Here is a 72,089-nt window from a genome sequence, read left to right on the forward strand (position 1 = left end):
CGGTTTTCAAAGTTGGGGGGGGGCTGGGCCAAAAGTGGGGGGCTGACATGCAAAAAATCACAATCGTATGGTCATTTTTGCGTTTTTGTACACGGATTCAGAAAAAATGGGGGGGGGGGCTGAAGCCCCCAGCCCCCCCCCCCCCGGTTCAGCAGCCCCTTTAACTTTAAGATGTCAAAAATAAATTTTCAGTGTTATGCTTGTTGGATTTTCTTTGATGCACTTTGCTGACGAAAATTACTTTTATGCCACAGAAAGGGTGTTTACATTTTCGTTCTTCATCATTCAATGGGATGCTCGAAGGCTTTATCTCACAACCCCCCTCCCCCCCCCCCCTTCGAAGTGGTCTATTATGTGCCCAAGTATACCACAGAAACTATATACTTTTCAATACAACTTATCAATATCCCTCGCTCGATTAATATACACTCTATAATGGCCATATAGACAGATAGAGACTGATGAAATAATTATGTGATGTAATTATCATAAGGCCCATCTGCCCATCATGATATTATATTATTGATGACGAAATTTCAATTTCCACAACTGGTAAATGTTTATTTGGCAAGCATTGCATTGGAAGATGGTAAGGCAAGTGTATTCGGCTGGTGAGTTGACATCTCACACTGCAATAAAATTTATCAATTGTCGTTTGGTCCAAAGTGGTCTGCTGTCCCATGCCTAAAAAAATAATTATCCAACTCCATCGGTCATTAGTTTAGCACGCATGCGATTCAAGCAAATCCACGAAGCGCGAATATTTCAGAGTATCCAATGTGACGTCACATCCATTGTAGCGCGTCATTGGTCACCCTGGGAACGCCTGCTTGTTATCATTTTGATTATTGTAATAATCTTATCCGAGTAAACTTGCATTCAGCGGGTTTTCTCTGATATTCCTTCACAAAATCTTCGGGATTTTCTAGAAATCTAATTCTTCAGCATGGGATGTACAAATTCCAAAGTATGTCCTCTTCCTACGGGTTTGGGTGTTGATACTTCACAAACTCGGGGCCAAAAGCGTAATACTAATAGGAGATCATTATTGAAGGCATTGAAGAAAGTGTTCCGCAGGAGGAATAAAGTAAGAAAATTTAAAATTGTATAGGGGAGGCATAATATTGTTGCCATGTTCGATCTTGTTTGTGCCAAACATGGAACTTTGAATACGACGTAAACTCATGAATTTCCATGATCCGAAAGCATTATAGCACCGTATAGACATAAGGGTATAACACATGAAAGAACAGAAACGGAGAGGAAGAAAGTGAAACGAAGCTAGAAGTAAAATGGAGGGCGAGATTTCAGCTAAGGAAGAGGCAATAGGGGAATGGGTTCAAGGAAGAAAAGAAAGAAAGAAAGAAAGAAAGGAAGAAATAAAGAAAACAAAGGACGGAAAGAAAAAAAAGGGGGAAGAAAGAAAGAAAATATAATTAGAGAAAAGAAAATGGGAAAAGGAAAAAGAATGGAAAGGGGAAAAAATGAAAAGGAAAGCAAGATAAAACAGAAATTGGAAATTGAACCGAATCGGCAAAATTAATTTGCCTTAAAGTCATTCGCACGTGTAATATTATTAATTATGACATAATAAAGTGCACTTCATGAATCATAGTCTACTATTGATATCATAAACAGGTGGAACCAATCAATTTCTTTGGTATTCATAATGACATCGACCAGCCTTCGACATCCTATCCGAGAGACGAAACAATCAACGCACATGAATTCCTGGCTTATCGTAAGTTAAATGATTTTATTTTTACGAAAATAAGTAATAAACTACCACAAAATATTTTGTTGAATCGCGGGGGGGGGGGGGGTGAAAGAGATGATATAGCTCTTGTTATGTTATGACCTCACTCATTTTTTGTTCAAATTTTAAAACTTTTTGAAACTCTCCTCCAATATTCCATATGCTGGTGTTATAATTGATAATTTTCTTTAAAAATTGAGCTTTTTTATTTGATGTTGAATGTATTTTTATGAAAATGTTTGTGAAGGCTTATGCAATTCGGCTGTTTAGCCGCTATAGATACACTTTTGTGTTTTTTATTGTACTTGTTGCAACAAACTGTTTTAAATAAATGAAAAAAAATTGTTTATCGTGGGAGTTGCAAGTTGTAGAATAATATGGAGGAAATATCATGAGATCATGAATGGAATTATTTTTTATTTCAGTTCCAAAATGATACGGAAAACCTTATGGAATACCAAACGCATACATTTTATATAATCATGAATGCATAACAACCTGCATGATAAATACTCAGGTTTTGCTTTCTTTTGAGAGTGGATGGTCTGTAGTTTTATTTACTTATTATTTTATTCATTCATTCATTTACATGTATATCTTAGTTTATATAGTGATGTATTTTGCTATAATATCTATGTATTTCATACATTCATTATTTACATTTCACTAATCGTTTGCCCATATTAACACTTCGTTGCCTTTCTATATCTTTTTTTAGAACGATTCTTGGCCGGTACTGTTATTGATGATAGCGAGCCCGACTTCGAAGACGACGATGACATCACCGTCAAGCAAAAGCAGCCGTCAATGTCATACCCACCAGGAAAAGTCAAGAAGGGTTGGCATCCTCGTCATTGGTAGGTCTTTCATTTCTCTCCAAACATGCAAGAGCAGTAACATAGTAAAAAGACATTTTTAGAATGGAGAAGACAAGTAATGATTGATGGTCAAGATATCTTGACCATCAATCATTACTTATACGGGGCACGGAACAAGCTTTGGAAATGTATAGATGAGTCAAGGGAATCCTCAAACTTAGATTATGGATGTACGAGTAATGATATCGTTTTTATTTTTGCAGATCATCCAACAGACGAGGATAATTTTGCACACATCACTAAAATCAAGGCATATCCTGGGGTGTGGCCTTCGAGGTTGCAAATAACTTTGATCCAACCACAGGCAGACATCAAAGTCAGCCGAGTGGGCGTGGCTTTCGAGATCGCAGCTGACCAATCTGTAGCTCCCTCCCCAGAGAGTATCGAAACATCAGAAATGTCCCTTCCTTGCTCACCAATCACAACCATTAGCTGCACACGTCGCGCCAAGGAAGGCATGGCTTTTGAGATCGACTTCAGCGACAACATGGAGCAAAAGCAACAACTCAAAACTCTGAGCAAAGTGACGTCACTCAAGCGAGCGTGACGTTATCAAAGAAACTGACGACGTGTGGGTGGCCAACAAAGTTCTTGCAATGAATGTAAGTAATATAACGGGAAAAAAGTATCTTTTTATTCTGTTAAACATGGTCAAATTTGTCATGATGCGATTAAAAATATACTTTATTGAAAGAAAGACATCGAGAATGAAAGTTCGCTTTCAAAATGTGTTAAAAAATTCTGCATGAGAAATAAAGTACGTCGAGAGATTTCAATTCTAGAATATATTTCAGGTGCGTTGGGGTAGATTTTTTTTTGTAACCAAAATGATATCCCGGAAATTTTTTAAGGAAATATCTGAGACTAATAATTTGACGAATATATTTCCTTTGTTTAATTTAAGGACAAGGCAAAGAGGAAGGAGAAACGTTTGGCTTCGCTGAGGAAGGCTGGTGAAGAGTTCGACATGATGACAGCCACTATGACAGAAAGAGCCCTGGACAACTTCCATTACATCCTGGTGAATGAGACCTGCACAGAACACAGTCTTCTTAGGAGGGCCCAGTTCAAGGCTTGGCAGAAGAAGATGATGCAGTAGACTGAGCGAGGGGACTCTTTGATCTGAAGACAGCCACTATGAAAAAGAGAGCCCTTGGCAGCTTAATTCCACTACATCCTGGTGAAGGAGATAGGCACAGAACACAGTCTTCTTAGGAAGGCCCAGTTCAAGGCTTGGCAGAAAAAGATGAATCAGTATACTGAGCGAGGGGGGCTCTTTGACACGATGACAGCCACTATGAAAGAGAGAGCACTTGACAACTTCCACAGTATCCTAGTGAAGGAGACCTGCAGAGAACACAGTCTTCTTAGGAAGGCTCAGTTCAAGGCTTGGCAGAAGAAGTAGACCGAGCGAGGGGGACTCATACCTGATGACAGCCACTATGAAAGAGAGAGGTATTGACAGCTTCCACTGCATCCTTGTGAAGAGGAAGACCTGCACAGAACACAGTCTTAGGAAGGCTCAGTTCAAGGCTTGGCAGAAGAAGATGATGCAGTAGACTGAGCGAGGAGGACTCTTTGACCTGATGACAGCCACTACGAAAAAGAGAGCCCTTGAAAGCTTCTACTGCATCCTGGTGAGGAAGACCTGCACAGAACACAGTCTTCTTAGGAAAGCCCAGTTCAAGGCTTGGCAGAAAAAGATGAATCAGTAGACTGAGCGAGGGGGCTTTTTGACATGATGACAGCCACTATGACAATAAATTTTATTATACGATTGATTTTTACGAATAATTGTACATTGTAGTCAATGCAATCAATCGTATAGAAAATGTTCTACGTTTGATTGCTAAGCTTTGTGTTGCGGGACCCAGGATCTGTAACTACGATTCGAGGGGTGTATTGCCACCCACCATCAAAATACCATGACACTACCCCCAAGGGCGCCGGAAGCGGGGGGGGGGGCAAAACGAGATTTTGCCCCCCCCCCCCATGTGCCCCCCTGAAAGTAGAAAAGTGATAAATTATTTAAGGACAGAAGTAAACGATGAAGGCACTTTTCTGCCTGAAAATTGTCAAAAATGTAAAAAAAATTGCCCCTGACGGGGCAATTACATTATCATAGTAAGCCTCGCGTCTTTTGACGAACAGTTCCTCTGTGAAACATACTTTTGACTGAAACCGAATGACAAGCTAATTTATTTTTAATATCTAAACCTACAAATTATGAAAAAGGTGGATATCTTCTTAGATAAATTATTTGATTTATATATTTCGATCTAAACAATGAAAAAAAATCAAGCATGTTTTGAAATAAAGAGATGGCTGTGAATTTATGCAAAGCGCGAGCGATTTTTTTTTTATTTTTATACTATGACCTGAAAGTTTTCTTTTTTTCCAATTATTCCCCTCCCTTCCATCATTCAACTTTCTTTCCGGTCCTATCTTTCTTATTTTTCTCCGCACCTTCCGCCGCTTCGCCCCTTGATCTACCTACCTGCTGCTTCAGTTCCCCAACTTCATTACTACTCCCTTCATTTCTTGCATGAGCTTCATGTCAAGCGTTCTCTGTTACTAGTGAACAACAACTAGACAGCCTTGTGATACACTTTACTCCAACTTCGTTCTGAGCCAGTCTCTTTTGTCTCTAAACATATTTATCAAACCACTTTTTTTCTGCGTATCCACTGGATCTCGCAGTTCTCCAGGACTGGAGGAAATCAACAGAAGAAGAAGATGACCCCTCCCACGGCAGGAATTTTGTGTAAAAATGGAATATAAAAGTCTCGTTAATAGAGTATTTAAAAACAAATTTTGGGGGATAAACATAATTAAAGTTCACTGTGAAGGATTGATCATAACTCATGAAAACTATTATTTTATATACTGAGTACACGAACAATGAAAATATTCTTATATTCCAAGTAAATTTGGAATAAAGGGAAAGTGAATTGGCTCAACAAAGGTATGATTTTACTGGGCATGGAACATTCTCGTCTAACCGTCTATGCACTAAATTTACTTATAAGTATCCAGAGGCGATTTTCTTTTTTCGTCATTTTTATTAGTTATGAAATTGACAATGGCCATCGATGTCATCAATGTCATCACTCTTTGGCAGGCATATAGGGCTAGATGCGAGTTCGAGAATAGTTGGGCCGGTATGCCTTTTTTTCCTAACCAAGTTCTTAACAAAAACTATCTGTTTATATATATTTCGAAATTCGAGGATACATGTGTATAATTTCGATTTTGAATTATGTATTTTTTCCATAATAAAAGAGCACAAATAGTAGGGGGACATTTGATATTATGTCCCCCCTTTCCAAAATGGTAGGGGGACGCGTCCCCCTGGGAATTCCGCCCATGGTGATGGGGGAGTTTTTGCATTTTCTAGAATAAAATTGAAGGATTTCGTGTACACTTTTGGTGAATTTTGCCCTCTTGATCGGCGGCCCCCGGCTGCGTACGGTCATGTTTGTCATCTTAAAGTCTTCAAAATGCCTATAATATATTACATTGGTTTGAAACAATTTCGTTTGCAAGAAGGCTCGTAATTTGCTGGAACTGCGACCCTGATCATAAAGAAACACCAGTCTGGGTCAGAAGGGAGGAAACAGAAGGAGCAAAAAGAACTCCAAGACTGTTTAATTCTCAAGAAATTTATTTTTGAATGCTCTTAGAAACGCAACTTTTATACTCCATTTTTACACAAAGTCCTTACCGTGGGGGTCCCACACCCTCTCCCGCTCGATCGCTTCGGTATCTCACGCTGTCAAAAATATTGTGCCCCCTTCGGGATTTTGCCCCCCCCAAAAAAAAAATGAAAGTATTCCGGCGCGCCTGACTACCCCTGTTGTCGGCTTGTGGACATACAATTTTACAAATACAAATCAAATTTATTTCACTATATACATATTTATTTAAAACCTATATCCACAGGTGCTATAAAGGTATTTTGATAGGATGACAGAACAGTCCATTTTCTTTCTCAATTTTTTTCAATTTCAATTCAATTCAAGTATTCAGGGGGAATAGGCCTATTGAGTTGCATGATTATAACACTCCTTTTGATCCCCCCCCCACTTTTCTACTTTTCTTTCTTTTTCTTCATATTCTGGCTTCTTCTTCTTTCCCCCACTACTTAAAAAAAACATAGGGTCGGTTGCAAGCCCCTACCGGCCTACCCCCTGTAGTTCTATTGGTACTGATACTATTGAAATTTGTTTTGAAAAAAAATGGTGGGGAAAGGGAGGAAAGGAAGGATTTAAGTGTATAAAAAATAAAAGTCTGGGCAAATAAGCTATCATAACACTATTATTCAATTGAGAAATAATAATGGAAAACGGCGTCATCTGTCTTGCCTTCGATTAAAAAGGCAAGACAGATGTCAAAAATATTGTGCCCCCTTCGGGATTTTGCCCCCCCCAAAAAAAAAAAAAATGAAAGTGTTCCGGCGCGCCTGACTACCCCTGTTGTCGGCTTGTGGACATACAATTTTACAAATACAAATCAAATTTATTTCACTATATACATATTTATTTAAAACCTATATCCACAGGTGCTATAAAGGTATTTTGATAGGATGACAGAACAGTCCATTTTCTTTCTCAATTTTTTTCAATTTCAATTCAATTCAAGTATTCAGGGGAATAGGCCTATTGAGTTGCATGATTATAACACTCCTTTTGATCCCCCCCCCCACTTTTCTACTTTTCTTTCTTTTTCTTCATATTTGCTTTCTTTTTCTTCTTCTTTCCCCCACAACTTAAAAAAAACATAGGGTCGGTTGCAAGCCCCTACCGGCCTACCCTCTGTATTTCTATTGGTACTGATAATATTGAAATTTGTTTTGAAAAAAAAATGGTGGGGAAAGGGAAGAAAGGAAGGATTTAAGTGTATAAAAAATAAAAGTCTGGGCAAATAAGCTATCATAACACTATTATTCAATTGAGAAATAATAATGGAATATGGCGTCATCTGTCTTGCCTTCGATTAAAAAGGATCCCGTTGCACAAAAAGCTACTAAGCCTACTATTACATGTATAATAACTTGGCCATCCAATGGGAATGGCAAATAATACAGGCCTATTCCCTCCAGGTTACATCTCTATGATTTATATGTATGATGCAGTTTCTGTTTGCAATTTCAACACAAAACATTTTCAGCAGTGCTTGTCCGGAGTGCTAGCTTTGGACCAAAAGCTTCGGTCTCTGTACATTGGCTGTTACTCTGAACTCCAATCAGTTCGCTCCACTCACCAATTACATAGAAACTTTTAAAAAGTAAAAACAAGTTTTAAAAAATGAAATTTTTACAAAATACTCCTCCAGACAGCTAGCTTGCTAGCTATCGCTCACTCGTCGATTGTTTGCGCCCTCTACGTCCGTGCATATTTCTCGTTCAAAGTTGTGGCGCCCGTTCCACTTCCAGCTGATCTATTTTTTAATTTGTGTAAGTATAGGATTTTTACAATTTCTTTGAAGGATTATTTGGAATGCTGATTATTTTAGCTGTCGTAAAGATAATGAATTAATTGTTATGATCTTACGTATTGACGCAACGCTTCAGATTTATCTTGTTTATTGAAGTTACCGTTTAACTCAGTCCCATACCTTCATATTGGTGTCTATAGTAGGCCTATACCGGTACCTGGCTAGTTGCACCCATGGGTTCATATCGTCTCGCGAGTGAAAGATTATCAGTCATACGCACGCGACACACCACTACACTTCGAAAATACAGTGGGCTTTCGCCCACATAAAATATTATGTTTAAATAAATATTCCACATCCTGCTATGACACTTACCGAATCATTTAGATCCTTCCGTGACTTCTCCTTGAAGTTTCTTTCTAAAAATATGTATATTTTCTTGATCTTTACTTTAGTGAAGATTTTACGGAGATAGAAATCAGTCAGCGTTGATATCAATTTTCTCCTGAAGAGGGCGCGTGATTTATATTCATATCAAAGACACGACAAGGGAAAGAATAGGCACCTACACTATTTTACACGCATATCGACGCAAGGCATTACGCAAAGTCCGTGAAGTGTCCAATCTTTTCATTGTATAGACTTTGGTATACCGTATACGTATTATTGACGTTCGTGTGTGTGTGTGTGTATTTGAGTTTTGTCAGACGTGTATCAATCAGATATGATTATTTACGTCTGGGACCGACCTTTAACGTCACCATCCGAAAGACGTGACCAGGGCTCGAACCTCGACCCTCTGCATCAATTTGTAACTTCCCCACACACAGCTTGGATTACAGGCGCACGCCACAACGCCCAGTTTAAAGCTTGTACTGCTGGTTTCTTTCCAGGCACGTATATTATTTTCATTTTTTTTTTATCAGTCATCTTTTTAAATTAATGCAAATGAGTGTTATCATCACCAATAATAATCATTAATTATGTTTTTTGAAGGCATTTCATTAATTGGTGCCCATAATTAGTAAATTAATCATGAGGATTGCGCATTCAAAGAATTTAGATACAGTTATAAAATTACCGAGGAGCTGAATCAAGGTTGTGAAATTATTAGCGCCACCAACGGGCTTCCTTGTATTTCCGTGGAAGAGACAAGCGAAGTCACTTTCGAGGCCGAGGTAAGCAAAATGTGCTTTTTTTTATCGGATTATTATTTTATTATTATTTTATATTCAACAAACTCTTGCTACTTACCGGCAAGAGCCCCGGTGCGTAGCGAGAAGGAGCTTCGGCAGATATTACTTCAGCAATGAAGCGATGTTTGCCGACTACTTCGAAATCCAGGGTCAAACACGGTCTATTGTACGAGGTTAGTACATACTAACCTCGTACAATGTGTGAGTGGGCTAGTTGTAGAACTAGAAAGAAGTAGTGCAGTGTCGGATTTCTCTTTCGTACGCCACACTAGCCTGGAGGTGTCTGGGGAGTAAATTCATCTACCTACGTAGGGTTACTCCCCTAAAGCCTGGCTTTGCTTTATATGCGTCTCTTTAGAGGCCAGGATTACCCGTGTTGAACCTAGTCGGACGCAATGATGATTTTTTTAGATATGTCGTATACTTCTTCATCATTGACGTCTTGACACTCTCTCCATAGTGTCTTCAGCGAAGGACCAAAACAAAGATGGATTTCCCCAAGAAATCCATCTTTTTAAACCAAAATCATGAGAATTCTATTAATTTTATTAATTCTTACACCTTCCTTCGCCTAATGCATAGGAAGGTTTTAAATATTATTATATAAAAATATTAAAAAATGAAGATTTCTTACCTAACTGATGCCGTGTAGACCTCTCGTTCCACATGTAAACAACGGGAGTACAATAGCGTCGACCCTTGAACCGCTTATGTATGACGTACTTCCGGCAAGCAATGCCGTCTTAACGAACAATTTAGAGATAAAAATTCTTATTTAAAGGGGAATGAAACCTTTGGAACAAATAGGCTTGTGTAGAAACAGAAAAATCAAAGAATAAGAATAAAGAAAGTTTGAGAAAAATCGGACAAATAGTGAGAAAGTTATGAGCATTTGAATATTGCAATCACTAATGCTATGGAGATCCTCACATTGGCAATGCGACAAGGATGTGTGATGTCACTGATGAACAACTTTCCCTTTGGTGGACTATAAAATACCCTCAAAATGTCTATTTTTGCTTTTTCTTATGATGATACAAACTCTTTATCCATGATGTATTTTAAAAAAATATGTATTACATGCCCTCATGTAGAAAGAACACATGATTTATGGATAGATGTGATAAAAGAGGCAATTCAAGTGAAATATATACTAAAGTAATGGTGAGAGTTGTTCATAAGTGACATCACACATCTTTGTCGCATTGCCAATTTGCTATCTCCATAGCATTAGTGATCGCAATATTCAAATGCTCATAACTTTCTCATTATTTGTCCGATTTTTCTCAAACTTTCGTTGATCTGTTTCTTTGATTTTTCTGTTTTCACACAAGCTATCTTGTTCCAACGGTTTCATTCTCCTTTAACAAATATTAAAATTTATTGCGTGATTATAAATAATTTATATACATTTATATAAATTATTTTCAATCAAAAATAAATTTTAATATTTGTTAAATAAGAATTTTTGTCTCTAAATTGTTCGTTAAGACGGCATTGCTTTCCAGAAGTACGTCATACATAAGCGGTTCAAGGGTCGACGCTTTTGTATTTCCGTTGTTTACATGTGGAACGAGAGGTCTACGCGGCATCAGTTAGGTAAGAAATCTTCATTTTTTAATATTTTTATATAATAATATTTAAAACCTTCCTATGCATTAGGCATAGGAAGGTGTAAGAATGAATAAAATTAATGGAATTCTTGTGATTTCGGTTTAAAAAGATGGATTTCTTGGGGAAATCCATCTTTGTTTTGGTCCTTCGCTGAAGACACTATGGAGAGAGTGTCAAGACGTCAATGATGAAGAAGTATATGGCATATCTAAAAAAATCATCATCATTGCGTCCTCAAGACTAGTTGAACCTAGACTGGCTAAAATAAATCACAAATTTTGTTTTTCGCCCAAAGTTATGTACATTGGCAAGTTTTATGTTTACCCCCATTTTTTAGCATTTTTGTTAATTTTCATAAAATAAATAGTAAAATTGAAAAAAGTTAAGAGCAAGAGCGTTCACCTACCCCGTCTGTTTACGTCTCCATTTTTATTTCTTTTGTTATCGATACCTAGATCAGGGCTCCACACTAACCCATTTTTTCTACTGATCCAACCTATTCATGTCGGACCAGTAGATACCCAGTTTTTCAAATTTTTACTGGTCCGAACCTAAAATCTACTGGTCCCCAAAAATAAAGAAAACATTAAAAAAAGGTGCAAGTTTATTTTTCTAGCCTTTTGTTGCCCCCCCCCCCATAAAAAAAGGAATGAAGGAAAAAAAGAAAGTAAGACAAATGAAGAAGGAAAGAAAGAAAGAATGAAAAGAAAGAAAGAATAAAAGAAAGCAAGGAAGGAAGGAAGGAAGAAAAAAAGAAAAGATAAAGAAAGGATACACGTGAAGGAAGGAAAAAAGAAAGAACTAAAGAAGGAAAGGAAGGAATAAAGAAGGAACAAAAATAAGGAAGAAAGAAAAGAAAAAAAATGAAGGAAAGAAATGAAGCAAGCAATACAGAAAGAAAGAATAAATCCAGAAAGTAGTAAAGGAAAAAAAGAAGCAATAAAAAATAGGGTAAAAGGAGAGATGGAAAGGACAAAAGAAAGAAAGAAAGAAAGAGAGGAAAGAAGGAAGAAACAAAGGAAAGGTAAAATGATAGATAGAAGGAAAGAAATAAATAAAGGAAGGAAAGAAGCAAGCAATATAAAAAGAAAAAGTAAAAGAATAGATGATAGGAAGAAAAAAAGAAAGACTGAGAGACAAAGGAAGGAATGAAAGAATAAAGGAGAGAAAGGAAGCAAGCAGTCAAAAAAAGAAAGGAGAGGTATAAAAGGATAGATTTAACAAAGGGAAAAGGAAAGAACAAGACAGAAGAAAGGAAGGAATGAATGAAAGAAAGAGAGGGATTAAAGAAAGAGAGGGCTGAAAGAAGGAAGAAATAAAAATACAAACAAGAAAGGGTAAATAAATGATGGATGGATGGAAGGAAGAAAGAAACAAAGAATGAAGGAAAGAAAAGGGTAAAAAGAAGGAAGGAAAGAAAGGAAGAAGAGAAGAGATAAAATAGGATAGATGGACTCAAGAATTAAGGAAAGAAAAATATCAAAAAAGAAAGAAAGGAAAGAAGGAAGGAGGGAGGGAAGGAAGGAAGAAAGAAAGAGAGAAAGAGAAAAAAAGAAATAGAGAAAAATATTTTTTATAAGGATAGAAAGAATGAATGAACGAATTAAAGAACAAAGGGAAAGTAAATGAAAGAAGAGAGGGAAGAAACAAATAAAGATTGAAAAGAAAGAAGGAAAGAAAACAGAGGAAGAAAGCTAAAACTATCATCATAAATAATTCATCAGTATCTTTTTGGCTCAATTAAAATAGCTACGAAAGAAAGTCAGAAACCAAGTGTATCAACACACACATAAATGCATATGTGGGGCTCATCTGTATTCAGACGATATCACCCGAAACCCGATCTGTTTGAACCAAACAGAAGTGAAAATTTCTCCTTTTACTGCTTACAAATGAGAGAGTTACTCCAATTTTTAGGAAATATGGACATTATAAGAGCCTTTCATGAGTATGAACCGTGAATTTTGACAGTTCTGTGAGAGATTTCTGCCAGAGTTTAGCCAAGTTTCGTTCGCGCAGCCAGTAGAGAATTTACCACGTAGGTTGTGTGGCTGGCTACATGTACACTGTATACTATCTACTCACTTTGTGCGATTCATTCTGTGTGTGAATGACAGAATTTGTCGGGGGGAAATTGTTTGCAGTGAATTTGACCATTTCTGGAAAAATTACTGGCCCGACAATGATATTTTTTACTGGTCATGTCGGACCAGTAAATCTTCTTATTTCTGAAAATCTACTAGCCCGACAGCGATTTTTACCGGTCTGGGACCGTCGGACCGCCGCTAGTGTCGAGCCCTGCCTAGATTATAGACACACACGCGTGCAGAGCTGCAACTTAGATTTTAAAAATACTTGCATTTGCCGATTGATATCACGATTCGTAAAATATTTGTTTCGGTTGATAAATATAAAATAATTTATATGATATTTATTGATTAAAACAAATATTTAGCGATTCCTGATATCTATCGGCGGGTGCAAGTATTTTTTTAATCCAAGTTGGCAGCTCTACAGTGCACTCTAGAGCTTTAACATTGCAGTGAGGCTTTAGCATTGCAGTGAATGGTATTTTCCAGGGCTCCTTTGAGCATTTGGAGGGGGGGGGTGAATCACCCTGAGCCCTAATCTATATTTTTCCCTGATGGTAATTTTTATATGACTATTTTTTATTTCCAGAAACTTTTCAAAATCATTCATTATATTTTCCTGTCCATATTCTTATTTTTGTTTATTATCCCCTCTCTTTGCAGGAACCTGGGAAAAGTGAGGATGCTTCATTCCTGGAAAGGTGATATGATTTATCCACTGTTGACTGTTCTGATCTATTAACAATTGTGAAGAACTAGGTTCATCATGAATGATCTTCAGAACTACGGGAGTGGTCTAGGACCTGGTGCTGGGGACGCTAACTACTCCTCCAGATTGGGTGGTCTTCGATCTGGTCAGGGCATTCTCCCATCCAAACTCTATCCTGGAACATTTCCCATGAGAGCGTACCAAGATTCCAGAGACACAGCGTCATCAGTTGACTCTCTCCTAGCGGGTCCTTTCTCGCATCCGTCTTACAATGACATCACAGACGACGACAGTTTGAATGATATGCCAGTTACGCAATCAACCAGAGCGCACCTTTTGCCAAACCCAGTAGAACAACTTAGTACGAAGACACGTGGTGTGCAACTACCAGTCAAGCACACCAATGAAATTGGGACTCAGATTGGTATACTCTTACCTAAATACCACGTCCATCCACAGTCAAAGTGCATTATGTGTCGTGACTGTGGAATATTTTTCTCCCATGGTTCATTTCTCAGGCACCTCCATGACGATATAGGTCGCCGTACAGATTGCCAGTCATCAATGCTTGAACTTGGGGTAGAAAACCCTGGTGTCCAACAAATGAAGCTGTGGGATGACTTCCTGGCGAAGCTGAAAGGAGAGGAAGGATCACATGCACGTCCACGTACATCATCATACGACCTCAATGGCGTAACAAGTAATGTATCTCTTGAGGGGAACCACTATCGTTCATCTTCTGATTCCTTTTCCTCGACACAACCCATTCAACCTCGAAGGCCTGCAATGCATTATAGCCCTCGGACCAGCATGCGTGGGGTTCAGCGTAGTCTGCCTGCCACCAAGGGATCCCAACTTGTTGTAGGTCCTTCAGGGAACAGCCCCCCAAATAGTTCATCAGAAGCGAGCTCGATTTCAGACCTCAACAAAAACATTCAGAACACCGTGGAAGCATCGGAACGTCTCCTCAGGGAGACCTCACAGTATCTTGCCTCAACAGAGAAGTCGCGCCATAGAAGGAACCGATCCATCACAATGGACCTTCACTCAAAGTCTGTACCTCCGGAGGGAAAATCCCAAGCCTCTCGATCCCTTTTCACCTCGCAGAATTCGCACGTAGCACCTCACCAGCAAAATCACCATAGAGAACATTCTTCTAAGGTCAGTCTCTCTCCGTCAGGAACCCAGAATGAGAATGGCAATACTGACGGGAGCCGAACGGCTCGATTTCCTCAAGACAGCCGGATCTTTGCTGGAGGTGATCTGCCTTCCAGCACATCAAACCCAGATACTCGTTCAACATCGCAAGGCAATCCAAGCTCTGTAAATGCAATGAGGGTTGCTTCATCAGTATTGCCCCAAGGTGAGGCAGGATCAAGATTCAGGTTCCCTGTACTCAATGGTGATTTGCTTGAAGAACAGAACCAGCAAAATAACACAAAAGATAAACAAGGTGAGCTTTGTAAGTCTTAAATTCTGAAATCAGTTTCGTAAAACTAGATCAATGAGTAAAATACATGTGTGGTCATAACGCCTTCATAAATGAGGAAAAATATTCATGTAGTTTATTGATTTACATGTATGATCATAATGCCTTTGTTAATGAAAAAAATTGTTTATTTTTTAATATTTCATTGATTTCTTTCATTATCATGCAAGATCGCAATTTAGCACCATCCAGTGTTGGGGATCACTAAAAGATTTGAATACCCGGTAGAGAGTTTTTCCACATTGACAATTCATACAAGAAAGAAAGTAATATATGAATAGACATAAACATTATACAAATAGCGAATAGGCATGAGTGCGATGGTGCGGAGGTTAAGAAAGATGCTCTATTCAACTCGGCTAACGCCTTGTTGAATAGAGCGTGTCTTTCTTTCACCAAATGCAAAATCTCGCACCATTGCATGAATAAGAATATTCACTATTTGTGTTGTACAACGCCTCGGAATTTAGCGAAAATATGAAAAAACAAGAGTTTTTCCCTGCAGTAATCTATGAAAAGGGAGCAAAAAAACTGTAAGGGAAAAGCAAAACCCACAAGCGCACATGACCTCGGGCAGCATTGCGCACTTAGCCAGCAGGCTTACACTATACGCGTATTGCACCTTCATTTTTACTGAGCGCAATGAATTAAATCGTATTGTGACGTCACCTCCTAAAGTACATTTTAGATGGTACGTCTTGTTTGCAACGGTGCAAATTTTTAACATTCAGCCTCCCATTTGCTTGCGTACAACAAGCTAAGAAGGCGTTGTACAATGATTAGAATCTGATAGTGATTAAAAATAACATCTCCTGTTGGAGTTCTAGTTGATGCTGCAGCTCATGAATTTTCAGATAATCCAACTGATTTGGTTTGTGTTCCTCAGATCCTCTTTTCATCTTGCAAACTGCCCAAGAACTTCTCACGCTGGCCTCTCATCGGATCCAGGTCTTGAAAGATGAGGCGACTGGAGGGAATGGAGTCCCAAAGTCTCCAGGTAAGCGTTGACAATGGTGTATTAATACCCCTTTCAGAGACCCAACGGCCAGGGCCCCATCGTTCAAAGAGTTACGATAGATCCGATCAATCTCAAGTATATGGAAATCCATCAATGTCATAATTTTCCTTTAGGTATTTTGCTCAATGTCCTTTGAAAACAAAGAGAAGCACACTGAATTTTTAAGAAAACTATAATTGTATGGATATACATATCTAGAAAACATTTTGAACAAACATGCATTTTAGGTGTTGATGTTGCTGGCTTTCCATAGTCGTGGTTGATCGGATCAATCGTAACTCTTTGTAAGATGGGGGCCAGTAGGTGTTATGTATCTATTAAGAATTATTATTATCTTCCATCTTAATGAGTTTGTATGACATTTCTAATAGTGAGCCCCCCTAAGTCTTTACAAGTATACCGCATGGTTCTTTTAAAAAATGAAATTGTATACAGTGCAGGGAAAAATTACATGGGGGCTCAGGGCCGAAAAGGCCCAAATGCGCAAAAGGGCACTGGGAATGAAAAAGGGAGCCAGAAAATCCTTATTCGCTGCAATGTAAATGATTGTAGAATGTTGCACATTTAGGCAGTCCATTGTGATTGTGAAAAAACCCCCCCCCCCAAAAAAAAAAGGATTTAATTTTCTGCCTGGACCTAGCAAAAAATGAAGGTAATTTTCAGTATTTTTTGTTTTTTATATCGCTATCACAAAATATGTTTCAGTCTCAACTCATAACTTTGACACTGGTAGTTAGAGTAAGATCTCTTCTTTGATTTGAGACAAAATTCTTAGTGAATCATTCACGTTAAGAAGATTTCATTCAGTAACTGTATTGCTTGGTTCGTGTAGTGTCGGATTTCAGTTGTAAGTTGTAGTACTGATGCGTGTATGTGTGTTTTAATTATGGTCTGTCTTTGTGTTTATGCAGGAAGAGACGATGAATTCCTAAAGCTCTACCATGAGGAACGATCAAAGCGAAGGAAGTTTGAGGCTCAGATACAGCAATTACAGGGTATGTACGGTAAACAGTGGGGATTGGACTCTGACAGTGCTTTCAGCTTTAATTTTTCAAAACCAGGATGAAGTGTGCATGGGTTACACATATTGAAGTGCAATTTGTGAGATTGCTGTCTGTGTGTTCGATTGGAGAGGCTCAAGAGAATTCCAGCAAGTGGTTGATAGAGCCTGTACTTCACAATGAAAGCCTCATGGTGTAGTAGTTCAGACTCCTGTCTCAAAGGCTCAAATCTTATATGTTGTTTAGATCTGCCAAAAATCTGGAGTGTCTCCGGAGGTTACCGCAGGTCGTTCTAGATGAGTCGTTAGATCTAAATGGTCTCCGCAAAATGGACTAAGCTCAAATCTGAGGTAATTGCGATGGAAAATACACCCTAGACAGTTAAACACAATCGCGGGATCACACTGCGTGGTCCGCTGTTGGACTGTAGATCTTAATGGTCTCGGCATAGAAAACGGAAGTCCTTTATCTGAGCACATGGCCTCGATTGTGCAGCGTGCCTTCTCCATTGATCGACATTTTGCCATGGCAACGCAATTTGCGAGTCCAAAGGGAGACGATGTACCTTACAATTACGGTACCATGGATGATCTTAACAGCCCCTCGTGTTTTGATAAGGAATTTCATGCCATGTTCGCTCCAGAAGATTGTCTAGTGTGACACAAGAGAGAGAGAGATCTATACGGGATATAACCCAAGCATCGATGACTGTCAACAAAAAATTTATCCATATACAAATAGCGAATAGGCATGAGTGCGATGGTGCGAGATTTCGCATGAGGTGAAAGAAAGATGCTCTATTCAACGAGGCGTTAGCCGAGTTGAATAGAGCGTTTCTTTCTTTCACCGAATGCGAAATCTCGCACCATTGCACGAATAAGAATATTCGCTATTTGTGTTGTACAATGCCTCGGAATCTAGCGAAAATATGAAAAAAGAAGAGTTTTTCCCTCCAGTAATCTATGAAAAAGGAGCAAAAATATTGAAAGCGAAAAGCAAAATCCCACAAGCGCACATGATCTTGGACAGCATTGCGCATTTAGCCAGCGGGTTGTACGCGCATTGTCATCTTATTCAATGAAATCGCATTGTGACGTCACCTCCTAAAGCCGTGCAATGGTACATTTTGGATGGTACGTCTTGTGTGCAACGGTACGAATGTGTGACATTCAGCCTCCCATTTGATCGCGTACAACAAGCTAAGTAGGCGTTGTACAATATTGTCTGTCACTCAAATGACTCGACCCATGTGAGGTAAATGTGGGACCTGACAGAAATTCATTCTTTTTTAAAACGCAGAATGCAGAAGTGGTCATGTGCTATTAACACCAGGGTAATATGCTGCATTATTGTAGAGTGCTTGAGGGACTTCTGATTCAACAAAGCGTTGAAGCATGTAACATTCATGGATTGGATGGCATACATATGCAAGGAATCAACAAATGAAATCTCATTACCTGCAGCATTTGTTAAAAGTAATTTTTAGTTGCACTTCCTAACACATTGCTCTCAAACGCACCTTTTTTACATTCAATTCTAATTGAATAAAAGCATGCCTTTGATTTATAATTTGGTTTTCACTTCAGAGTCTCTGCAAGAAGAACAGAAACAACGCAAAGAATTAGAAATACAACTAAGAGCATTGAAACTACAAAGATAGCAAGATCCTCAACTTACATGTATTTCCGGGACACCCCAATGTAAGTATACATATACCAGATGATGTAAAGTTCTTATATGTTAATGTTAGTCAATAAAATTGAATAAGAATGAAAGGCAAATCATCTGGGTCCTGTTTCATAAAGACTTGTTATAATAACCAATGCAAACTTTCTATAGCGAATTTACTATCGGCCAATCACATTGAAGGATTTCAGTAGCTTTTAACTGTTAATGGAAATATGTTATTATAACAAGTTTTATGAAACAGGCCCTTGCTCTCTGTTTGAATCTCCATGAACATATACTATACAACTTTAGATGTTTCCTTAGTCACCGTGAGTTTCCAGTTCTTTTTATTCCTGTAATTGAAAATAAAAATTGATTTGTTGGAATCAAGTTATTAAAGCTTTTTTACTTGCATGAATGTGAACTAGGCCCGTTTTGAAAGTCCATTTTTGATGCACGTGTACACGGCGTGTTTTTCGGTCGTGTACACGTGTACACGTTGTAAACACTGTGAGAGCGAGTTATGTTTTCATGTCGACACGGACCCACATCAACATGTCATAAAAAGGGGTCTATATAGCCCAAGTCACGGTTTTAAAGCTTACCTGAGAAGTTTGAATTATCAATCCACAAAAATTGGTGCAAATTAAAAGTTAACTCAGCTTAGCAGCGCATTTAATTATAAAGAATGCAAATGAAAATCAGTGCAAGGCCCTAGCTAGCGCCGACGCTCGGTGGATGCGCATTTTGTATACTGTACCGTACATGTATGCACAGATCGCTACAGAATTAAGGGTAACTGAAGTTATCGATTGATTTTCATTATTTTGTCGCCAATTTGAGGAGCGCTTGTTTGCAGGCTTATAGCACATGTGTACGAGCGTGTAACACGTAAGTTGTAGCAATGATCGCTGTCGCAATCGGTGATTCTCAAATTGGCTCTGAGTGTGATTGAGCAACGCTTTCGAGTTTTCGAGACCGGAGCAGACCCATTTCATGGTACAAAAACTTGAGTTTCCAGAATTAATGTGGATTAAATCGGCGATTTTGGAAGTGAACTCACTCTAGATTAATTGAAATATATTGACATATCAGTAATTAAAACATGTGCAGTGTCTGAGAACTAAGATTTAATGTGAGGCTGTGAGCTTGTTCACTGACTTTGTAGTCCCATGCAAGCTTTATGCAGATGCTGCCGTGTACACGGTGATGGAATTTAGTGCACGTACAGTCGTGCACTGACTTGACCGTGCGTGTACATGTGTACCCGAAACGGGCCTAATGTGAACAGAACATAATTTAGTGTTTGTGATTATTTTTTTACAACGTGTTCTGTAATAATTAATAAGCTTTTTGAGGACAGTTTTTATTCTTCTAAAGCTTGGTAAGAGTGAAGATGGTGGTGAAATGATGATGATGATGCTGCTAAATGTATTCTGTTGTTGATATGCTTTTTTCTCTCTCTCTCTTTCATATGTACTGATAAAATGTCATTAAAGACTAACATACTTGTGGTGATAAGATAGTTTGGCAAAGCTACATGTATGTTTTCATGCTCAAAAGAAAAATTGGTTCGTCTTGTATATTTTACAAGCAAAAATTTACCTGATAGAAAATTAAGAATTTTGCACATACATTCATAGCATTTTTGCAATATTTCAGACAAGCTGGGACCCGTTTCATAAAACTTGTTATCGTAACAAATGTGCAATAACACAGTTAAAAGCTACTAAAATCTTTCAATCTGATTCGCTGATATTAAATTTGTTTTAAACATTCTGTCTTTTGTTACTATAACAAGTCTTTATGAAATGGGTCCTGGGCCCTGTTGTACAAAGAGTTATGATTGATCCGATCAATCACAACTATGGACGGCCAGCAACGTCAACATTTATTATGCATGTTTCTTCAAAATATTTTCTAGCTGGTAATTTCATTTCATTGAGTTTGAGTTTGTTCATTTATTTACTTAACAACAATATCAATAACGATAACAACGTGTTAACATCACAGCACAAACGTAACTATTCTAGTATACAGATGTAATTGCTAACATTATAAAGGATAAAATGAGAATACAAACGAAAATCTGAATACATAAAATGTGACGTGCATGTGTAAACCTAAAACAAATGTTTTAACAATTTTTAAGATCCTAGTCACAGTTTCCAATATTGATAATTGATAATTATTTTATTATGTAATATCACACATCACATAATCAAACACCATCAATCAATAACATTCACACTATAACTAATGTAAATTATAAAACCCTATAAAATAAACTAACATACTCATTATATGAAGGATTATGTTCCTTTAATTCTACACTAATAAATGAACATTACATGTGTGTACATGATATTGCAGTAAAGAAAGATGATGTAACTCCTGGTTACATACTTATTCGAAAGAGTTTGAACATGTAGCCCAAATGATACTTAATTGTAGTATGAAAAGGTGAAAGTTATATTTAAATATTTTTAAATCAGAGGCTTCTTTGCACAACTTATTGGCTAAATCTGCAACATTGTATATGCATTAAAATTGCAATCAATGGGGGCATTTCCCAGGGATTCCTTTTTTTTTAGTTTTCAGGGCTCTTTTGAGCATTTGAGGGAAAATCGCCCCAGCCCCCATGCATTTTTTCTCTGTTCCCAGTAGAGAAACATTAAATTGAATGAGAAGCATTTATTAAATTTTGCACTCCCGGTCTCGTCACTCTCACACCTGAACTTCGCAAACGCTGGAACCAGACCTTACATGGAGCTTCAGTTCGATTAATTAACATCCTCTCTGAACAGTGTATTGCTTCTCTTGATTCCTTTTCAGCTGACATCAGTAGCTTGGAAGACGAACTACGTTCTTGTTGTACCCACACCCAGTGGCTTCAGTATAATGATGAAATTGAATCTGATCTCTCTAAACACAGGTCTCTCCTCACTGAACGCAGGAACAAGAAAATAGGCAACCTCACAAAGAAGCGACAACTGTCAAACAGATTTAGACGACATACCAACAACAATGATGCATCCCCCATTTGGTTGTTAATCTCTCATCCTCCCCTCTCTCCCAAGCAGAAACCTCTCTTCTCTCTTAAGGGCTCAAGTTTTGCCCAACGCCACCAGAAGTTGAACAGATAGCTCTCAGCCAAGACCTCTCTACATTCTATCGTAGGATACGTCTCAAAGAGTTCTTATTAGATGAACTCCCTCCTGATCCCGAGCCCTTCTACCGGAAAAGCACATCGACTCCATCCAAGAATAGAGTTCCTTCCCTTGAAACTTACATTCAAGCTGTCTCATTCCAAGTTTGCTCCACAGATACCCTCGACACCAGAGCACATGACAACCTTCCTCGAGAAGAACGCCAGGCTCTCTCTTTACTCAAAAACAGGTCCGACATCATCATCAAGCCTGCAGACAAAGGATCAGCCGTAGTCGTCATGGACCGCCAACAGTACATCGATGAAGCCATGAAACATCTCAATAATCAATCTCACTATGCACTCCTCGATTCTGAACCTACTTGTAATTTCTCCCTACAGATCCAATCGACACTGAATGACATGAAAGAACACAAGCATCTCTCCGAGAAGGCCCACAAATTTCTCTCCCCTACTAAAGCTTAACCTGCCTGCATTTATCTTCTCCCCAAGTGCCACAAACCTGGCAGCCCCGGTTGACCTATCCTCTCAGGAAATGGTTCCCCAACAGAGAACACCTCCCTTTTTGTTGATTACCACATTAAACCCCTTGTCTCACGTGCACCCTCTTACATCCACGACACTCCAGACTTTCTCAGGAAACTCAATGACATTAAGGACCAGATACCCGAGACTGCGATCATCGGCACTTTGGACGTTTCTTCACTGTACACCAACATTCCCCACGATGAAGGTATCCAAGCATCATGTGAAGCCTTGGCCGCCAGTGGCCATTCCAGTCCCCCCATATCCGATATCAAATCTCTGATGTCTCATGTACTAACAAAAAACAACTTCACTTTCATGGACAAGCACTACCTACAGATATTCGGTACAGCAATGGGCACCCGGATGGCTCCTTCATTCGCCTGTCTCTTCATGACCAAGCTGGAACAGCAGATGTTAGATTCAGCCCCCTGTCGCCCATGGATTTGGTGGCATTACATAGACAACATTTTCTTCATCTGGACCAGGGAGGAAGATAGCCTCCACACATTCATTGACCACATCAATTCCTTCCACAGGACCATTAAATTCACTTCTGATTTCTCCCAACAGGAAACCCACTTCCTTGATGTCACAGTCCAGAAAAAGCCTAACGGTATCACCACTACCCTGTACACTAAACCCACAGATACCCACCAGTACCTCCACTCATCCAGCTGCCACCCCCGTCACTGCAAAACTGGCATCGCTTACAGTCAAGCCCTCAGACTTCGCCGTATCTGCTCCGAGGACCCTGATTTTTCCTTCCATGCCAGGAATTTGCAGAAACATCTCTGTGCCAGGGGCCACGGGGCCAGGGCAGTCCAACTGGCAATCAATAAAGTTCGTTCTCTCCCCAGATCTGAAGTTCTCAAACCAAAAAGTGACAAGAAGACTTAAGACAGAATACCGCTTGTGACTACCTTTCATCCCAATCTACCCCCTCTCCGCAAAATCCTGTGTGATAACCACCACATTTTACACACTTCTGATCGTCTCCAACAGGCCGTTCCCGATACCCCCCTTCTAGCATACCGATACTCACCGAATCTCAGGGACCTCATTGTTCGTGCTGAATTGCCCTCCCTTACTAAACTATTCTTTTCCAATACAGCATGGCATCTTCAAATGCACCAGCAACAGGTGTATTATATGTGAAATACACATTCATGAGGGCGACACTTTCACCATTAACTCTACCAGCCTTTCTCACCAAACCAAGGGCAACATAACATGCACTACCACTAATGTTGTATATCTCATCACTTGCAGAGTTTGTAGGGTACAATACGTAGGGGAAACCAAGACCACACTCAAGAAACGATTCTAATGGTACAGATCCACCGTCAACACAGCAAAGCTGGACACTCCAGTTGGCACCCATTTTAACCTTCCCAACCACTCCATCACTGACATGATGCTACAGGGCATCAAATCTTTAGGTACCCGTCCTGACTCAGTCCGTACTAGCAGAGAGAAGTTCTGGATGAGACGACTTCGCACCACCCAACCTCATGGCCTGAACATCCAAGAGGGGAACGACTGATTAATCCTTCTTATCCACTTTCCATTTATATACACATATAATTTTTCCCCTCGGTTCTTTTAGGTTACTTACATTATAGTTTCTGCCTCTACTTTCCTCCCATATCTCATAAAAGCTCAGCTCCAATTTTTCCTCCCCTATTCAGGTGATATAGTAATTATTAATTTTTTTTTCTCTCTCCACTCACCTCTTAGATTTACCACATATTTATTTTGCTTTTTTTCATGTATACTATGTTTTTTCTTAATACACCCCCTCTCTCGTACAGCCTCAGCTTCTTTATTTGTTTTTACCCTTTTTAGACAATTTTTTTCTACTATATAGTCTTCCTTTTTCCCCCCCACACCCAACTTTATCAGTTACACCATATGTATATATTTTTTCATATACATTCCTTTTTGGATATATTTATATACTTACATATAGATATATTTACACTATTCTTCTCTTATTTTGTTTATTGCTTTATCATACATACTTAGTCTTTTGCTCATTATCAGTTGTTCCCCATTCTTTCCCTTTTTTTCCCCACTCTTATGCACCAGTTTATTATGCCTTTCTTTGTTACCTGTTTGACCCCCTCTCACTAATTCTCTTGTTATTCATCTCTTCCTCATACCCTCTATCACTGTTTTGTTCCAGATCCTGTTTGATGTTGCCTGCCTCATATCTTAATCCCTCTTGGCTTGAGGTCTTTCATTGGCCTTACTTACACCAACTTCCCTTTGTGTCTGCCTACTCCTTTTCTTTCATCCCCTTCATTAACCTGATTGGTCATCTCTACTCACTAATGCCCCTTTTGTCTCCTTGTTTCTAGTGTTGCTGTTGAATGTCTGTGGTCTATATTATGGTTGTTCCACTTTATATGTTTGTCATTTTTCCTCCGACGAAGATTCTGCTAGGATCGAAAGCTTAGGCCCCTTTTGACTCTCTAAATTATAATGAACAGAACTATGGCAAAAAATAAAAATAAAAACCCCCACCCTCCTGCAACACCCTCTCAAGAGTTCACAGCCAATTGATACCAAATGTGGTATACTGCCCTCTAGAGTTCAGAAGCAGTGTATTGGCTTATCCAGCCTGAACTGAATTTTACAAGTGGGTTGTCTGGTTCTTTCCAGAATTTGAGAAATCCTGCACATTCCCAAATGATCTTACTAGAACGTTCTTGATAAAGAATTTGAAATTGCTCTACAACACACAAAGCTTTCAATCTGCACTGTATCGATCTCATATAGTCTTTAAAAGAATTGACCAGACCAGGAGGTGTATTCAGACCGGCTGGAACTGGAAGTTTAGGGAATGCAATGTGTTCTCAGAATACAGAGGTATCGTCTATGCCCTGGTCTGCCCTGATCAGAAAATATCAGGTATTTTGCCAATGTGAAAGCAAAATACTCTTTAAAAAAAGATTGCACCCTATTGACCCCATTTTAACCCCTCACATGGTCAAGATGACCATTAGAAATTTGTGATATTAATGAACTTATGGAAGTGAAAGATAATACTTGGCCAATTTGTAGAGGACATACATGCTGCCAGACTATGTACCTAAGAGAAAATACATCTGCTGAATTGTAGGTACTTGTCAAAATAACAAGAACTTTCTCAGGGATATTTCGAAGGTCAGAGGTGTCTTGGCAGTGTGATAGCAACTCACAAGAACTTTCTCAACCCAGTGAGCAGTTGGATTTGAGCGCCATGGCCTCGCCTGCTATTAAATCAGACCATACTGCACGTGCTCACGAGTCGTAGATCTACATGTACAAGAACTTGAACTTGCCCTGAAACCGTCTTCATGGGCCGGTGTAAAAGGGGGAAATAGTTATCAGGTATTTTGAGGCTTGAGCATTTTCTCTCAATTTAAAAAGTATTCTGGTGATGGAGTCGGTCTGAATATATCATGGAGTGAGACCCTTCCCTCTCCCCGAAGGGATATGGGGGGACCATATCAATCATTCGCCATAAATTTAGTCATATTCACAATATTTTGGTTGGAACTTGAACATGAAGCAGTGTTGTTTTCTTCCAAGATTGTCATTTCTTAAATTCCCCTTTGCAATTTTGTATTTCCTGAGGTGATATTTCAACAAGAAAGGGGACTTTGTTCACCCACACAGTTCAGCCCTTGTCTACGGTCAAGGTGTATAGAGTGTTATGTAAACAAATACTTTTTGATATAATAGTGAGAAATTGTCCCGTTGAGGGTCCTCCTTGTCAGGCACTGCAAGTCAGTCATTTAGTGGAACACTGGTTGGAATCACTTGGTTCTCTTGAAATATCCAGGAGAATTAAAGGAAAAAAAATATATTTTCAGCTACATGTTTTGGCAGGTAGTTTGTACGCATATCCTGAACCAACCTCTTTTGCTGGTACCGACATATTCTATCCTGTGCTTCCTGAACAGCATCTGTACCAGTATATTACCTAGTGTGATCCCACCTGTATTACCCGAGTTCTAGTTTGATGGGCTTATTGAACTATAGTCGACCTGTTCAACCTTTCAGGGCAAAAATGAATTCAATCATGATATTGACTAATCAATTTTCCGATTCCCAAATGCTTGGATCATCATGCCTTTCCTGTTGTCAGTTTGTTAATCGAAAGATTGGAAAGTTGTCTCCTGGGGCCCGTTGCGGAAAGAGTTGCAATTAAACCAAGGAGGCATCAAGCGCAAGTCCCTAATGATTTGCATTTCGTTCATTGAAAATTGAGTGATGATTTTTTTTTGGTTGCAATGGCCCCTGGATAGGGAATGGTATATATTTTCATCTTCCTCTTTCATTTTCTTTTCTTCACCCCCTAATCTGCTTCTCCTTTCTATATCCATTTCTCTTCCATTTTCCCTTCTCTTTATCTCTTTCCCTTAATCTTGCGTACATGTTTGGACTACATCATACCTGCACATGTAGTCTTAGGCCGTGTTTATGCTTCCACTTTTCAGGCCAGAATCAGCATTTCCAAACGTGATTAGTCCAAAACAAGGTTGCGTCCATGCTTACTTTCATTTAAACGCTGTTTCAAAACGCCGATCGTAAGCTCACAAAAAAGTGCATTTGTAAACCTCCTTTACCAGAATCAGGCTTTCTGGGGAAGTATAAACAGAACCAAGATCGTAAACCTGTTTAAATGACGTCATTTGGTACATGCTTCCGGTAAAATGAAAATCCCCGGGCAAATACAGTTGCATTGCTCCACATGGTTGCATGTTACCTCCACGGAATTGCCTCTCATCTCCCCTGTTTTGCATGTGTAGTACTATTACTAGTATTACTCTTCCAATTTGTCATCACGATGAACGTTGAGGGATTTAAACCCCTGAAACATGAGTTATAATGAGGAGGCATCGCCAGAGACGCCCCAGTAGCATAAACAAATAGATATTTTATTATTTTGTATACATAATATTTATTTTTTCTTACTATTATCCCCACCATGGTGGAAATTATATGGCTATATCAAGAAGCTCCAAGCAATGACTAAAATATCACAAATTGTTCGATCTTTATCTCTTCCCATAAACAACGCTAAAAAAAACTTTCAAAAAAGGGCGCTCCCAATTTGACCTTGCTTTCCTGCTCAATTACGATGCGAAGCCAGCTGCAGATCTGAAAAGTTAAGCATAAACAGCACTCACAGAACCACGTTTACGATTGGCATTTTTAATCGACGTTTGAAAATGCTGATTCTGTCCTCGCAATGGAAGCATAAACACACCCTTAGGCCCATCCCACTCCACAAAATATGTACGTCCGACCCCCTGTGTGTGGGACCTTATGAAATTATCTGTCTCCGATTTCTTGTTCTGTTTTGACAGTCTGTAATGCTCTCAAATGACCATGAATTGGACAGATTATGAAGTGAGGTAAAACTCAAAATAATGGGGGTCGGATGTACAAAAAGGTTGATAATTTTATGGAATTGCCGCTCATTCTAATCTGCTCGGACGTTCAAAAAGGTTGATCATTTTATGGAATTGCCCCTCATTCTAATCTGCTCGGGGAGCGTTTCATAAAAGGACTTGTCGGAAGAGTTATGGGACATCAATTATGCAATGGTTAACATAGTACATGAACTGTGCCTGTCTCAGCGTATCAAAATCAAGGAGTGTTGTCAGTGGGGATCTAGCTTCTAGCTGTTTGCTATAAAGAGTGGGGTTTGACAAGTTGGTTTGTTATTCGATTTTGATGAAATTTTCAGCATTATGCTCTGTGAATTTTACTCTATTTATTTAGATATAAATATTTTCAGCCCGGACCATCCCTTTAATAATGATTAACTGCAATGTAATGTGCTCCTCCCCCCCCCAGAGATCCGGCACTGTTCTGCTCATGCGACTCTTTTAAACGGGAAACGGGGAAGGGGTGTTCGTGTTTGATCCCACACTCCCTTTTTTAATTATTTTTAAGGAGCCGGAGGTGGGAGTTTAAACCCCTTACTCCCTCCCCTAGATCCGCCACTGTTTGTCAGATCTGAAACTTGTGGGACAAAATGTTGTGAGAGCTCTCCACTGTAAATGGGTCAAGATTGAATGTCATGTGAGCTCAAAAAGTATCTTTTGAAACTCATTGAAATGTTTATTATAACAAACGGGTCCTTGTGAGTTCAGCTTACAGTTGAAATGGGAACCTTGTACTGGAAGTACAATTATAGCTTGTTGTCTGGCATCAGTTTTCAGAAAACTTATTGTGTGGTTGTCTCATTGTGCATATTAAAGTTAAATTACCAGATGGGGTGTTTCACAAAGATTTAAGTATGACTTAAGTTGCACTTAAATTCTGACGCGTACTTAATATGCAACGCGCGATCTTATTGATAGATACGCAGTAGCGCGCGTCCCAAAGACACGAACTGACTAATGCATTCAATCCTTTCATATTGTACGCAACTTTGTATTTAAGTGCGACTCTAAGTCATACTTAAATCTTTGTGAAACACCTCCCTGGTTGGTGTTTCATAAAGCTGTTCATAAGTTAAGAGCGACTTTAAGAACGACTGGTGATCCTTTCTTGTGGTAAGTAGTGTATTGAATTGGTGATGGTTTAGCGCATAAGAAAGGTTCACCAGTCGTTCTTAAAGTCACTCTTAACTTACGAACAGCTTTATGAAACAGCTCTCAGGCAATGCAGGCATAGATATGAGATGAGCATAATTTACATATGCATCAAATGGCAAAGATGATAAGAAAAATAATGCACATTCTTTATCTTGTACATTCATATAATTACCCACATGGAACAGCTTTTACACTTCAACAATATTTTCATTTTTAATGATTTCTTTTATTTTGGCTTAAATATGTCTGCCTTTACCATAAAAACCAGGCTGGGCGCTTTTAGCTCCTTGTTTGAATTGTGTATGATGGTATTGTACCATAAAATAAATCAAATAATTATCATGAATTACATGACTTGAAATATTCGAATTAAAATTGAATACCACCTCGACCCCTTCCAATCTCGAGGACTGGAAAGTTATTTGTGGTTATTTGGTTTTTAATTATGAATAAATGAAAGAATGAATGGATGAGCAAGGCCATTAGTCATACACAATTGTGAAGCTACATTGGGAAATACAATTTGATATTGCTATCCATATTTGATCACAGTGACCATGGCAAGGATTATATTCCTTTGCAGATAACTAATGGAAGGCCTCCAAGCTAGCGGATTGCATTGAAATTATCTATTTCTGGTTGTAATTAAAAAATAGTTTCAATCGTGAATGAGAGATGGATGAAAGAGGCTCTAGCAGAATTTATCACGAAAAAAAATATTTTAATACAATTTAATGATTTTGATTGGCGTTGCGCCAAGTCATGAAGCGTTTGGGACTGGATGAAGGATATTTTTAGTATAATGAAAGAAAGGGAAACCCGGAAAATACTTTCACTCTCATGAAAAGTGTCGCCCACTCACCATTTACTGGCAGTTTCTGTTTTAAAGAAAATCAAAAGAAAGATTTTATAGCTGGGGGCTGTCCCGCTCTCTAAACAGGACATGAGGAAATAGTTTTGTTCTGGAAAATGATTCTGTATCTGAAATAAGAGTTTGATGAAACTAACACTTGACTTGATAAGTGGACTGTGAGTTATTTGAATTTCTGTCATGTATCTTATTGGTTATATGATCATTATCCTAAACATTATGAATCAAATGATAAACTAAATTTATTCATAACTATGGGGAAATTTCCCGGGTATTGTATATGAATTGAAAATGATATATGAAGGCAATACATAATGTCTTTTGTTTATGAAGATTTATCCGTGATCTGTTCAGAACTTTGCGGAAATCTGTTCGGTTCCCCAATGTATATAGCTGTTATTCAATTAAAAAGTGAAATTCCCTGTAAATCCACTACAAAAAGAAGATTTATTTATAAATAATACATGATACCACAGTTTCCTGAATATGATAATATTAGCTATATAGTCCAAGACCACTTAGACCGTACAAATCATTACCATATTTGCTGGTTTTTGTCTTTGCATCATTACACTTTGCATACTTTGGGTCAGAAATAGAAGCCCAGATTTTAGGCAGCAATGGAACAAAAGGCCTCATCAATTAATAATTTGTCAGAAAATATTTGTGGTAAAAAAAATTCCCACATCCTCATTTTCATGTGTATGTAAATATTGACAATCAAATAAGTTGTTTTTGTTTTGATTGATAGAGCGAAAAAAGTCAATATGGATTTATTCTGGCTCTGACATTTGTACCTAGTAAAAATTGTGGAGGGTGCATAAAAAATACTGAACCAGTAAAAACAAAATTATTTAGAGATCTGGATAAAGTGTATTTCAATGTTTCGTTTGGTGTGTACAATGTTGATTTTCAAATTTTAACAGCAACATGAAACATGATTGAAAATGCAATTCACAAAATGTGGATAGAGTGAGAAACTAATGGTGTGTTCAATGTCCTCTATTCCCGGTCTTTAAAGTCTTTTAGATCACGATTCAATGGAAGATTTAAAAGATGAGAGTATTGAAATGCAATCGCCTCAGATCTTACAATCTTCAGCATCGCAAATGCGACACTGAGCACAATTTAGTTTTGAAACGTCTAAATTTGCTCTCGCACCACTTGGAAGCCTGCACAAGCACATAGCAGAATTTACCTTTCTTATAACGAAAGGTGAATTCAAGTTAAGTTTTGGTACCAATTTTCCGTGTGAAAGGTCCGGTGATTCTAAAGACGAATTGCAATCATCGTTGCAATGATTCACGTGTGAAAAGGCCCATCATGAAGTGTATCTTAGCAACTGCATGTAATGGAGGGTAGCAAAATTTATTCACTGAGCTCTCTGATCATGGAAAAATATATTGGGTGACACGGGCCTAACTACAACTGGCAGACCAAAGATATTCATTCAAGTCAACACATTGCTTAATATTGACAAAAATGAATTAATATGATTGACCATCTAACATTGATTCTAGAGAGGGTACCTACTGAACTTCCTTTTTCCAAATTGGAAAGATATATCACTAATTTGGAACTATTTTTTACTGGCAGAAAAATCAGGGCCATTTTACTCTCTCAAGTGATGAATTTGATCCTGTCAGGTGTAGTCTTCATAAATGCTGATTTTATTTTTGAAATAAGCTGGTCGAGGTACCCTTTTCTGGTCAGATATGTCAGACATATATCCTGTCCACTGGTAGTAAACTTTCAACCCTCGAATTTCCTCCTTATTTCTTATGAATTTTTTTTAAAGTGCCACTTTAACACACAAGTCTATGTGAAATGAATTAGACCTGTGTGATACCATCAGGGTAATATATCAGGTTTACTCATAAATATTGTTTAAGAAATACCCTTTTCTTTTTGTCCCATTTAGGAGTAGTCTTTTAACACTGGTTTAGCTAAAAAAAAAGCACAGGGTTGAAGGGATTTAGCCTCTAAATATCCCAAAATACCTCTCCCCTCCCTTGTAAACTCTGTTGGCTTCGATACAAAATTTGGAAGGACCTGAAGATGGAGAATTAGACCTGGGGACCGTTTCATAAAGCTGTTCGTAAGTTAAGAGCGACTTTAAGAACGACTGGTGATCCCTTCTTACACACTAAACCATTGCCAATGAGTATACCATTTATCAAAAGAAAGGATCACCAGTCGTTCTTAAAGTCGCTCTTAACTTACGAATAGCTTTCTGAAACGGTCCCCAGGAACACGATGGGTGTTTCATAAAGCTGTTCGTTAGTTAAGAGCGACTTTAAGAACGACTGGTGATCCTTTCTTGTGGTAAATGGTAGATTCATTGGAGATGGTTTAGCGCGTAAAAAAGGGTCACCAGTCGTTCTTAAAGGCGCTCTTAACTTACGAACAGCTTTATGAAACGACCCCCTGTTGCATAAAAGTTACCACTATGGTTACTGCGGCAGCCCGAACACGTACTGTCTGAAGACGTGTAGAGGTCCCCCCTGCAACCATTATGGTAACTTTGCCATGCAATGGTAACTTGCGTGGTATCCTTGCTTTTGATCGGTTGCTGATTAAGTGTTACTATGGTAGTTACCTTAAGATGGCAAGGTTTAATACCATAACAGTATACAAATAGCGAATAGGCATGAGTGCGATGGTGCGAGATTTCGCATGAGGTGAAAGAAAGATGCTCTATTCAACGAGGCGTTAGCCGAGTTGAATAGAGCTTTCTTTCTTTCACCGAATGCGAAATCTCGCACCATTGCACGAATAAGAATATTCGCTATTTGTGTTGTACAACGCATTGGAATCTAGCGAAAATATGAAAAAACAAGAGTTTTTCCCTCCAGTAATCTATGAAAAGGGAGCAAAAATATTGAAAGCGAAAAGCAAAATCCCACAAGCCGGGCCCACAAGCGCACATGACCTTGGACAGCGTTGCGCATTTAGCCAGCGAGCTGTACGCGCATTGTCACCTTATTCAATTAAATCGCATTGTGACGTCACCTCCTAAAGCCGTGCAATGGTACATTTTGGATGGTACGTCTTGTGTGCAACGGTACGAATGTGTGACGTTCAGCCTCCCATTTGATCGCGTACAACTAGCTAAGTAGGCGTTGTACAATAACTGATATGCAATGGAGGCCCTGCTAGAAATTTTCCCTCTTTCAAAGGTTTTACAGTACCGTATTTGATATAAAATAGGTTTTGATATGCTATTGTCGCTCAATGCTAAAATAAAAATACAGTAGGCCTACATGAATAGATGTCCATACTGTACTGTTTGTTTTCTCCCTGGAGCACCAATGGTTCTTTTTTGTATCCATTTGTTCCTTAATTGCTTTTCCGAGAAATTATTTTAATATTCATATTGTTTGCGTCTTGCATCGGGAATGAATAATTTATGCTGTAAGCGTGCCATGGCTTTACCGTATGCTCTTCAAGGTTCCATCTCATTGCCTTACCAAGGTTTTTTTTTTAATCCTTTGAACCCAAAAAGCAGGAATACCGGCTTCAAGTCATGTGATTCGTAAGGGTTTTAGTTATCAGGTGACCTGCAAAAATGATGTCATTTTAGAGATATTTGGTCAAAAAAGTTCAGTTCCTCATTTCGTCAATGATTGGCTTTCATTTATAAGGTTTACGCATAAAAATGACCGAAATACATGTATACTACCCTACCAAGGAGGCTTGTGCGATAAAACACAGCGAGTCCTATATGAAATATTCGTAAGTTTTGTTGAATTTGATTTCGGTCAAAACAGTGATTTTGAGACAAAATTTAAGATTATTAGTACGGGAAGCTAAACATAATTAGCCGGGTCAGGCTGGGTACCAGCGGAGTATGGTGCCACTGAGATGGTTGGGCTCGAATCATGAGAATAGGAGATCATTTATTTCAAATGTCATGTATTCCTTCATTTTACCGATAATCTCGATATCTGCAAATAATTCAGGGTGAGGGTCAAGATCGTCCCAATTAATTTCAGGGTTCAAAGGGTTGAATATTATTAAACAGATACTTGCCTGAAGGAAAAAAATAGCATATAAGTGTTGAGTGTTTTTTTATTGTGATAATGCGCACTTCTATTTTTCTGAAACAAAATACTTGACCGAGTCATTTCTTTGTCAGAAGCCTAATGCAGGTCCACATACTGTACATTCTTTCTCTCTGCATTCAGTAAAAGGTTTATACTTAACTGAATTTTTATGAGATAATTTTGTTTTGTGGATATCTTTACCTAACATCAGGAAAAGTGAAAGGGGCAAAATAACTTCTCTATCATGAGGAGCTGTTTGATTTTATACGGGTTTATACATGTAGTCATGTACATTGTACTACCTTCACCTCGGAATGTACAACTGACTGAGCCAATATCCATCAACTGTCGTCATATTATGTTGTCTTATATAGCTTATATTTTATTTAGTAGTATTTTTATATTTCTAATTGAACAAAAAATGTGCAAGAATACAACTATCCCATTAATTTTCACGTATAACAAAGCCATGGAGTCAATTTAGTCAGTGGATTTTCAGTATTTTATAATGTACATGTATGGGACTATGGGTGATTGTGCCCTTTAAAACAGATGGTCTCTCAATTGGAAGTGGGGCCAGGATGAGAGCTCAATGCTGATTGGTCGGCTGGGAGAGTGATAATAATATGTCTGACTGTAATTTACTTGATTAGCTTGGTTTGCCCTTCGCTTGATTGCACTGCCTTCATCTCTCCCTGGCGTGAACTGTACCCCTTTTCCTTTTTTCTCTCCCCATCTCTTTTTTCTCTTCCTCTCTCTCTCTCTTTCTTTTTTCTATCCTCCATCCTCTCACCTTTTTTTTGCCTATCTCCCTTCCACATAAACACACACACACACACACAAAACCTCTCTTACATGTATACAAGATCATTATCACTCTCTCCTAAAAGAACCACTCTCTCGCTGTCTCTACCCCTCTTCCTGTCTCTTTCTCTTTCTGTTTCTTTCTCTCTTCATCATGTTCAGTCTGTTTCTATAATACATATCTCTCTCGCTTTTTTTAAGTTGATTTAGTATGCTCAATGTTCAAAACCTTTTCGTTTCAATTCAAAACATACATCTTTCTATTCTATAACGATGAGATGGATTTAATAATGTAGTGCTCTTCCTAAGTTTTTCTTCATTTTCCAAAATTTTCATTCTTCGATTATCACTGAATTCATTTATTTTAATTTTGATGTATATCTCTACAATTTTATACATGAATGAAATATGTCATTCTCTCTTCTCTGCCACTCAGTCTCTTGTCAAACATACATCTTTCTTTGTCTCTTTGTCCTCTTCATCTCTCATTGCCTTTGTCCCGATCAATCCAAACTCTCCACATGATGGCTACTCTCAGTCATTTCCCACCTCTCCCTCTCTCTGCTTTTCTTTACCCCGCTCTACCCCATCTCTGCTCTGTCTTTCTCCCTCACTGCCCCATTCCTCTTTCCTTCCCCATTCTCTTTTTCTCTCCCCCCCCCCTCCACCACCCCATTTCTCTTTTTTTTTTCTCTCTCTCTCCCTACCCCCATTCCTCCCCACCCCCCTCTTTTTCTCACTCATTCCCTCCACCTCTCCATCTCTTTCTCCCCCTCCTCTGTCGCCCCCCCCCCCTCCTCTCTCTCTATCCTTCTCTTCATCTCTATACCATCTGCTCCCCTTTCTGTACCCCTCCATCCAATTTCCATTCCCTTGGGTGCGTGATGAGATGGAGGCGTAGTAATAGAAAACTTCCGTTGCTCAGTGATGCGGGAAGACGAGGAGGATGAGTAGAGAAGCGGAGCGACACGAAGCGATCGTTCTCTCCCTCGCACTCCCTGCCCAAATGTAATTTCAGACTTAAAGGTCACGTCCCGTTGTAAATCTGTATTTACCCGATCCGTCTTCTCTTTCTCACCAAAATTATGATTCATCGTGTTTTTGCTCCATCGCTGTGATGTGTTCATTCAGGATTTTTCAGGGCAGTAATAAAGTGCTACATGTTTAACTTTTGTTATGAATTGCTCTCTCATTCACTTTCAGTTATCAAGGATATTTGAGTACCTGGGCATCAGTGATTGAAATTCCTTCCAATGTTTTTAATGTAAAATTTTAAATATGTGTGAAATAGTTCAGGATTTAGCTTTCACATTTAACACACACACAAAAAGGATTTGGTGATATGGGGGGGGGGATATCCAAAAAAGATTTTATTTCCCATTTTCTAATTCCTCATCATCATTCATTACTCACACGTAATATTGCTCTATTTTTCATATTATAGTCAGTTTTCATTTAGAGAATATCAAATATAACTTATAAGGTTATTTTCATGTAAGAAGAGATTGGATTTAATGTTAGCTTTGATCCCATCCATTCTATTCTTTAATTATCCAGCTTCTGCACTCAAGGTGTCTAAATTATAATTACACCAATAACAAGCTGAATGAATAATTTATGACAGAAAGCTATCACCCAAGGCCAATAAATGATATCACCTGGTCAGAGCTAGAGAGACGTTAATTCCTCACAATACACAGTGATACTGACTTTATGATTCTAAACCAGAGCTTTTCAACCTACGCGCGCCACCTCAAGGCCCAATTTGGCTTTCAAAAATCTCTTGATGCTGCTTTCATTTCTATCAAGCCCACCATATATAATCACCACATGCACAAAAAGATGTATATATTTTTGTTTATAATTAATTATTCATTGAGAATATTATTATTTTTGTTTGTTTGGCATCACCTGTGGCTGGGAGGCGAAAAGCGAACTGACCCTTAGGTCTCTCCTCCCGATATAACTGGTTGGGGGAGTGCAGGTGGACCACCGGGGTTTCCCCCTACTCTTATATGAATAGTGCAGTGGGGTTTTAACGTGCAAAGGTGTTGACTCTCCTCTACACGGGGCCTCCATTTAACGTCCTATCCGAGGGATGGAGTGTTTTCCATTGTAACACAGCCTGCATCTATGTAACAGGGGAGAGACGTTTACACACAATGCACTGGCTTCAGTCATCCGCCTGCATTGGACTCGAAGCCACGATCTTTGGTTCGACGGGCAGACGCATTACCGACTGAGCCAACAACGATCTCATTTAACAACTTAACACAAAATTACTAAAATAATGTCTAATTTTTACCCTCAAACAAAATTATATGGTAATTACATGAACCACATAACATAATAAGCTATACCTACCTTTGTCTATCCCAACATTCTAATTTTTGACAAGCTCTTCTAAAACTGCTGATTTTCCAGCAATGCGATGGGATGCGGGGGTGCCCTTCGCTGAAAATTATGAGATTCGAACAGAATGGGTGAAATCCTACAAAATGAGAATTTTCATCAAATTTGGTAGAGGAACAATGAAGTTTTGCATTTTGGGGGTTGAAACAGTTCTATACATGTCCTCCCTGAATATGCAATGAGTAAGCTGATATTCTCTTTCCTGTATTGTATTATATGATTTTGGGTTTTTTTTCTTCAATTTGGACTGATTGACTACTGATTTACTAGTAATCATTGCTGAAACTTACTTTGTTGCAAGGTAGACATGTTTTTTACACACACACACATAATGTGTATGAAAGTATGAACCGACTATGTTTAATACAGTAATGTATTTAAATACAAGCGAAATGGAGACTTTAACCCCTTTCATGAACCCAATTATACGGATAATATCCGCATTATTTGGTTGTAAAATCGGAACAGGACCAGAGTTATCCGCATTATTTTGATGCTGCAATTATCCGCATAATAGCAGCATCGGGACCAGATTTTGGCTTTGTGAACGCATTTCCAAAGTAATGCGGATAAATGCCATGGTGCGGTCACAAAAGGTCACCCTTTTCCAACACAACCCCATCGGAGGGGGCGTGTGCAGTTGCCATGACAATTATCTGCCTTTTTCAGGTCGGGCGCTTGTCAAAAGATAGTGCGGGTTATTTTCGGAGTTATGAATGCAATTTTTATCGAATTATCCGCATTAATCTTAGGCGGATAATTGGAGGATGGGTTTGTGAAAGGGGTATCAGACACGCCACCTGCCTGCAAACAATGTTTTTGTATTTCTTGAGTGAACTTTATATTCAGGACTACTTAGGGATTATTTTCATTTATTTTTTTAGGGGGTGGTTTACATGTTAATCTTCATTCCTTTGATGGGCGTTCAAGAGTGGATGAGCATGTGCATAGGATTTTGATATATGTTTTTAGGGGAAGTGGTGGAGTGGTAGCAAATTCAAGATTTTGTTATGCCTGAAATGAACCAGTACCCACAAAGCCGTTAAAGCATTTTTAAAGCCCTTTCTTCAATTCTTTTTCAGTTCTCACTTATGACTGTACATGGATATTAGCGTTATGAGTTTATCTGTAATATGTCTTTTTATGGAAATGAGATAAATGGAAACAGCTAATCAACTAGGATTAAAGTGATTGGTTAACATTGGTTTGACTTTTAAAAAATCTGAGCTAGATGGTCACACTTGTCACCTGTGTTTGTGATATGTTACAAAAATGAAGCCCACAAAAAATTGCGTTCGAAAATAATTATTTAGTGCTCCAAAAATTGAAATATAAAGTGACCGGAAACACCATCTTAATTTCATCCCATACATTTATGTGTACTATTTAGGCGTCTATAAGACGCCTACTACAAAATCGGGGTTTGCCTTGTAGTTTTAGCTTTTCATTCTCAATAATGGTTGTTTTCAGGGTTTATTCTAATACATGCACTTTTACACATGTTTCATATTGGTTTGAGAATTTTCTAAATCGTTAAACAATACGTTTAATGGTGTGATAAAGATAGACCATTGATGCATTAGACAGGTCTTCTGGAAATGTTCCATATACAAAGATTAATGATGATAATGATAATGACAGCAGTCCACATTACACCATCTGCAATGCATGCTGTCACAGGAGGGACTGTTTAATTTAAAATGCACGTCAAGGCTACAAAGTGCCATATTTTCCTCCCGTGCCTTGCCAAAACTGGATGTCGCATTTCCTGTTGAATAATAGATGCGTTTCCGAACTATGTGGTCCGTTGCTTCACCTGCATGGACGATGGCATACCGCCACAAACACCTTTAGAAACGTAGTCATTAAACAAGCCAGCTTTGGTCGTTGTAAACACGACACTCCATTTTGATTGACCCGTCCTGCACTTTTTTTTCTTTCTCTCTCTCTCTCCTCTCCTCCATTCAGGCTCTTCCGGTTTGGGGTGGTAAGGTGATGAGAGATGCGGTTACCGAGGTGCCGGGATGCGGAAATTTTCAATTTACTTCAGGATGACTGCTTTGAATACATTCTGGACCCATGATTACCTTGATGTTGAAGTTGGGGTCAGAAGTCCAGGATCAGCATTTTCAATGTCATTGTAAGGTCATGTGTTGTATAATGTTAATTAATGAAATTATCTTAAAGGTAAATGCCAGTTGTGTTTCATAACGATCTCATAACGAGTTCTAACAAAATCCAATAAAATGCTCACCTATTTGTTTGTTTGTATAAATTAAAAAGCAATATGTGCGGATGGCTGTGGAAGAAATTATGTGATTTCTGAGAAAATAGCACATTGAGCACAGAATTCCATCAAATGTCAGGTAGTTTTCCAAGCAATATTAATTCACTGTCCCACAAATGCTTTTCTGTGTTAGGGATCATCAGAATTATCGGTTTTCAGCTAAGTTTTCACGATTTCGCACAGATACCGGTAATTTATGCTTATGTTTAAGTGTATGTTTGATGTTCCAGATCTAGATCGATAATAGGGTGATAATTAACCTTGATTTCAAAGACTTTCTCATGAAATATGTTTTTGCTCTAACTAGATTCTGTTTTACTGATTATTGTCATCCATGGAGCCCATGAACTCTTACTTACGTCTGCATGGTTTTATTTTTATTTTAACATTGAAGAGTTGTTTGATACATGTTTATTTTCAACATTTTAATCACCTTGTTTTTTCCAATGAGATATTATCAGTATTCAGTAATCTTATATTTTAACTACATGTAATATAATGCAGTGCAGTGCAACTCTATCATTATTATAATTATTATATAAGTAGTTTATTTATTGTGTGAGAACTTATTCTGTCTGTTATTAATCATATTTTCTGTAAGATTATCCCACCTCGAAGGGGAAAAAGAAATAAAGTTGGTATGGATAAAAGCTGTAGAATTGGGGAAACCTATAAATCAATTTAATTAGAGTTTTTTTTTCATTCTCTTGAATTTGTTTGAGCTGCTCCCAATATCCATATACTGAGTGAATGGTTTATAATGCATCATTAGATCTCATTTTCATAGAAGAGCGAAGATGTGTGTGTTGAAAATGTATTTTTTACTCAGGGAAAAATCATAATAGCGCATTTCTGGTATTCGTACTTGTGCATAACGTCCATGTACAATGTAATGCATGTAGGCCTGTGAAAGAATCCACCTTGCAAGTGAAAGGCATCAAAGTTATATTACCAATGAAATCTTTGATTTTTAAACTTTTTTTTGTTATTCATATTTATGAAATGAATGTTTCCTCTTTCATTTTCTGTTTTTATAAAAAAAATATTTAAACCTAGGACGAACTGTTCCTTTGATACATGGATAAACACATTTTATAAGTCTCTTGTTCCGATTTTGCTTCGAGAGAATTTTCTCAAATTAGTATGCCGCATACTTGCCTAAAAAGACAACAATATTTGCGTCCGTATTGGGAATGAACTGCGTATTGTATTTCATTGCAAGAAGGGCATAGTACTAGCATTAATGGGTTGCAGTGAAGAAGCAGAAATCTATTAAACACACTTAGAAGTAGCTACATATTGGGTCAATACAGTATTGTATTGTGGGTAATCAGTGGGAAAAAAGAAAATATATCTAATCAACACAAATTTGACAAGCCCCCCAAAGGGTCTTCAACATTTTTGTAGGGGGGTGGGTTGGGTATCAAAATATTTAAGGGGGGGTTGAACACTTGTAACCACCCCCCCCCCCCATGCATACGCCACTGATTCAACATCAGTAATCTGCAGCCTCTGTATTCGACTTTTAAATGATAATAAATGATGTATGTACTAATCCAGGGGGAATATGTGTTCAGCATATAAGTATTGGTTGAAAATTTAATAAGTATACTCAATTGGCTTACCATATGAACAGTGACTAAATTATATCGCAAACAAAACCAAAACATGGTATATTTACACATAGGCAGTTGTGTAGAAAAGATGCAGGTATTTTCCTTAAAGGAGAATGAAACCATTGGAACAAGATAGCTTGTGTGAAAACAGAAAAATCAAAGAAACAGATCAACAAAAGTTTGAGAAAAATCGGACAAATAATGAGAAAGTTATGAGCATTTGAATATTGCGATCACTATTGCTATGGAGATAGCAAATTGGCAATGCGACAAAGATGTGTGATGTCACTGATGAACAACTCTCCCCATTACTTTAGTATATATTTCACTTGAATTGCCTCTTTTATCACATCTATCCATAGATCATGTGTTCTTTCTACATGAGGGCATGTAATACATATTTTCTAAGAATACATAATGGATAAAGAGTTTGTATCATCATAAGAAAAAGCAAAAAGAGACATTTTGAGGGTATTTTATAGTCCACCAAAGGGAAAGTTGTTCATCAGTGACATCACACATCCTTGTCGCATTGCCAATGGGAAGATCTCCATAGCATTAGTGATTTCAATATTCAAATGCTCATAACTTTCTCATTATTTGTCCGATTTTTCTCAAACTTTCTTTATTCTTATTCTTTTATTTTTCTGTTTCTACACAAGCCTATTTGTTCCAAAGGTTTCATTCCCCTTTAAACTCAAAGCAATATTAAAAGTGCTTTGCTCTCACACTGTCTAAACAGTTGGTGTCTCATGACATGGGTGGAATTCTTAATCTGTTGGGTTTGAGAGCACAATAGGTGGTTTCAGACCGCCTCGAAGTTTGTCAGATCGAGGTATTTTCTGATCGGGAAATTTACCCAATCAGAAAATCGCGGGGATTTTGGCAATGTGAAAGCAATTTACGGGAACTTTTAACCCAGCGTGTTAGCCCAGCGCAGGCGCCGTGGGTGGCTGCTGAGCTAGTGGTTTTGAATCTCGCGCCTTGCCTGCTTATCAGACCATACTGCTCATGGTCCTAATTTCAGGAATTTATCCTGAAGGGTATGTTTCGGGGCGGTGTGAATGCAGGAATAACTAATGGGTAGTTTTTGTCTCACCTGCGAAGCAAAGTGAGACTATAGGCGCCGCTTTTCCGACGGCGGCGGCGGCGGCGGCGTCAACATCAAATCTTAACCTGAGGTTAAGTTTTTGAAATGACATCATAACTTAGAAAGTATATGGACCTAGTTCATGAAACTTGGCCATAAGGTTAATCAAGTATTACTGAACATCCTATTAGAGTTTCATGTCACATGACCAAGGTCAAAGGTCATTTAGGGTCAATGAACTTAGACCATGTTGGAGGAATCAACATCGAAATCTTAACCTGTGGTTAAGTTTTTGAAATGTCATCATAACTTAGAAAATATATGGACCTAGTTCATGAAACTTGGACATAAGGTTAATCAAGTATCACTGAACATCCTGCATGAGTTTCACGTCACATGACCAAGGTCAAAGGTCATTTAGGGTCAATGAACTTTGGCCGAATTGGAGATATCTGTTGAATTCCCATCATAACATTGAAAATTTATGGATCTGATTCATGAAACTTGGACATAATAGTAATCAAGCATCACTGAAAATTTTGTGCAAGTTTCAGGTCTCATGATTAAGGTCAAAGGTCATTAGGGTCAATGAACTTTGGCCGAATCGGGGGTATCTGTTGAATTACCATCATAACTTTGGAAGTTTATTGGGCTAGTTCATTAAACTTGGACATTAGAGTAATCAAGTATCACTGAACATCCTGTGCACATTTCAGGTCACATGACCAAGGTCAAAGGTCAATGAACTTTGGCCGAATTGGGTGTATCTGTTGAATTACCATCATAACTTTGAAAGTTTATGGATCTGATTCATGAAACTTGTACATAAGAGTAATCAAGTATCACTGAATATCCTGTTTGAGTTTCACGTCACATGATCATGGTCAAAGGTCATGTAAGGTCAATGAACTTTGACCATGTTGGGGTTTTTTGGTGAATAACCATCATATCTCTGTAAGTTTATTGGTCTAGTTCATAAAAAGTGGACATAAGAGTAACCATGTATCACTGAACATCTTGTGCGAGTTAGAGTAGTATTCAAAGTCAGCACTGCTGCTATATTGAACCGCGTGATGCAGGTGAGACGGCCAGAGGCATTCCACTTGTTAGCCTAAAAAGTTCTCGTAATATAATGGGGATTCTTATGATCGAGGCAGTTTGAAACCACCGAAAGATATATCCAAACATCAACATGACCATTATCGTAGAAATTAAATCAGTAATGTTTATTTAATAAGAAGAGATAAACCTTTGGTTTAATGACCCTTTTATCATTGATGACTCCAGGACGTGGTGGAATACGGCCAAGGTTTCTTGGAATTTGACGAGTCTAGTGCCAGCAATAGAGGCAAAGTACCCTCATATTCATGCGTTTTAGCAGATAAAAATCCCTCAAAGGTTGGTTCATTGGCAGCAGGTAGTACGATATCAATAGCAACGTTCATAAGTTACAACTGTTTTTTAAGAAATCTTTGGCCCTTATCCTGTAATTCAGTTTAACCATGGACCTACTACTCAAGAATAGTAGGTCAATGCTTTAACTTCTGCCATGGCCTAACTCTGGGTTAACCTGATGGAAAGCTGAAATGTAAAAATCTTATTTTCATGATATGTCTCTTTATGTTTACTTAGACAGGAATAGCCTTCTTTTCTAAGGATATTTAAACAATTTCTGACATTGTAGCCAATGTAGTTCAGCAGAACAAGCCAATATTGTACAGAGACTGAAGCTTTTGGTCTAAATGTTTACTGTGCTCTTTCTTTATACTTTAAAGGGATGGTCCGGGCTGAAATATTTATATCTCAATAAATAGAGTTAAATCCACAAAGCAAAATGCTGAAAACTTGATCAAAATCGGATAACAGATCAAAGTTATTGAATTTGAATTAGTTGGGCTGACGATGTCATATGACTCATATCCTCACATTTTCTTTTGTATTGTAGTTTATGAAATTCGGTTTATTCAACATTTTTCTACCAAGAACTATAACAATTGGATTGACAACTGAGTAAGTGCATTAGTTATTTCATAATAATGGAGACACATCACACTGTAAAAAATAAAGTGCTATTTAGTTTTTAATAAAGTGCTATTTTAGCACTTATAGTGCTTGTATAGTGACTGCACTACGAGTGCTGATTTTCTAGTTCAAATTTAAACTAGAAAATCAGCACTTATAGTGCAGTCACTATACAAGCACTGTAAGTACTAAATTAGCACTTCAATTTTTACAGGGCATTGACACATGTATGAAAAAAGAAACATTTATAATTTCATTTAATAACAAAAGAAAAAGGAAAGCGGGGATGTGACATCATGAGCCCATCAAATGAATATTCATGACGATGTGTATTTAACTGTTTTCACAAAATATTGATAAACTTTAAAATTCAATAACTTTGTTATTTGTTATCCAATTAAGATGAAATTTTCAGCATTTTGCTCTGTGAATTTTACCCTATTTATATAGATATAAACATTTTCAGCCTAGACTATCCCTTTAATAATGACTATTCAAGAAAATTATTTGAGTTAATATCATTCCATGTCAGTTATGACTGCCTCATGTCTAGTGTGTCAAATGAGATGATGAATTTAACATAACTTGCTTGAGATTAATATTGCAATTGGCTATCCATAGTTGACCGGAGTTTGAATTTAAAGAGTTCAGAATACAAGCAGATTCTGCAAAACAATTGGTATATTCTTCTTTTTAGTCAAATTTCTCCAAAGTTTAACAGATTTAAGTGGTCAGCACAGATTTGTGTCATCTAAGGATAAGTTACCTGTACGAGGAGTCGAGAAAGGTTTGGATGAAAATCAAACTTTATAAATCTTGAAAAGAATTATGTGACTATCCAACTCGTATCATCACTCGATACTACAGTCAAACTTTACCTTTAGCCCCACCTATCTACATCCATGTAATTAAATGCAAATTTGCAGGCTGCTCTTGATATATTGTTTTTTCATCATAGTTGCCGATGAAGACCACCTGGTTATAACGACCACCGCGCACGTTTCAAAACAGATAAGTTTCACTTTGGAACTTATTAGCAAGGATACCTTGATAAGTTTCCCTTGACCATTTATAATAAACGCAATTGTTCTTCTCTAGAATACCAAAATGCAGGTACTTTATTCCACCATATATTGAAAAGGAAAAAAAATATTGTGCAATGATTTTGTTTGAATTGCAAATGTTCATTACAGGTGGTAAGAAGTATGTTTGGCAATAAAAATGAACCACCTGACCAATTTTATGAATTCTGTGTGCCCAACTCCGATTTGTGGGACCTTAAAGAAAAAAAAAAGAATTGTCTCTTATCTCTACTTTACTTGAAAGTCTGTAATTTTCTCAAAGGCTGCATTACACTTGCTCCTGCACTCTGGGCTGTATTTTGTCCAAAATGTTGGGTTGTAATAGGGTTTTATGTTAAGGTTAGGGTTAGGATTAGAGAACTTTAGAGTAGGGTATAGGATTAAAGTTACAGTAGTCGTTCGATTAGGGTGTGGAATAGACCAGTTCGTAGCTACTTCATGGACAATTTTGGTCAAATGACCTTTCATTTCTTTCATTATGATAGGCAGATTTCAAAGCAAGATATTACGTAAGCTTGCCTTACATAGCAGGATGAAGAAATTGAATAGACCAAGTGACTAGAATAGCACACCAATGAACACTTTATGAAGGTATTTGTTGCATTCTTATTGTGGATGTAAATGAAAACCACAATTCAAAAGATATGAATAATCAAGACATCAAAGTTGGTGCTTATCTCATTAGATTTTAAACCACCATGTGACTTTAGTACAAATGACCTTCCTCTGATCATGCGTAGAATCTTTTGATCATGCGCAGAAAGGAACTACGAACTGGTTTATATATAGCGGAGTAATTGTCACTGGAGCAAATGTCAGGAATCCCTCTCAAATTATCATGACGTCATGAAGTAAGATAAAGAAAAATTAGGGTTGGACATAGTAAAAGGTTGATTTATTTCATGGAATTGTATTACCCACCTGCAGTTCTACATATTTTCAGTTCTACGTGTTTTAGTAACTGGTTCAGGGTTCTTATCAAGGTTTAGTAAAAGGATAATGAGCTGTACTTACAGCTGATAAATAGTGTCAAGGCAATTAGTACATTGAATTTTCCTATATGAAATGTATTGAAATTTGTTTACCATATGCCTAAGACAGTTAATAGCCATATTTTGAAATCTAGATTGGTTAAGATATAAAGGATATAAAAAATTATTGGCTGAATCCATTTCATACTTCAATAATTTTCATTAAACTTCTCTATTCAGTGATTGGTCTTTTAGGTTCCATTTCAAGAACAAGAATATGGAGCCTTGTGGCCCAGTGGATTAGTCTTCGGACTTTGAAACAGAGGGTCGTGGGTTCGAATCCCAGCCATGGCGTAGTTTCCTTCAGCAAGAAACTGATCCACAGTGTGCTGCACTCAACCCAGGTGAGGTAAATGGGTACCGGTAGGAAGTAATTCCTTTAAAAGTTGTGTGCGCTATGAACGCCTAGCTTAGCCGGATAATATAGGAGCGCCTTGAGCACCTAAAAAGGTGGATATGTGCGCAAATAAATACCCTATATTATTATTATTAATATAGTTATATTATTACATAATAGGAAATTCTCTTTGACTAGAAACAGTATGGAGATAGTAAGTTGATGGCATATATAAATAGAAACTGTGAATATATATATATACCATCCAATTATTTAGGTCGCAAACACCACATATTGGTTATGTGTTTCATATCAAGAATCGTAGGTTGAACAACCCCCTGAGTCGTTGGCATCATGATGTTGTTTTTCATGGAAATTCCTGATTCAGGTGCTGCCAGTATAGTCAATTACAGCTTCGTGTTCATCTATGCTTACAGTTAAACATGTTATCAGAAGTGCAAAAAATGAATGAACACTAAAAATCACTGACATATTTGAAATGCAAAATGTATTGATATGTGCAAGTGTAATGTAAACAGAACAAAATGGAAAATATGCAAATGATATAGTATTGCTGGATGATTTTAGAGAGATTTTGTAATATTTTGTCGCTTTGTTGATGAGAATTTGTAATATTGTAATTGAATGAATCGCACTTAAAAAAAGGATTTTCATGTGGATACCACATGAATGGGGGCTGTAAAAAAAAAATCAATATAACTATGGCATGCCACCTGTTACAGTAAGACTGGGGGAAAAATAGATGATTCATAAGAAAACTCCCCTCCCCTCATAGTTTATTGTGTAAATCCTTCATTAGAAATGTCACTTCTGTTGACTTGAGACGTTTATTTGGTCACCCCGATCACTGAGATAGGGGGAGAGAGAGGGGGTGGGGGGGGGGGGGGTGGGGTGAGATAGTAAAATCCATTATATTCAAATACATGTATGTCATTGATGGCCTTCCATAGGTTGATGCAATGTAAGTGAATCTATTTGGTGAAATACACACCTAGTTCAAAGAAATTCATCAGAGTGATGATGTACAGTAGTAAATCAAGACCTTGTCAAATATGTGCTATCATATGATGGAAATTCAAGTAGACTTTTGCTGATATGCAGATACATCAATCCTCGCAATCTTTCAAAATATAGGTTACCATGTCACAAATGTGGAGCGTTGTGGCCCAGTGGAGTAGTCTCTGGACTTTGGAACAGAGGGTTTGGGGTTCGAATCCCAGCCATGGCGTAAATTCCTTGGGCAAGAAATTCGTCCACATTGTGCTGCACTCAACCCTGGTGAGGTGAATGGGTACCCAGTAGGATATATTTGTTGAATGCTTTAGCACCTAGTAAAGGAAACCAAAACCCAAGAAGAGGAGCAATCTTGTTGCAGAGGAACAATTGAAAACAAGTTTCATCAAAATCGGTTATGAAATAGGCAAGTTATATGGACGTTTGCAAAGTCTTGTACTTTCTATGGGGATCCTCAAATTGGCAATCATACTTTAAATGACTGATCTTTTGTTGACAACCCTCTATTTGTTTTGTACACAAATTTTCAGATTTTCCCCTTTATTTTACATTATTTCACATCTCCTGACCTTGACATATGTTGTGTGAATTATATTTTCCCATGGCATATGTTGTGCTTAGAATATGGCAATATGCAACTTAAAAATAATACCACTGGAAATAAGTTTAACGTGTGAAGAGAACGGTTGAAGCAATTTTCCAAACCGGTTCGGAAAACCACCTTGCGATGTATTTTTTAAGGTCACTTTGCCTTGTTAAACCTGGTTTGCCTGGATTTAGCGTAAGGACGCAACCGTTTTTCGGGAAGCGATTTTCGCACCTGTCGTGTGTATGATGCCCATGCTGCGGTTCAAATTTCGCGCGAAACTGAGAGCGTACCCATAGCAACAAGATCACTTTCCGTGAAATAGTTTGGAAAACCACTTTTGGGTGATCAAATGGAACACTAGCAGAGCGATTTTCCAAACTGGTTTCCTGAACCATAATACCCCTTTCATAAACCCAATTATGCAGATAATATCCGCATAATTTGGTTGTAAAATCGGATCGGGACCAGAGTTATCCGCATTATTTTGATGCTGCAATTATCCGCATAATAGCGGCATCAGGACCAGATTTTTACTTTAGGAATGCATTTCCAAAGTAATGCGGATAATTGCCATGGTGCGGTCACAAGGTCACCCTTTTCCAACACAACCCCATCAGAGGGGGTTTGTGCAGTTGCCATGACAATTATCCGCCTTTTTCAAGTCGGGTGCTCGTAAAAAGTAGTGCGGATTATTTTTAGAGTTTGTGAATGCAATTTTTATTGAATTATCTGCATTACTCTTAGGCGGATAATTGGAGAATGGGTTTGTGAAAGGGGTATTATTTTTTATGATTGTAATGAGAACAGTGTCTCTGATTCATCCTCCTACTTGGAAGGACCGAGGTATCATCTTTGTTGATGGATTCATGGTTTCTTTGAAACTAAGGCAGAGATTTATATCTGGGGGATAAGTAGAGGTTAATGTTCGCTGGAAGTAGGGTGCAGGTTACCCCGAAAGATTTCAAGAATCTCTACTACTTATTTCATCAAGTAAGAGACATTACAGTAGTCTGCAAGCACAGACTTGTATTTGACACTCAAACCAGTTATATCATGTCTGGAGTGAAGAATAGATGCCCAAGTTTTCTGTGTGGTCAAATAAGACCGCATACATTCGTAATTCCGAAGGTTTGTTAGTCCGAAAACGAAACGATTAACGAACATCATTTCATTTTTCGGACTACCGAACCTTCGGAACAACAAACCTTATTTCGTTTTCGGATTATCGAACCTTCGGAACAACGAACCTTATTTCGTTTTCGGATTAGCGAACCTTCGGACAACGAACCTTATTTCGTTTTCGGATTATCGAACCTTCGGAATAACGCCACAAATGTTCGGATTAACAATCCCATTTACGTTTTCGGATTAACGAACATCAAGGTATATCTAATTTATGGTTTCGGAATTACGAACCTTGGAATAAAGAACCTTCGGAATTACAAAGTGTAACCTAATAAGATCTTTGTAGATCCAGCCACAGTACATAGTGAATCTAGTCTCACTAATTCAGACTCTACATTATGCTCTATGTGATATTGCGAAAACAAAGGTCACGTGCCTGCAGAATAACATTAATGAATGAGTGTATGTATTTTTTTCTTTTCGGGGGGGGGGTATCCAGTGTTGAATTAAGAGATTACATTTTTTTTAATATGCATGATGATGATGCACAGCATTTGTGTAGCGCCATATATCTGTCAAAGACATTCAAAGGCGCATTGGAGGAGCCAGCCAATCTGGGTCGCCAAGAAGGGCGCGCACAGAACAGTGACCCGCAGGTCTCTCCTCCCGTTACCTGGTTGGAGAATGCAGGTGGACCACTTCACCCATTTTCCCCAGTTTCCCCCTATTCTTATTCGAATAGTGCAGTGGGTTCTTAACTTGCAAAGGTGGTGGTTCTCCTCTACACGGGGGCTCCATTTAACATCCTATCCAAGGGATGGAGTCTTTTCCACTGTAACATTGCCTGCATCTATGAAACAGGGGAGAGAATTTTACACACAACGCACAGGCTTCAGTCATCCGCCCGGGGTGGACTCGCACTCATGATCTCTGGTTCGACGGGCAGACGCTTTACCGACTGAGCCAACTTCGCTCTCGAAGTTTGATATACATGTACCGGTATATCATAATTGAATATCTGTTTGGGTTCTTTACTTTTCATGTAAAATTTCTTTGCATTTCATGACATTTATTCATTTCTTGCTGCATACATTTTGTTTGTCAAATCTGAAATTCCATTTTAGCTCTATACTCTAGTCTGAAACAAAATAACAGGTTTTTCAGAAACAAAACAGACCATTATTTGAAAAAGAAAATCACTGCCCCTACGAAGGGTTGTGTAGGAATTAATCATGGAAATTTTCAAGTCGAATTGATCAATATTCTAGCTTTAATATCGAACAACAGCTTGTCATTGTATACACAATAATTAGCTTGATCGGTGTACTTGTATTGTGATTTGTGTAAATATTTTTACACAAAAGAAATAGTTGTGGTTGAATAGTTTAGGTTAACCACAGACTCATGTAATATGTCCTAATTTGCCAAAAATACAATGCTAGGTAATTTTCATGAAATGTTATGATAACTTATTTCATTTCTGGAAATAATTAATTGTGTATATTAGGGCTGCGTCAAATGCCGTTCAAACTATAGAAGCATAAACATTTACCTGCTTTGACAACCATTTAACTTGTATAGATCAAGGGGAGGGGAAACCTTTCCAAAAAGTTGCTGAAATTTCCATTTTACATCTTAGTATTCATGAAATGACCATCTATTTTTTCAGATTTCCTTGATTGTTTTGATTCTGTTGGAAATCAAAACACTTTGATCATTATCGTCTATCTCTTTGTCATTCTCCCTCTTATCCTTCTTCCTCTTATCCTTCTTTTCTTCTTCATTTCTTCTCCCTCATCCCAACCTCCATCACCTCTTTCTACTTCTTAATTGCAATGAGTCATAATAATGTTATACCATTTTATAATGATTTAAAAGCCATTGATTGTCAAGCCTTCATGGAGGATTATTGTATTATTAAGCCTACTCAACATAATAGGTTTTATCAAATAGGACGATATCCCTTGTGATTCTATTGTTTGGCTGTATTTTATGTGCATGATTTGCTTAAGAACAAATATATTCAGGTCCAGTATTTTTGTATGCAAGGCCAGAACAACAGTTTCCAATGAACTATGAAGGCATTACACATTTGAACAATCTTCAAATGAAGCAAAATAAAATGTTTATGTTATACTTAGAATTGAAATTAATCCTTATTTTTTTAATAAAATGTGAATACTACTATGTTTTCCGGATGTTTGATTACTATCAGGGATGCCTTTTTCAGGCAAAAGCCTGAATTCAGGCTCTGGCCATTTAGTACTTTTGTGTACAAAATATTGTATTCTAGGTGATTTTCAGGCCCTCTGATCAATTTCAACTGACATCCCTATACTATTGTATATTTATAGCTTTTTACATTGTATAAACTTAGCATTATGTATGTGGTGGATTGTATATATTTGGTAATATTATAAATTCCTATTTTAATTTTATATGTGCTTGTCTGTGCTGTATCAATGTACCGTCCCATTTCAATATCACTCGTGGATTAATACTCTGTATCCAACCTACAATATGTCTGAAATTTGTGCTCTTTTTTTAATGGATTTTAGTCGATAGTAGTTGGGTTTTATACTAAATATGATATTTGTGTCTGTGCACAAATCCACAAATGTGAATTAAGATTGTTTGGTTTGTCATGTTCTCTTGTATTGCAGATTTTTTCAGAATTTGTGATGATTGCGTCTTTGTGTGTGTGTTTGTGTGTGTGTGTGTGTGTGAATACTTGAGAGAAAGTCAAAGAGGTGTCAAAGGGAAAGTTCACCCCGATAAAAAGGTGATTGTAAAAATAGCAGGAATTTTTTTTTTTTAAATTGCCAAATATTTGAGAAAAATCCATTGATTTTAATTCTAATTTGATTTTTGACGTCATATGTGAGTAGCTTTTCTCCTTATCGTATGGTAAAAAATCCATGAAATTTTATTTTATCTGAAAATCAAAAATGGTTTTTACTGCATACCTTCAGTATATCAATAGACAAATCATTTCACACCCATTCCTAAAATACGAAAACAAAAAAATAAGTCACTGCAGATCATTAAAGAATTGAAATGCATTTTATATTACATCACATATGGGGCAACTGCTCATTTATGACGTCACAAATCCCAAACTTGACATTCTAATAACTTTATTTTCAATGGATTTTCCTCAAACCTTTCCCTTTAACATGGTTAAGTTCATGGCATCGCATTGTAACCAGTGGTCTGTTTCACAAAACTCTTGGTTAAGTTGTGAATGACTTTGCAATTGTATTTAATCACAAATCCAAAATCTGCTGATGTTCATGTTATCAACAAACATTGCCAGTTTAAAGCATTTTAGATGAAAGTATTACAATATTGTCAAATAAAAAAACTAATTTCAGCACTTCATGTTGTATTTGTACATAAAGGAATGCATCACTCCACAAACAGCTTTGTGAAAAACCATCTTCACTCCAGTTGTGAATCCTAAGTTACAATAGGGGGTGTTTCATAAAACTGTTTCTTTGTCAATCATATTCAATCAGATAAGCCAAAATTGAAATATGCCGTTGTTCGTTCTAGAAATTGATGTTCTTCGAGACATTGTTAGAAAGTATATTATTTACATTGAAAATTGTCTAACTTCAAATTCAAATTCAATTCAGTTTTATTCAACAATACTCATCAAAAAGTCCAAAGACTAACAATGTGAGTTTACAATCAAAAAAAAAACATAACAAGGAAATAAATACATAACATACAGTGAGCATTAAAAGAAGTCTGAACTAAAAAAAAAAATCTGGTTATGATAACTGCTTGATTTTGTAAATACTTATAAACCCCTCCCCGGTAATATGAAGTTTACAAGAAAATGCAGAATTTTAAATTTCTGGAACTTAATTTTGTTGTCCATTTTTATAACTTGTTAATTGTTTTACTTTAATTTTCCTCTTATTCAACTATTAATGTATTTAGATTACACTGATCTGTATAAAGGGAAATTTATCTCCATACATTTCAATGGTGAAGAAGACATTCAAACCCATGCTCATAACTGTATTCTGTTTCAATGTAACTTTATCAGCCTGCGTGTGCCCCCATTACCTTTGCAATGCCTTCTTTAATATACATTTAAAGCACTCTAGAGAAGTCATTTAAAAAGTCATTAATCCAATCTTTAATATACATTTAAAGCTCTCTAGAGAAGTCATTTAAAAAGTCATTAATCCAACTCCACCGGCGGATCCAGGATTTTCCAAAGGAGGGGGAGGGGGCAATTTTTACCGGAAAATTTTGACAACCCCCCAAAAAAATCAGTACCAAATCGACAAGCAAAAAAAATAGGGGGGTCATCATGCCGATGAATGACATATTCCAATGAAAAAAAATTGGTGCCTCTAAATGGGGGGGGGGGGCACAGGCTCTGCCACTGAACTGCCCAACTCTCTTTCATTCCATGGTAACATTATAGATGCTTGCTTGTGATGTGTCAGATTGCTTGAATACTCGTCAAGTTTTGATAGTAACAATGGAGTTTCAAAACTAGAGGGAATGAAATTTCCAAGAATAAACTTTTGAATATCAATTATTAAACGTTGAAATGCTTGTACTCTCCACATCCTTGCACGCAGACTTACATGAAACAAGATAGTACTTCAACCTCTCCACTTTTGCTTTCAAGGAGGGCAAAAATAGAGCCTTCTAATTCCCAAAGCTTTAATATACTTCAACTGCTAAGCATCGGCCACTCAGAACCAGAGCTATCTCAAGACCTTAATTGCTCAAATGAAAAACCCAGGATGCATTGCACTTTGTATGTTTTTGTGATATATGCCCTCTAGAATAATGAAATACTCTTCAGTCCTTTGTACCACAATATCGTGCAAAGAAACTAAAGGAATATGAATTTAGTATTCCAGTTCTCTCTGCTTTCAACATAGATCAAAATGACCATCATGTTTTTTTTAAACCTATAAATTTGTAATGTATTCGATTGTTAATTAAAAAGGTGTCATTGTGAAGATATTAATTCAATGATTTGTATTTAAAAAAATAAGTTCACAATTAGTTGGGAAGAATGCTTAAAGCATTTCCATTTATTTGATAAATGGATGAATGGATACAAGAGCAGGGTCGATTTATTGCCTTGAACACGGGCCGGGGATCGAACGCGGACCTGCACGCGAATGATGGTATGGACTGTTAGAAAATTTATCCTTAAAATAAAAGAAGTTCCTGCCACAGATTCCTGGCACAATCTTACATGAAATTGGTATTGGGTGTGTGGAACCTTACAAATTTCCTTTAATAAAACAACATTTTTCCCTTTTTAAACAGACATGTTCTGTTAAATTGCAGAAAAATTCCTGTTCTATGAATTTACAGAATGATACTGTTAAAACTTTTTGCAAAATCTTCTTTTTTCCCTCTGTAAAATCAGGGTATTTTTAACAGTGTGTGCTTTCGGCCACGGCACCTCCATTCCCCTCCTTTTCATTGACATCCTCACCCCCCCCCCCCCTATTTTCCTTCTTCTCTCCCCCCCCCCCCCCCCTCTCTTTCAACATTCACATCAGTGTAGACGCCCCCAAATGCCCTCTCTACTTTTTCTATACCCCAAATTTGTCTGTTAGTCGTCTCTGAAAGCCACTTGTAGATTTTTTGACAACCCTGTCATCTTCAAAATCATCTGATAGATAAAGTGGAACTAGCCTTCCAGGAAATCCTCATGATCTTCGCTTTCAACCACTCATCATTTTCGTAATCATTAATGATAACATTATATTGATTGGTTTACAAGTGTCATCATATCAATCATTACTGGGCTAATCGTTACATCACTTCCCGTTTTCAGAATGATTATCGTGTATGGCTTGAAAAGGATCTTAATTCAAACTTACAGTAGGCCTACCTTGTTGACACTTATAAATATAGTTTTCTGTTCAAATAACTAGTGGTAAAAATTTCCGTACAAAATTGAAAATGTAATTTGATATTAATTTCTTTTACAAAATTCGAAATATGAGTTCAAATAAGCATTGTAGTTAATTTAATATTTTCAATATTAAAAATGTTTTGTTTTTTAAAGATTGTTATTTTGAAAAGGGGGTCATTTTAGATATCAAACCCATCCTCCATATTTAACTTTCTTATAAATGTTTTGGATAGTAAAAACGAATAGAGAGGGTTTGTATCTCCCCTATCACAAATGAGAGCCCTTAACAATTTAACCAGAAAAATATATGCATTTCAGAACTATTTGTAAAAATAAATGAAGAGTAACATATCAAAATGCTAACCCGCAGCTAGAAATGAAAAGTATATGCGTTTGAAAAATATATATTTTAAAGACTGTTTGTTGGAAATATTGTAAAGATTATAAGTACATCACTTATCAAAAGTTGGCACGAATATTCATCCTTGAGTAAAAAAAAATGCAAGAATCACTTTCTAAATGAGTTTGAAACTGCATTACCATTGTTATATCATAGGACATAATGATGGTCTTTCCTTTAGTGGTATTCATTTTCTGCGTCTTTATTCCTTAAATTTGCCCTTTTTTGTTCATTTTTGGTTTTCATTTTCTTTATTTGCGCTCCCTTTCATTTTTTGCGCCCTCGCCCCTCTCTTGGCGCTACTGTATGTAGGCGTATTTTTGCATCAATTATGTACCTTATCGTACGACTGACACCGCCCTTACAACATCAGGTGTTCCACCAATCGACTTTCAAAATGATCCATCTATCAAGACAAAGAATTAACTCAGTCAGTCTTCTATCAAGTAATCAAATTAATAATCATCTCGGCCAGATGCTATACGTGGGATTCTTTACCATAGACTCGTTACCTATCGTCTTCACCTACTGATGTACTTTTCTTTTTTTGGGCCCCCCCCCCCCCGGAAGTACTCCCCTCGCCCCTCTCTAGATACACTACTGTATGTAGGCCTATGTTTGCATCAATAATATGTACCTTATCGTACGACTGACACCGCCCTTATAACATCAGGTGTTCCACCAATCAACTTTCAAAATGATCCATCTATCAAGACAAAGAATTAACTCAGTCAATCTTCTATCAATTAATCAAATTACTAATCATCTCTGTCAGATGCTACGTGGGATTCTTTACCATAGACTCGTCGCCTATCGTCTTCACCTATTGATGTACTTTCATTTTCGAATTAAATACCTTGATATACCTTTACCCTACATTTTTTTTAAATCCATGTTGTCAACCGATGTTGGTTTTTGAAGATCGGTAGCCCAAAAAATATTGAGGGGCCAAACGTGGGACAGCTAATTTTGAGATAGAGTTTGACTATAATATATTTAGCGAAAAAACATCACCCCTCACCTTTCATATTTCCCTTTTTCCGTGTTTTTGTCGGGTTTTTTTTTTTTATTTTTGGGGGCAGAGCCTCTTACCTATGAAAACTCTCATTTTATACGCCATTGCCAAAGTGCGAAAGACATACTTTCAACTAGATTCTTCCATGAGCAAGTACTGTCTGTTATCGAGACATACTATCCTTTTTCAAAGAGTGAAAAATGTTGTGTTCACTCTTTATAAGTATTTTATTTTTAAAGTCTACATTAGAGGACTTTTAGCGTGTATTATGTAGGGCTTAATGGCGCTTGTGAAATTAGTTTTTCAGGGTTTTCTCTTGAAACATTATTGCATGCATTGACATCATAAGCCCCCCCCCCCATCCCCTTACTAAGATTTTTGGCAAAGTTCCACAGTTAAAACTCAATCCATTTAACATGTTTAAGACATCAATGACCTTCTTGTCGACAGCCAACGTGTTCACGGTGTTTGAGTCAATGTAGAGTACTTGTCATATTAATTGTTCATTTATTTTATAAAACAATTATCAAATTGATCACATTCATCACCATGACAACAGTTGTAATTGTCAACAAAGCCCCCTTTCAGGCTGCCCAACTAATTAACGCTCCCGGGTCGATTCATAATACTTAGTGAAAATCATGGGCAATGAAATGAAACATTTCTCCGAAACGGAGTTGACTCGAGACCTGGGAATCAATCCACGAAATTAAACCCTGTGGAGCTCTAATAAAATACATTAGTCATGTTTGCCAATTCGTAAATTACAGTAAGGAAAAAATAATAGCTTGTGAATAATAAATGAATACACAATGTCGATATCTTTATTGATTATATACCATTTATTTTCGATGTAATCGTCAACTAAAATCTAAAAAACAGTAAATTTTATTTCTTTTTATACACAGCTATATGAACCTTACAGTAGTTGTTTAAACACTTTAAACATGTGTATAAAATCTTCAACAACAAAGACTAATTTCGGACACCCAATGCTCATTGAAATAATGAAGCATGTAGTTGTTTAAACTGTTAAATCAATTGTTACTGTAAGTCTTATACAGTAAACGATGTGTAAAATTTTATACAATGCTTTTACTGTGTAGTATATCATAATACCGTTCACTCTCAGCGACATTGATATTCTTGTACTAAAATGTCATTTTCATTGGCTTATTTAAACTCGGAACCTAAAAATGTTATATTATCAACATTACGTAACTCAACATATCAAACATAATGTGCCTAATTAATTTTTTTTTATTTAGTAAAAGAAAATCCCAAACTTAATTTGAATATCTCGTCCGTCATGGTGCAAAATAATCAAAGTATGAAATTCATGCTTTGATTTTAATAATAAAGATGTTTGTTACTTTCATATTCGCATATGAAAAAAAGACCCCCCCCCTCCGAAGAAACCTCAGTAAATGAAAGTGAGATGAAAGTTACATCGCCATTGACGTGTCGGGGAATCCCCCAGCGAGATTCATATATCAACAATGCGTATAGACGAGTATAGACTCACATCAAAATAACTGTGGTATATTTAGCCTTTGGGCTAGGGTCACGCACTCTTCGGAATTTGACGCATTCGCTTTGGCTGATGGGATATACAGCGATGTCATGTTCGGAGCAAGATGCGTGTGGGATGATGGTGATATACTCAAGATATTTTGAGAGTGAGTTTCTCCGCATGATGGGGCATATAGATGCCATCATTATTACAAGAGATTGGCTGAAACTTTATGGCTTTTAAATGATCTAGAAGTTCCGAACAAGGACAATGGAGGTTTGAAGTTGAAAGAATTTGTAATGTATAGTGGAGAATATTTTGATGTAATAATGGAAGGGCATACAGGCATGCCAGCATGCAAAGGTGACCAAAAACTGCCAAGCGAATATTACGACAATGGGAAAATGAAAGAATTATTAGAAATTGGATAGATAAAAACAACAAAAAGGGCACTTTAATGGAAGAAATTGGATGAAATAATCAAGAACCATATGCGAGAGAGAGAGAGAGAGAGATGGGGGGGGGTTGGTGGAAGAAAGAAAGGGAGGGTGTGTGTGATATATATAAAGAGAGCAAGAGTGAGAGAGAGAGAGAGAGAGGTGGGGAGAGAAATAGAAAGCAGAGGAGATAAGTCGGTGGGAGAGGGAGAGAGAGAGTAAAGGAGATGATCGAGAAGAATCTGAACTACGTTCTCATCTACTTTAGATCGCATACAGATTCGCAATGACGTCATTTGACATCCATTGCTATTTGGGGGTATTCATCTTTCACATGCAGTTGTATATAATCGGTCTCCCCTCATTCACTGTAAGGACCTATTTCCCATCATGCCATTGCAAACAGCAGACAAAAATAGAAGCACTACGTGCCTTTGGTCAGGTGAAGTTGCTTGAAATCTGTCGGGCATGTAAACAAAATCAAACCCTCGGGTAAGAAAAGTGCCCCCCCCCCTCCTCTCTCTATATCCCTCTTCCTTTCCTCTGGTTTGATTCTCTACAGTCCCATACTGCTATTGGTTGTGTATATTATGATAATTTGTTTGTTTCATTCTCCCTTCTTTCGTTCTCCTTTTCTCCCTAATGCCCCTCTATTATCATGCCTTTATTTTCTTCTCATTCATAGTAGTACATCATGTCTTTATTAGAGATTAAGCATAAAAAAACACAGGCCCGGCAACCTATCAGGTTGGCCGGCAGGTTAAATCACATTGTTACATGATACATAAATCAGAGTACATTGTACTTTACAATCATAATACATTATTATATTACTGTTTGATACAATAATATATTTGGATTTTATTTGGATTATTTTGTAAGTTCTACCCTCCCCACTGCACCCCTTGCCTTACCCCCTTGCACCCCCACACACTTTCTTTCTACTAGCAGATTCCCTTGCATGTATCTAATTCATGTGCATTAACATGATTAACAAAATATTGGAAATTATCTGTTTTCCCCCGACCATGTACCTCCATCTTTTTCTCCCAATCACTTCCTCCTAAAAACGAATCTCTTATAATGCTCAGATAAGGTGTTTCGAACAGGCACTAAAATTGCATTAGAATGACATATCAATAAAAAAAGAGGAAATATTATGATACCGTAACCCTCAACGCCCATCGTTCGATATTATTACGTAAGAACGATAATGCTAAAAATAACCAAACGCGACCTTACAGCAAACATTTCTCTGTAAATAGAACCCACTGGGTCAACACTGTATCTCTTCAAACCAGTGTACATAACTACATAATAGCAACTGCAGCAACCTTAGTGTTACGTAACGTCATGTCAGCGTAATTACATTATCCATTACATTGCGATCAATACAGTCACATTCCGAAGCGTTTTGTCGTGGAGGGGATTATGTTGCCTCATGAGTTCGATTAGGTTTATAATGAGTTCTATAGCGAATCACAATGATACATTGCTGGCACAGTCCATGATGTTTCCATGTCAACATGATCAACAGAATCCTATTTGTCTTCTTTATTTTTTTTTTAAGAATGAAGTTAAAATGCTTATAGGTGACATATATCTCAGAGGACTCATAGGGTTAGAGTGTAGGGCCCATAGGGTTTTTGCTTCAGAATGATCTAAAGATAAGGATAAAGGTTTATTTAGTTTCAGAGGTTATAGGTTTTATGTTGGATGTTTGACTTAACGTGCAAATTTCCCGTCGGAGCAATTGTTGCCAGAGAAAATGTCATGGAACCATTCATAGATCAGAGCAGAAAATAGATCGATCGTCCAGAGAGTAACAAAAACATGTTTGATAAATTCTGTTAAAAGGTGCTTGATGTTCTAGCATACTTAGTCATTCCCATGCCAGGCTGAAATGAGGGGAAATGGTTTTTACATCACCTAGCTCTCGAACTCTCTGTTAAAATTTGAATTTTCAAGCAGTTTTGGGAGATTGGCCATAACAACATTGAGTACTCTATTTAAAAATATTTTAAAATCAATACAGAGTTTTTTTCTGCCACTAATTTTTATAAGTAAAAAAAACATTCTTCGGATTCTTTAACTCTTCAGGAAGGTTCTTTACAGCAGAAATTGGTGAAAACGCCCACCCCTTCTTTTGCAATTACAAGTCCTGGGATATCGTCCTGAATTCACCCTAAGTCCATTGTCCTATATCTTCAAGTCATTGACATCTTCTTCTCCTGTCTCCCAACTAGATCATTCAAGACACGAATCTTAATATCCCTTCCTTATCTTCTTTGCATTCTTGATATCGACCAGTTGTTATGGAGAATGTGAACCCCCCCACACACACACACGCCAGCACGCACACACCCAAAGAGAAAAAACTGTGGTGTTATCCCCCGGGGGTGTTAACCGGTGTACATATAGGACCACACCAGTTATTTTACACCGGTGTTAAATTGACAGTGTTAGTTTAACACCTATGTTATTACCACACCTTTGGTTATTACATTTGCACTCTTTGGTGTTATGTTCAATCTCTGTGGTGTAATTTTAACACCTCAGGGCGTGGTCCTCTATTTACACTAAATGGTGTCAGTTTTGACACCACAGTTCTTTTCACAGCCAAGCTTAGGGAAAGACAGTCTCAGTACAAATCAATACTAAATGATGAGATCGCATCAATTTACAATATCATCACAGAATCCACTCAAGCCTCTATTTTTTAATAGTTTAAAGGATCATCACTGGTCCACATCATAATCAATGCCATCATCGTCAGCATCATCATAATCAACATTATCCTCCCCATTTTCCTCCTTATCGTCATCATTATCCACGCCATAAACCAATGTTCATCGCCACAATCGTTATCATCGCCATCATCGTCCTCTTCCTCATCATCGTTATCATTATCAACACCACCGGTCCATAATCATTATCAGTATCACCATTTAACCATCACTATTATCATCACCACCACCGTCATCATTAACATTCATCATCATAATTATCATTCATCATCATCATCACCATCATCATAGGTATAGTTTTTTATTTATTTATTTTTTTCATTCTTTGCTCATCCCCCTCCTATATTTCACATTGTCCACTTTTCCTCTAATTCTTTACCCCTTGATTTTGTGCTAATGTTTGGCTTTTCCTTTGTAGTCTAATTCTTCTTTAGTGTCCGATCTCCTTACGAACTTCATAATTACTTTAAGGAACCTGCAGACACTACAAGCTCTGCTTTTCATGCAGGTTCCTTCATATTTCACTTTATTTACTGCCATTATCTTTGTATTTTCTATGTAACCAAATGTATTTCTTGTATTATGTTATTATTTTGTTATCTTGTGAAGTATGAAAATAAATTCAATTCATTTCAATTCAATCATCATCATCAACACCACCGTCATCATCATCATCATCACCATCTTCATCATCATCTTCTTCTTCATCATCATCATCACTACCGAAAACATCACCTACAGCACTTTTATCATCACAAAAATGATATTCACCCTGTGTGATAAATTTCAACCACCAATATTTCCTTACTTAATAAACTCATGAAAAGATAACATCCATGTTGTTCAACAGACGACATTCTTTCTGGAACATTGAGTCGTCGTTTATTATTCAGCTTGTTTTCATGCTCCGTCTTGACTCCCTCCTCCTCCCACGCGTTGTCTGAAGATATTTCTTTTTCAAAGATACCTCATCTTAAAGATCGAGTTCATTCTATCCTGGTTATTTGAAGGGACTGAAACAGCCTGAAATTAACAATCAGTAGGTGAATATTCCGATTGTTAATAGCATGATTACGTAATATGAAAAATAAACGGGAGTATCCGCCAGAGGTTTGAAAAAAAAATTCCAGATGATCAAAATTTAATTTGGTGTCAATAACACCAACAATCAACATAACCGAATCAAATTATTTTTTTATTACATACAGATATATAGCTGGGACTTCACATAATCATACAAGTAAATTGAAATTATTGACTTGTCTATAACTCAGTTGAAATTGTTTCCCCTTCTAAAGCCTATATTTAAATTTAATGTTTCGCCATATTTCACATAATGTGTGAGTAAAGATAGAAAATAATAATATACTCTTTTAATGTAGAAAAGATAGATATTTCATTCTAGGACATAAACTGGTGATAAAATTTATCATATTTATTAAGTCAATTTTCATCTTAAACCGATATCTTTATCTTCAAATTCGTTCTTTACATCAGCTATTTCAAGATGTGTTCGTGAATCGGGCATGACGGGATGAGTTTAAGAGACATTTTGCTGTCAATTTCCATCCGTCAGCATCGAACTGTATGGCATAATGGACTATACACTCCAAAAATACAAACAGACATACTACGTGTTTGACACCGCAGTTTATTTTTACACCGTTCTCATTACCTAACATAGGCGTAATTATGTGAGTTTTTTACAAAAATTTTTTGTATGTTAAATAACAGTTCTATATTTTTTTTCTTTTATGAACCGTATCCAAAATTATCTACATCATAATGGCTAGGGCAATACGTGGATAAAACGACAATCAAAATAAAAGAAAACAACAATTTTCGTGATCTTCAGAAACAAAGTTCTCCGTGGAGTATGATTATTCTTATATTGGTTTTAAAATCATTTCATTTGATATTGTTATTTTGTAACTGTATTGAAAATTTCAATTTCTTAAAAAAACTAAAAAAGCAGTTATCTCGAAATTTCGAGGATCCCTTGTATAATCAGAGACAAATTCCTAATTTTAACATGAATTTTAGATAGCTATCCATTGTTCATGAAACTGGTACTAATGAACATTAGCCCTTTACTGATCTCTACGTTTTACCTCGATATTGTTAATAATCGATGCGTATCTAATACACCCACGTGGCAACGGGCACGGGACTGGCTTGAAACGTGCCTTTTTCTGTTTCGTGATTCATCTTGTTTATTCTGTTCCAAACGTTTTTTTTTTTTTTTTAAATTTTCCACCAATATAACTGCGCAGTTAATATCGAGTGGATTCAATTTCATGGCGTTTTTCACACTGTGCAATGGTGCTGTTTTGCTTTTATTTCATATATGATATATTTATTTATTTGTTTATTTATTTATGTAATCATTCATTTATTCATATATTCCTTTCTTTATTTAATTCATTCAAGTATTTATTTGTTTTATACAGTTATGAAATTCCATGTAAGTATTTCTATACAATAATAACAAAAATAATCGTAATTATAATAATAGTAATATTATGATAATAATGATATGATGACAATGTTGATGGTGAGGAGGAGGAGGAGGATGGTGATGATGATGATGATGATGATGATGACGATGATGATGATGATGACGATGATGTGCTATTTTCTGGTCCCATTTACCATCGTATTTTTATAGTCATGTGTAACTGTTATGCAATTTGTTTTATAACCTGTAAACATGTGAATATTGTTGGTATTTTGGTAAATAGATAAATCAAATCAAATGATGATGATGGTGGTGGTGATGATGATGATGATGGTGATGATGATGATGATAGTGATGATTGTGATGATGGTGATGATGATGATAATGGTGATGATGATGGTGATGATAATGATGATGATGATGATGATGATGACGACAACAACGACGACGTCGATGGTGACAATGCCACCACAGATGGTGATATGGAGAAATAAGAAATACATATTTTGAAACATAATATATTGTATAGGCCTTTCTTCTGAATTCAAATTGATCGAATAGGATTACACAGTGACAGGTTATCAGAGTATCTATCCTTAATCCACACACTCGACCTTTGGGAGCCTCATCCCAATGCTTAACCCTTCAATATGTCTTGTGATGGCAAATAAATTCGACAAAGTAAGCCCGAAGAATTCGCCCCTTTTACAGTCAGAAATGTCAACCGTAATCCGGGGAAAGGAGTAAATGGTTGTATTAGAAAGCACAGGCCGAAGCATTTCGTCTTTACAGACTGCTATTAGCATTCATCTGAAAATGTCAGAGTATACAACGAAAACGTTCGGTTTGTCGCCAAGAGATGAAATCAGATTTGGAGGGAAAAGAGGTGGGAGGGAGAAGAGGGATGATGAGATGGATATAGGGAGATGTTAAGAACTATATGGGTAAGATGAAATATAGGGGAAAGAAGAGTTGAATTGAAGAGGAAAGAGAAAACTTGTTGAAAGTGACAGATTTGAATTTAAAAAAGTATCAGAAGAAGAAGAAAGAGAAGAAGAAGGAAAAGAAAAAGAAGGAGAAAAATAAGAAGAAGAAAAAAAAGAAGAAGAAGAAGGAGAAGGAGAAGAAGAAGAAGAAAAAAAGAAGAAGAAGTAGAAAAAGAAGGAGGAGGAGAAGAAGAAGGAGAAGAAGAAGAAGAAAAAAAAAGAAGAAGAAGAAGGAGAAGGAGAAGAAGAAGAAGTAGAAAAAGAAGAAGAAGTAGAAAAAGAAGGAGGAGGAGAAGACTTTTTTGACTTTTCAAAGTAAAACTTTATTTACATTACATATAATAAATAATACAAATAAAAATATACAGACATTGATGCACTTAATATGTCAAGTGTTTGTGAGCTAAACAATAAACAAAACAATCAATAAGTAATACATAAAGCGGAAGAAGAAATAGCAAAATAAGAAGACGAGGAAAATGAACGAGGAGGTGCAGAATAAAGAGAAGGAGAATTTGAAAGTAGGGTAAGAGAAGAAGTGGAGAAGGAAGAGGTAAAAAAAGTGGTGGCAGCAGTTGTATTCGAACAGCAACGCCAGCTGCATCAGCAGTAGACAGTCCACCCTCAGATATGTTGTAACCAATATTTGGTTGAGTAATATATTAACATGATATAATTGATGGTTAAAATATTTATTGTTGTGTTGCTTCGAATGTCAGCCTCGATTGCTAATATAATTCATATGAAGTTTGCAATATCATGATTCTAAAGTTCATCTTTGTCGTATTCGAACGAAATGCTGTAATACGTGTCAATGATGATCGAAGGATTGAATACAAAAACAAAATTAATGCGTAAAAGTGCATAATTTACAACAAAGTCTCATATCACCTTGGGGAAGGGGATATAATAAGATTTATATACAAATATGGAGCTATTAATAGATCCATTCTACAAATTAGAGTCACGATAGAGATCTGCATCAGTATACCCCCGAAGAAGCCCTCTTGTTAACGTCAATAGCCATTGGTAACCATGGCAACCCATCCTGGTTATGTATCATTTCGTGAATGAGGGAACTTATATTCTCAAAGGAGGAGGCAGCATTTGCTAGTCAGCAAATTTGGCTCTCGAGTTCGATTTTATTACTCTTCTTCTTTTCTAATCTCCTCATTCTTTCTTTCTTCTTCGTCTTCATCTTCTTCTTCTTTCCCTTCATGAATTATACTTCCCTTTCCTTCCTTCTTCTTCCTCTTTTTGTCCTTGCTTTTCTTGTTCTTTTCTGACTATTCTTCTTCTTCTTTTTTTCCTTCTTCTTCTTCTTTCCCTTCATGAATTATACTTCTCTTACTTTCTTTTTTCTTCCTCTGTTTTGTCCTTCATCTTCTTCTTTTTCCTCTTCTTGTTCCTCTGTCTCTTCTTCTTCTTTTTTATCATCTTCTCCTCCTCCTCTTGCTCTTTTGTTTCATTTTCTTGTTCTTCTTCTCATTATTATCATTTTGTTGTTGTTATTCCTATTATAATTATTACCACTATTATTATTATCATTAATTCTATTGTTATTATCATTATCATCATCATTTTTATTGATATTGATAATGTTATTATTGTATTGTTATTATTGTTGTTATTGTTATTATCACTATTATTATTGCTATTATTATTGTTTCCTTCGTTGCGTTTTTAAACCAAAATCACAATTGAGAAAAAAAGAACCTCTTCATTTACTAATCACATATTCGGATGAATTTTTTTCAGATATACCTTCTTCCCAAATAAAAACAAATTAATATAGAGAGGCGAAAAGCTCTCTATGATATATTAATCAATTTATTGTTTTTTTTTTCAATATTATCTCAGTCAATAGGCGAGGGTATACCCGCCAATTTTTCTTCGGCTCGAGATCTAAGGAAATCTGTTTACATTACAAACCATAAAAGGACTGTAACTAATAAATGAGTTTAGAAGGCAGGTGCATCGACATCATGTGAATATATACAGAATCATATTGATTTTTAAGAGGCCGAGGATAAAACGGCGTATATAGTCTATTTAGTCACTGATGAATCGAGGGGGTTGGGGGTCATTTTTTCCCGATTAATTAAGAGTGGTATATTAATTGTTCTACCTATAATAAGGAATTTAAGTCGAAATAATCAATTTCATGTGAATTGCAATTCGTACACTTCGATAAGATTTCTGTCAAAATTTCGCTCATAAGCAAACTAAGTACCCGCTTTATGTAAGCGGATGGGGGGAGGCATATACGTGCTGGTGGTTAATTAGGGGTTGCATGCACACCCCTATATAGACTTTTAGTAATACCGTCCTTATTCTTGTCTTTCCAACATCATTATTTTCATCGAATTTTCTGAAATATCTTGCCATTATAACCATTTACAAGCCGAAACTGAAACAAAATATGACTAAAAAATGCTGGTTTGGAAAGCTCATTTACTCACTTCGTTTTCTCGTTTATGCAAGACCTTTTTTGGTCACACTACTCTACTGGGATTAGGAGAAGAATACACACAGCAAAAACGGTGGTGTTAACCGGTGTACATAGAGGACCACACCAGTTATTTTACACCGGTGTTAAATTGGTGGTGCTAGTTTTACACCTATAGGTGTTATTACAACACCTTTGGTTGTTCCATTTTTACACGTTTTGGTGTTATGTTCAATCTTTAGGGTGTAATTTTAACACCTCAAGGTGTGGTCCTCTATTAACACCAATTGGTTTCAGTTTTAACACCACAATTTTTACAGTGCATGAAAAGAATATCGAGTCATTATAAAGTCTACAAAGCATCATGTGATGTTTGTGTGTTATTGGAAAAAAAAACATATGGGGTGAAAATGTGAAAAATCCTCATGTGACCTACTCGTACGACTTTACGGTAAACAATTTGAGAGACTTGAAAATATTGACTTTCAAACAGATGTACCCATACTATACCCGTTCACGGCAATCGGTTAACAGGTGGTATTGAACGCCATGCGTTTGCAGAAGTCTGAATAATACTGCAAATATTTGATGTTTTCGTTAACATTGGGGTCAAGTGTAATCGAACAAAATGAAGTTAGAAGAAGGGGAGATTATTATTTATTTGTCATTTAAATGATGACCAAGAATGTCTCGGGACAAATCTAGCACAAGTGCAGAGTTTAGTGAAAAGGAGAAAAAGAAAAAAAATATCAGACGTACGAATATTTATTATCCTTATATTATGCCTATATACACACTACAGTCTAAAAAGGATTTGTCAAAATGACTATTCTCTTGGTATCCGACAGAGAAAAATGGGTCAAGATCAACCTAATTCCTGGTAGATTTAATCCAATAATTTCTTAGCTTTTGACCATTTTTTCCGCGGTCGGACACAATTATAACCAAGAGAATGGTCGTTTTGACCAATCCTTTTTAATAGTAATGATAATAGCTGGATTTATAAAGCGCTTTTTGCCTGAGGATACAAAGCGCTGCTATTATTACCCCAAACTTAGCTCGAGCTACCATCATCGGCGCTAAGTGCATTCAAGGAATTAATCCTGCGGGTACCCATGCACCTCACCCGGGTATAGTTCAGCACAGTGTGGAGAAATTTCATGCCGAAGGAAAACACGCCATAGCTAGGATTCGAACCCACAACCCTCTGTTTGAAAAGCGAGAGTCGGAACCACTAAACCACGACGCGCCCACAGTATTGTAGCTTGTACAAGAAAAGGGTTAAGAGTGATTTCTAAACAAGGAATTACGAAGAAAAGCGAATTTCCGTCCCATTTACGAAGTCAGACCATTTTCAACAATCGGGGGTGAGGATGGGGAGGGAGGGGGGGGGGGGGCGGGGGGCTAGGTGTGCCTCCAATATCTGCTTATGCATCATTCATCTTTTGATCAAATGATTAACATTTTCCTTTTCTATCTCAAATTCAACTAAATACAATACAAATAAGCATTTTATTTTCTTCTGTTTGATACAATAAAGAGTATTATACTGATGTCTAGCACTCGGGTATTATTCATGTCAGTAACTCGAGCTTAATAGAAACATTTTGCACTGCCCTCGTATATTCATTACCACATTGCCTGCACCTGCATGGCATTTATTTGCATAATGTGTTATTTTAAGAACAAAACGTAACTGATATCACCAAGCCCTTCTGGAGAGTCTCCCCAGCGTAATGTACATACGACTAGAACAGAGCATATGAGAAAGTTTTATGTGCTATTTGATTCCACATACAGGTGTAAATTACATTTTACCCCTTTTTTCTAAAACAATGATGCTGACCTGGGATCAAGTCAGTTGCGGGACTGCAGGTGTTGAGGTGTGTGGCTAATAATTAGGTACGGGGTTCGAATCCCAGTGCGGTATAGGTTTTAGATGTTTATCTTGTTTCGTCACCCTCCATCAGTAGGCCTATGCCCAGGACAGGTGTGGAATTTTTGTCCAATATTTTTGTCCAATGTTTGTGTATACAGTGTACTGTAAATGAACATATTAATAATAATAATGATATAGGATATTTATATTCACATATCCACATTGTTAGGTACTTAAGGCGCTCCTATCATGCATATTACTCGGCTAAGCTGGGCGATCACAGCGCACACAGCTTCTTGAGGAATTACTTCCTACCGGTACCCATTTGCCTCACCTGGGTTGAGTGCAGCACATTGTGGATCAGTTTCTTGCTGAAGGAAATTACGCTATGGCTGGGATTCGAACCCACGACCCTCTGTTCCAAAGTCCGGAGACTTATCCACTGGGCCACAACGCTCCACATAGCTCAATTCGGAGTAGATGATGAACATAAATGAGAAATTATTACAGGAATTGAAAATATTCGTAAGTTGAAATGAATGAATGAAAGATGCACCACCAAGAGGGGATATATCTTAGCCTACAGAAGATATTAAAGATTAAACAATGTGAAATATAATATATATAATGTAAAAATATAAATCTGGTTGATCGGGTTAATCCAATAAGTGGGACATTTTACTTCCATAAACTATTAAGGGGAAGTTCACTCTGACAAAAAAGGCTATTGTAAAAATAGCAAAATAAATTAAAAAAAATATTGCTGAAGGTTTGAGAAAATCCCATCTAGGAATAAAAAAGTTATTAAAATTCCAATTATTTGATTTGTGACGTCATATGCAAGCAGCATTCGTACATTAATAGCTAAATGGTAAAAATATCATGGCTAATGGCTATTTTTTTATATAGAAAATTGAAAATGTTTTTTTTTTACTGTACCTTTCGTATATCAATAGACAACTCATTTCACACCCGATCATGAAAAGGAAACAAAAATAAGTAATCAGGAACCATTTAAAACAAAAATGAAATTCAAATATTTTATATTACTAACATATTGGGCAGCTGCTTGTTTATGACGTCACAGATCCAAGACTCAAAATTCTAATAACTTTCTTAATCTTCAACGGATTTTCCTCAAACCTTCACCAATATTTTCTATTGTTTTTTTTGTTGTTGCTATTATTACAAAAAAACTTTTTTTCTAGGGTGAACTTCCCCTTTAAGTAGGCCTATAGCTGTTTATTGAAATCCATCCTTTCTGTTGATCCATACTTTCTGTCCAACATGCCGACCGTGACACCCCTGTCATTACACGAGCTTCTCTGCCCCAACGGGACGATCTCAGCTTTGACAAGGGCGATGACCGGCAGATGGCAATCGATAGAAGAGTTCGCGATGTCAAGATTTCCTTATATTTCTTGCTTTCTCTTCCTGCGCTGGTCGATGTCGTGTGGTGTTTTTAATTTCTTGGCTAACGCGCGCCTCGGTGGGTCCGCGGACTGACCAGCCGGAGATTTTGAGGAGATGGATTCTTGAAAAGCCCAAGGGGTGAAATGAGATGAGAAGAGAAAGAGAGAAGAGGGAGAGAATGGAACATTTCGGAATAAGAAGAGGGAAAGGGAAGAAAGAGAGAAAGGGAAGAAAGAGAGAGAAAAAAAAGAAAGAGAGAGAGAGCGAGGTAGAAAGAGAGGGGGGGGGGGTGGGAGGGGGGTAGTAAGGGGGCAAGGGGTGAAATTATAGAACGATGGCGAGGTTATTCCTCGGTCAAGCTGCAAACCCTAGATGTGCCTTTCATGGTTGAGGAGAGCATCTTTCCAAGAAAGTTGCTTGGAAGATTAGCCTGTCGTAACACTTTAGATATTGATCTACTCCACCCCTACATCTCTCCTGAGTCATCATCTAGAGGAGGGGGGGGGGGTTACTTTCTGACCCCATCAAATCTCTCACACAAACACACCACTCCAGTGGCGTAATTAGCCTAAACATTGGAGGGGTGGCACAACGCGGGCGTATGAGGGAAAGTGTCCATTATTATAATGCCGCAAGCGAGCTACAAAATTTACGTTTTGTTGAATGAAAATCTGATTGTGTGATTAAGTTTTTACATAACATCCAAGAAATAAAATCATATTTCACCATTTTGCTTTCTTTTTTCCTTCTTGTTCACTCTTTTATTTTTCTTAAGTCAAGGATTTGTTTATTGTTTTTTGGGGGAGGCAAAGCCTCGCGAGGACCCCTCCCTCATTAAATTTGTAGGCCGGCGCTCCACTCTTTCTTCCTATTCCTGGTTTCTTTCTCATACATTTTCTACTTTAATTACCTTTCTTCATTTCATAACGATCACCCCCCCCCCCCTTATCTTCCTTTATATTTTCTTCGCTGCGGAGGTCATCTATATATTATGAGTCATGCCTGCAATTTTTCAGGAGTACGACCCCTTTTACGATGACACGTTTTCCACTCCAGCGGTCAAGTTTCAGCCCCCGAGGTTACTCAGTCTTTGCAAGGTCGTTTAGCGGTCAAACAATGGAAAACAGCTCGCCAATGCCATCGCATGTATTCGATACCATTTTGTAAAAAAAACCCCATTTTTTTCCATTGTCCTGCGTTGAAAAAGTTTATGGTAGTTTTATGCATGTATTAATGACATCATTTATTTCAACAACAATTTTTTTATTAACTGATATATTAAACCTCTGTCATTGACACAACTGCCTTACAACAAAACGATTTCCATTCTAATTTTGGGTGTGATACGGTGGCTAATTTTCCATTTTTATTTCTTTTCTTAATTAC

The 72,089-nt window shown here is 37.3% G+C and overlaps 1 protein-coding gene and 1 pseudogene across 1 annotated transcript; both read left to right on the forward strand.

The window, feature by feature from the left end:
- Positions 1-2,692: 2,692 nt before the first annotated feature.
- LOC121414849 lies at positions 2,693-3,733 on the forward strand (annotated as a pseudogene).
- A 4,280-nt stretch (positions 3,734-8,013) lies between these two features.
- LOC121415189 lies at positions 8,014-41,289 on the forward strand. Its single transcript, XM_041608352.1, has 6 exons — positions 8,014-8,089; positions 13,634-15,132; positions 16,055-16,165; positions 17,098-17,181; positions 18,774-18,887; positions 39,253-41,289. Exons 2-5 carry the CDS (start codon positions 13,737-13,739, stop codon positions 18,845-18,847), a joined length of 1,665 nt encoding a protein of 554 aa, XP_041464286.1. The 5' UTR covers positions 8,014-8,089; positions 13,634-13,736; the 3' UTR covers positions 18,848-18,887; positions 39,253-41,289.
- Positions 41,290-72,089: the final 30,800 nt, after the last annotated feature.

The sequence above is a fragment of the Lytechinus variegatus genome, chromosome 5 (genome assembly GCF_018143015.1).
Source record: "Lytechinus variegatus isolate NC3 chromosome 5, Lvar_3.0, whole genome shotgun sequence".
NCBI lineage: Eukaryota > Metazoa > Echinodermata > Echinoidea > Temnopleuroida > Toxopneustidae > Lytechinus > Lytechinus variegatus.

What these genes read in the sequence shown, in the direction of transcription:
- LOC121415189 (XM_041608352.1), top strand. Translation starts at nt 13,737, where the DNA reads ATGAATGATCTTCAGAACTACGGGAGTGGTCTAGGACCTGGTGCTGGG. An exon ending in TAACACAAAAGATAAACAAG is followed by an intron (nt 15,133 to 16,054) that starts GTGAGCTTTGTA and finishes TGTGTTCCTCAG; the next exon opens with ATCCTCTTTTCATCTTGCAA. An exon ending in TCAGATACAGCAATTACAGG is followed by an intron (nt 17,182 to 18,773) that starts GTATGTACGGTA and finishes TTTTCACTTCAG; the next exon opens with AGTCTCTGCAAGAAGAACAG.